At 44.5% G+C, this 57344-nt stretch overlaps 1 protein-coding gene across 1 annotated transcript; it reads right to left on the reverse strand.

Moving 5' to 3' along the window:
- Nucleotides 1–38513: 38513 nt before the first annotated feature.
- LOC115326772 (cytotoxin-like) lies at nucleotides 38514–48899 on the reverse strand. The gene is made up of 4 exons (XM_029987712.2): nucleotides 48845–48899; nucleotides 44460–44601; nucleotides 40263–40650; nucleotides 38514–38771 (listed from the first exon to the last, which is right to left on the reverse strand). The coding sequence occupies exons 1-4, from the start codon at nucleotides 48897–48899 to the stop codon at nucleotides 38514–38516; spliced, it is 843 nt and encodes a 280-aa protein (XP_029843572.2).
- Nucleotides 48900–57344: the final 8445 nt, after the last annotated feature.

The raw sequence follows: 57344 nt of genomic DNA on the forward strand, positions 1-57344 counted from the left end.
TCTAGGTCACGTGGTTAGTAACGAAGGCGTTCGCCCCGACCCAGAGAAGACTCGCGCCGTCGCAGCATTTCCAGTACCGACAGACAAGAAGGCCGTGCGAAGGTTTCTTGGACTATGTGCCTACTATCGGCGCTTCATCCGGGATTTTGCAAGGATTTCCGCACCACTCACAAACCTCACAAAGGACGCCGAGAAGTTCGAATGGGCCGAGAAGCAGCAGCAGGCATTCGACGAGCTGAAGCGACGACTGCAGACTCCTCCTGTTCTAGGACATTTCGATCAAGATGCGGAAACCAAAATTCACACGGACGCAAGTAACGCTGGACTTGGCGCGGTACTGGTTCAAGTGCAAGACGGCACCGAGCGAGTTATCGCCTACGCAAGTCGGACACTGTCCAAGGCGTAGAAAAATTACTCTACGACTGAGAAAGAATGCCTTGCTGTCGTCTGGGCAATCACGAAGTTTCGTCCGTATTTGTACGGGAGCCCGTTCCGTGTAGTCACGGACCACCACTCGCTCTGCTGGCTTGCGAACCTCAAGGACCCGTCAGGTCGCCTCGCTCGATGGAGTCTGCGACTACAAGAGTTCAACATGACTGTGGTCTACAAGTCAGGCCGCAAGCACAGCGACGCCGACTGCCTGTCCAGAGCCCCCATCGAAACACCTTCCGGCAGCAGCAACGACGAAGACGACGAGTGCTTCCTAGGTGCAGTGAACACCGACGACATGTCACGACGTCAAAGAGACGATCCTGAGTTGCGCGCGCTAATCGAGCACCTCGAAGGACGAGGGGGTACTGTCCCCCGTGTCTTCTCGAGAGCCCTGCCGACTTTCGTCCTCCGACAAGGTGTACTTTACAAGGAGAACTTCGGAGACAACAGCACACTATGGCTGCTGGTAATCCCCACCGACCTTAGAGCGGAGATCTTCCAAGCCTGTCACGACGACCCGACGTCCGGACACCTTGGTTACAGTCGTACGCTGGCCCGAATTCGTGAAAGGTATTACTGGCCCAAGCTGCCGAAGACCGTTCACTTCTACACACGGTCCTGCCACGAGTGCCAGCGACGCAAGAAACCGCCGACGAAGCCGGCAGGTCTCCTGCATCCGATCGCTCCCCCGACCGTACCGTTCCAGCAGATCGGAATGGATCTACTTGGTCCTTTCCCACCATCGACGCCAGAAAACAGATGGATTATTGTCGCCACAGATTATCTCCCACGGTACGCCGAAACGAAAGCCCTTCCTGTAGGGACTGCTATGGAAGTCGCCAATTGTTCTTTATCGAATCCATCGTCCTCCGGCACGGCGCTCCCGAAGTTTTGATCTCAGACCGTGGATCATCGTTCATGGCCCAGCTGACGCAAGAAATCCTTCGTCTCAGCCACACCAGCCATCGGCGCACAACGGCGTACCACCCCCAGACCAACGGGCTGACGGAGAGACTCAACAAGACCATCGCCGACATGATCTCCATGTACGTCGACGTGGAGCACAAGACATGGGACGAGGTTTTGCCGTACGTCACATTTGCCTACAACACGGCCGTGCAAGAGACCACCGGGGTGACACCCTTCCAACTGGTTCATGGTCGTAAAGTAACGACAATGCTGGACGCGATGTTACCCCACGAACCGGCTCTCGACGGAAGCGACGACGCCCAGGTGGTTGCCCAACGGGCAGAAGAAGTACGCCAGCTCGCCAGACACCGTATTTAAGCCCAACAACGTGTCGACACTGGCCGCTACAACCTTCGTCGTCAGGACGTCCACTTCCAGCCCGGAGACAGGGTGTGGGTGTGGACACCGATCCGCCGCCGTGGTCTCAGTGAGAAACTCCTAAAGCGCTACTTCGGACCCTACAAAGTACTTCGTCGACTCGGGGATCTGAACTACGAGGTGATGCCCGACGGAACACGGACTTCATCACGCCGCGCTCCACGACCGGAAGTCGTCCACGTCGTGCGCCTCAAGCCGTACTACGCGCGATAAGACTGCGAACTGTGATCTTGTGCACCGCTTGATAGGATTGTGTTTCGCGAGCCTCCGTATGTTCCCATTTTTTTCGTTTGTTTCGCTCTGTTTTGTCGCCTTTTACGTGGCATCGAGACGATGCCTTTTTAAAGGGGGGAGTAATGCCACGCTCGTCAGCGAGCGACCGCGCGCGTGGCCGAGTGGTTACCGTGCTTGACTGTCGTGCAGAAAGTCTGGGTTCGATTCCAGTCAGTGGAATGCTCTTTTATTTGTTCTTTCATTGCGTTCTCGTGAGTTCGAGAACATTCTCGCCAGATCGAGTTCTGAATGTTCCAGTCGCCGAACAATCTAGGCCGATTGTTCCAGAACCCAAAGCGCGTACATAAGGGACTCCGCGTGCTGATCTGCAGTCAGTTTTCGCCCAGCGTTCGACTCTGCTGCTACGCCGACTTCGACGCCCGCGACGCTCCGTTATTATCTTTTGTACAATTTTATTTTTGGCACAAGTTCGCCACATTAAACGTTTATTTCTTTCTGTTTATTTATTGTTTATTGGTCACCACCCGTGACAATATAACTGGGGAAGCCAATACCAAGAGAGACTATCCGCACTCTTCTGTACGCCAATCTCCATGAAAGCAAAGCGAAAAAAAAAAAAATCAAACGTACACCGTGACGCATACTACCCTTCGCAAAGGAAAAAGCATCTACCACAGTGAAGAAAGGATTTAGCGTTGGCCTTGAGGTGTCGGGAGGTTTGGGATGAAATGAGAAATTCGGAGCGAGTGCCACAGTCGGCTCTAAGTACGACAGAGAAACCGCCTCGACCGACACTCAGACGAAACTCAAGAACTTTGAGGTCGCCACGGCAGTCAACGTTTTCCCTAAAGGCCCTGTCACACTGAGGCAACACGACGGCAACAGCAACACAACACGTTGTCCAAAAGTCGGACAACTTGTTGCTCGCTCCCCATGTTTTCCGACAAAGCTGTCACACCACGGCAACAGCACGACAACATGGACGACAGCTAAAATGTTGCCTCGGTATGACAGCTTTCGGCAACAAAAACAGCAGCAACTGTGTTGGACAACGAGTGTTGCCCTAATCGCTGGCTGAGAGAATTTCGGGCCGGCAACACGACAACTTAGATAGCTTCGATGGTAGAGTTAGTCCCCTATTAATAAAGTCTTACTCAAACAAAGGCTTGGAAAACGTTATTTAACAATTAGGGCTGGCGTGCAGCTAAAATATTTTCGATTAATGTTTTTGCTGCGTAGTTAAGGCCCTGTCACACTGAGGCAACACGACGGCAACAGCAACAGAACACGTTGTCCAACAGTCGGGCAACTTGTTGCTCGCTCCCCGTGTTGTCCGACAAAGCTGTCACACCGCGGCAACAGCACGACAACATGGACGACAACTAAAATGTTGTCTCGGTATGACAGTTTTCGGCAACAAAAACAGCAGCAACTTGTGTTGGACAACGAGTGTTGCCCTGATCGCTGGCTGAGCGAATTTCGGGCCGGCAACACGACAACATAGATAGATTCGATGGTAGAGTTAGTCCCCTATCAATAAAGTCTTACTCAAATAAAGGCTTGGAAAACGTTATTTACCAATAATTAGGGCTGGCGTGCAGCTAAAATATTTTCGATTAATGTTTTGGTTGCGTAATTACGGAAAGCAATTTTCGAAATGGTCACAGCTACGGTCGTGAACGTTCAGACTGGTTTTGAAATTAGAACTCCCGAGAGACCAGCGCACATTACGGATAGTGAAATAAAATGGCATGCCTACCCACCCACTAATAAAGTATAATAAAAATAACTCAGAAAACCTAAGATTAAAAAATCGAAACATAAAACGACCACTCTGATCATGATTGTTGATGCTTGGAACTTGGAAACAGCCGCTACCAGACACCTGATTTGATTTAAAAATACCCAGGGCGTTTTGGGGGAATGAAGCGATCACGTAGCAGCGGTAGGCAAGTAGACAGCGTTGAAAAATATTTATTTCACCGATTGTTATGAAGGCCGATGGTGTCGGTGTCGCAGTTTTGAAGCACTGTCAGTTCAGCTCAACACCACGTTACAAAAGACGCTTTGGGGTACTTCCGGTGCTAACGCAATTTTACAGTAGAAATAGGAATTGCATGAAAGAACCGGACAGAATCACTTCATACGGTGGCGTAAATCCCGAAAATACATCAGCGATGCCACTTTCCTCGGTTAGGGCTATCTGCTTTGTCAGCGAACGAAGAACATTTCGATAAAATAAAGAGCGAAAAATACTCCCTGTGTCAAGTTTTCTAATTACAGCCACTGGTTGATGTCGTACCATGGTAATTCCCGGCCCTTCGAACGCACTAGCACTTTGTAGAGTCACATTTCCAGCGATTCCGCGCCGCACACGAAGGTAAACAATCAAGATGGCGGAGTATTCCCCGTGTTGTCCTCGCCGTCAGCGCGGTGTGACAGGGTTGTCGGACAACAAATCGGGCAACACTGTTGCCGGGCGGCAGCAACATGTTGCCCGACTGTTGTTGTTGCCTCGATGTGACAGGGTCGCCGGCAACACGACTTCCCCGTGTTGCCGGATAGAGTTGTCCAACTGTTGCCTCAGTGTGACAGGGCCTTTACGGAAAGCGATTTTCGAAATGGTCACAGCTACGGTAGTGAACGTTCAGACTGGTTTTGAAATTAAAACTCCCGAGAGACCAACGCACATTACGGACAGTGAAATAAAATGGCATGCCTACTCACCCACTAATAAAGTATAATAAAAATAATCCAGAAAACCTAAGATTAAAAAACTGAAGCATGAAACGACCACTCTGATCATGATTGTTGATACTTGGAACTTGGAAACAGCCGCTACCAGACACCTGATTTGTTTTAAAAATACCCAGGACGTTTTGGGGGAATGAAGCGATCACTCAGCAGCGGTATATAGGCCAGTAGACAGCGTTGAAAAATATTTATTTCACCGATTGTTATGAAGGCCGATGGTGTCGGTGTCGCAGTTTTGAAGCACTGTCAGTTCAGCTCAACACCACGTTACAAAAGACGCTTTGGGGTACTTCCGGTGCTAACGCAATTTTACAGTAGAAATAGGAATTGCATGAAAGAACCGGACAGAATCACTTCATACGGTGGCGTAAATCCCGAAAATACATCAGCGATGCCACTTTCCTCGGTTAGGGCTATCTGCTTTGTCAGCGAATGAAGAACATTTCGATGAAATAAAGAGCAAAAAATACTCCCTGTGTCAAGTTTTCTAATCACAGTCACTGGTTGATGTCGTACCGTGGTAATTCCCGGCCCTTCGAACGCACTAGCACTTTGTAGAGTCACATTTCCAGCGATTCCGCACCGCACAGGATCGAAGGTAAACAATCAAGATGGCGGAGTGTTCCCCGTGTTGTCCTCGCCGTCAGCGCGGTGTGACAGGGTTGTCGGACAACAAATCGGGCAACACGGTTGCCGGGCGGCAGCAACATGTTGCCCGACTGTTGTTGTTGCCTCGATGTGACAGGGTCGCCGGCAACACGACTTCCCCGTGTTGCCGGATAGAGTTGTCCAACTGTTGCCTCAGTGTGACAGAGCCTTTACAAGACCGTCGAAGTACTGTGGTACGCCAACACGGCCACAACAGTGAGTGATTTATTTTTATTTCTAGCCAGGCTGCCCCTGCCACCCTTCTAAAGTAGGTGAGAGTAGAAATAGATGTTTAGGAGTAACAAACAATATGCACTATTTACATTACAAGTCGTGTTTATTTTGATCATAGTAGGTTGCCTTGTATTGCCCCGAATCTACGTTTGTCCGATCAAATATTTCTATGCCACCATCAATAGTGCTCCTTCATCATTGTTTCCTAAACATATTACTCTTTTATATTGTGATCAAATTGAAGTGATTTTGTATTAACGTTCCCTACACAAAAAGCTGCGTAACAATTCTGCCTATCATTATACAAAAAAAAAAAAAAAAAAGCGAGTTCTGTATACAGAAGGAAACAAGTGTTCATTCTAATATTATCTAGGGGAAAATCTAAATCAGTTTTTCATTTCAAAAATAACGTTTGAAGGTTGGTATGTTCCCAGTTTCATGTTACTCTATACACTCCGTGCGGGAACTATAGGGGGCGCTTTGAAAAACGCGCGTAGCGCCGCTAGCGGAGGAGCTGGCGTTCGACAGTGAGGCGCGTTCAGCAGCCTGCGGCGCCTTTTCGCATGCCAAGCTGTGGCGGCGGAAGCGCGCACGGACGAAACTTTTGCTTTTTGAGCCGATACGTTGAGGCTGACGTTGCATGAGTGCTGGGGCAGAAGGGCATTTAGCTGTTCTCTACTTCTTATATATTGAGTTTGAGTCGTTATTAAGGGTAATTTCTCTAGTTGCGGCCGAAAAAGGAGTTAGAGCAGTAAAGATGTTCTTTCTTGGTGATTGCGCCGGGACCCGACGACGGAGGCAGCTGATGGTCGCTGACGGAAGAGTAAAGCAGACAGGACTCCGCGGATAGGGGGAAGAAAAAAAACACGTCTATCTACAAGCCAAGCTAATTTTCGAATGTCCTAAAAAGGTTCCACCACGCGCTCTCCTCGTCTTCTTCTCTTCTCCAAAATGTTCCCTGCCCCAGCTCGCACGAGCGTCGCCAGTTCACCCACACACCGGGGCACACGTGCAAACGCAAACACGCCAAGCAAAGAGCCTGTTCCCGCGTCCTTTCACGGTGATGGCGGGCCGATTCTCACAAGAGCAATTTTCCGAAAAGCAAGACGGCCGTCACCATAATTGCTCTGAGTGGGAAATTTATTTCGCTCGTCGCTGTAAACGTAGGACTGCTGGAACGATGATATCGGAGGCGAGTGAGATGTTCACAAAGTTTGTGCACGAAGTGTGCCAAGTTTCATTAAGACAGCGGGTGTGAAAGTTATGTTTCTAACGAATAAAGAAACAAAGCTGTACGGGATATCCAATATTGGACCCAAAATGTTGTGTTATAACCGGGCTCTGCGAAGTGCAGATTTGGGCACACAGGTGCTTGGACTTGACAGTAACATGATACAGCACTTATTATACTAAAAAGAGGTGGCAGAGGGAACCCAGGAGGAAATTTGGTTCGGGCGGCGTAACTCAATGGTAACCGGTTTTGACCATGAAAGGGCTGTCAAGAGAATACCACTCGTCGTGGGAGGTGGAGACTTCACAGGTAGGAAGGGACTAGTGGACTGTACTCCCAATTGAAGCAACTTTACGAAAGGTGGTTCCAAAGCCGAGAAAACAAAGTTGTCGGCCAACAGACGGATTGGCCGCCAAGGGCTTTTGCGGTCAGCTGTTGTGTAATAACCTGTTGTGCGAGGTGCTGATTTTCGGCGCACAGGTACTTTGACATGACCGTAACTTGGCACAACACTTATTATAACAAAAAGAGTTGGCATAGCGAAACCTGTGGCGGCGTAACTAAATGGGAACTGGCTTTGACCGTCAAAGGCTGTCTGATAATATCACTCATCGTGGCAGGTGCACACTTTACAGGTAGGAAGGGACCAGTGGACGGTACTCCCAGTTCGAACCACTTTGCGATAGTTGGCTCTAAAGCCGAGAAAAAAAAATGTTGTCTACAGAACTCGGGATGTCAGCGTTTCATCATCCAAAAGGAGGCTGATCAAGAAAGAAAGCACACCACATAAACTTCCATACTCAAACGTCGATTCTCCAGTGATTTCGAGTTTCATTGCTGTTTTCTTTAGACATATATTTGTCACTTTTTTACCGTTCGAATCTTTCTTCATGAAGTACAGATTGCGTGCCATACTTGTCCGGAAATATCATCGACACGTACGATGGGGACGAAACTTCTTTGGAGGGCATTCCTCCAACGAAATTCGCACTGCATACCCGCGAGTGCGGGATGGCATTTCAGTTCGTCCCATCGGCGCTGACACATGTAGGCGTTACTGGTACGAAAACAAACGCAGAGCGCCAAGCGGCAGTGTAGAATATGTCAGCCGTGCCGACACAGTGGCAGACATGATCGAGAGACCAAATTTCTCGCGTCGTACGGCACGGGTCCATCGTTGTCGCTGTCCCACAAAACATCGGCAAGCTGAAAAACTGTGAAACTTTGTCCCCACGAGATACGGTGCAGCACTTCATGCTGTGAACCCACCGCACCGATCCGACTTCAACGCGTACCAACGTACGCGGCGTGGTTTCGGTTTCGTTTTCTCTGGGGTTCTCACTGCCTACCTTCAAAACCGGCCTCGCGGCGGCGCGCCAGTCGCGTCGCACGGAGTGGTTCGGCTATGTCTGGACCTAAAGCAAAACGAGGTATAGGGTAACACCGCCTGCTGAAGCACTTCATTGATAACACCGCGACGAAAGTACGGCTGCCAGAGAAACACACGGATAAAATAAAAATGTCGCAATATTCGTTCATTTGTGTGAAGGTTTAGTATAAGGTTTAGATACTTTTTAGTAGCGAAATGCTCTGTCAATTCTTCGTGCTCCGACTTTGTATCAGTCCACTTCAGTTTCACATAGTAAACCTCTTCAAAAACTTTAACGAACGTTTTCACTGCAGTGTCTAGAATGAAGATCTTTGGGGTGTCTTCTGCAGAGAAGAGAAGCAACGTCAATTAAATTCAATTCGTATATTTATCCCCATATGACATATGGGTGACGGAGACGGGGGAAAAAGCTGCAGAAGTGCAGACTGACAAAACCCCTGCCCCCTAATGGCAGATCGGCCGACAGGGAAAAATATTAGTAAAGGAAAGGACGGAAGAAATAATCACTGCAATGCAAGAGAATATATTAAATGCTTATAGGCGAATATTTTGCGTATTATTTTCGTATTATAAGCGCACTAAAACAAGCTTTTTCGTCTTCTAAAAAGTTTCGTTCTGTTAGTAGCGTGTATTGTACCATTTGAAGCCCGTAGTTCGTTCTAGGACGGGGCATTCTCAAGAATCCAGCACTAGGGATGTCGCGAACCACCCCAGGTTTGATTTTGAAAGGTTTCGATATTTGCGACGCGAACTGAGGTTCGATTTCGAAAAATTTCGATATTTTCGTACCGACCGAGGTTGGAATTCGAAAAATTCGCAACTTTCGATCACAGAGGAGTTTCGAAATCGAAAATTTCGAAGCTTTCACGGTTTCTAAAATTTCGGATTCAAATATTTCGAATATATTTTTACTTCGGGTTCGATAAATCGAAGATTTTGAAATTCTTTGGAAATAAAATTCGAAAACTTCGAACGCTTCGATTTTAATAGACATGAAGGTCGAACAGTTCGAAGATTTCGACTGTCTTTCTGCATAAAGGTCGAAAAGTTCGAAGGTTTCTATTCTCTTTTAATGCTAAATTCGAAAAAAAAAACCTTCGAAGATTTTGAATTCCTTCCTAGTCCAAGTTTTCAAATTTCGAAGTCCGGTTTTCAAGTTCGTCCACAGTTTGTTTCAAATAACGTTTTCACGACTCACTGGTTTTCACAAAATCAAGTTTAGAAAAGTGAGGGTGTGATATCTAGATTCTGCGAAGTTGGTCAGGCAATTAAATGAGACGACGGGTGTCCCGGATGTGCTGGAATATTTGCCAGTGCAGAGTGACGTGTGACCATATATCAGTAATTGCGACCGCCAGCCCGGGGGGTCTTTAACCTGCATCACGCAGTAGTGATCACACGAACACACTGTTTTACGAGACTCATCCAGTTCGAAACGGCCAGGGGCGAGCAGGAGTTTGAGGCTCAGAAAAACCGTGAAGCGACCTGGCAAACTGCCTCCCCACCCCTTGCACGCTGATAGTAATCCGATCGAACACCGCCCGAGGGACGCTGGCATATAGTGAGTTAAGTTTGTATTTGTCCTGGAGGTTTATTTTCTGGGACGGAGGAATCGCCTCGCAAAAAGCCGACACAACTCGAGGTCGAGGAGCGTTCTACCATACAAGTGGCATCGGAAGAGGAAAAACGGGGGGAAAGAGGGTAGCGGGAGAGGGGGGGGGGGGGGGGGGCTTCAGATCCCGTCAGAATATTTTGGACTGTTAAAAAAAAAAAAAATACGGGGAAAGAGGGCTTGGTCGAGCTTATTTTAATCTAAAATTATTTATGCGTATGTATAGCTACTGTCGCTCTTTACTGCATAAAAGATTGCGTAGATGGTCATTGTTAGAAACTCGTTGTCAGAAGGCACTACTCGTCACATGCTTAGTGGTTCGGAAGTTCAAAGCTATGTCTTTTCAACCTAAATACCTGTGCCAATAGTAAAAAAAGAAAAAAAAAAAAGCGGGGATAAAAAGCTGGAGAAAGAAAAACTATCAAGAATTCGCCGGAAGTGTTGTAATCTTGCATATTCAGAGGTTCAGAACTTCGAAACAAGTTTCTTTTGCCAAAAGGTGTACAGGCTAAAAGAAACACGTCCGAGGAACGTGAAGCGAAAACAATATTGTTTTCTTTTAATGACGTGCTGAACTTGAACACTATTACAAATCTTCTCCCATGAGTTAATTTATTCTTTAACGTGAAAAAACAACACATTATTTTGTATTCTGCAGATGGCAATGATATGTACTGTCTGTGGTGTTAATTTAAATGCGATACCTCAAACAATTTAGACGAAAATAAATATCAAGTTTAGGGCATAATTGCATGTAGATACATGTTTGGACATTTCTTCGAAACTCACGTTTAATAACAATAATCACATCTTAAGACGGCACTTACCTAGGCTATACATAGATCATTATTAAAAAAAGTATAACATCTCTACCACAAATAGCTTCGGCTACAGCGCGCTTCAAATCTGGCACCAACGATAATCGTCAAAAACCCGTCGTCCTTCCTCGGCCCTTCGGGAATTTATTTATTTAAAACTAAGCTTGCCAGAACATTGAAGCAAACGGCATTGTCTTTCGTAAGAAACGCAGCACCGCGTGTAAAAGTTCGAAAAAAAAAATTACTAATGTAGCTCACTACTTGAATTCAAATGAAACCGTCCGCCGGTCTTTCGAAGTTCGACGAACGTCGAACTTTTACCCTAAATGTTCGAAGTTCGTCAAACTTCTGACTTTTTAGGAATCGAAAGTTCGAAACTTTTCGATTCCTCTTGATAAATAAGTTCGAAAGTTCGAAATTCTTCGAATTTTTTGGTCAGTCGAGTTCGGAAGTTCGACAAGCATCGAACTTTGCAGCGCAATAAGTCCGAAAGTTCGAAAAAGATCGAATTGTTTACCGTAATAAGTTCGACGGTTCGAAAAGCGTCGAACTTTTGGCTTAACAAGTTCGAAAATTTGACTTCCGTCGAATTTTACGATTTAGGCAATTCGAAAAATCGAAATCTTTCGAACCTTTCGAACCGCTTCATTCGATCATCGAACTTCGATCGAAAAAGTTCGAATCGAAGTTTCGAACTTTTCTCCTCCTTCTTCTTCATACCCTCTCCTCTTTCTGCTCGTCCTCTTGCTATCTCTTCCTCCCCCTCCTCATCCTCCTCCGCTCCCCCTCCTGCTGAATTTGTTCATGGGTAAGGCGATATGAAGTCATGTAACGTTACTTTCCCTGCTAAATTTAGCGGGGAAAATAACGTCACATGACTTCGTGTCACGTCACCCATGACAAATTAAATTTCCCCGCTAGATATAGCGAAAAAATTGACGTCACGTGACCTCAACATATATTCAGTTTCCCGCTAAATTTAGTGGGGTGGTTACGGCGACGGCGACGCCGCCAAACGCGGAAACGGGCGTCTTAGAGCTGGGCTTTAAAACAACCGGTATTAAAACGATGACCCTCCTCAGAAATCTGATGCTGCTGCTGCTGATGATAATGTAACTTTGACTGTTCCCTTCGTAACAGGCGAGCTCGAATAATCCTGCCCTAAACAAAATAAAAAATCAAAATCCATCACCGCCTGATGTCACTTATCTTGTGCCAACAGTGCTCAAGTCTTGCCTTCGTCCGCGGCTCACACTGCATACACGTGTCAGTGTCCGGCCTAGGTGTTGCTGAGGCTGCTGAGTAGGCCATGTTGGATGTTGGAATTCCTCCCCGCACTCCGCCTGCTCCACTTCTGGACGCATTGCCCGTGTCTGACGTTAACGGAAACCACAGTGCCTGTGCTGGCGATGTTCCATCGGAGGTGGCGTGAGGGACTCGCAGAATACTCACATAAATCGCAGAATACCCGCAGAAAAAGAAATTGCTCTCAGAACAGACGTGTGCAGGAGCACAATGCTTCTTGTATATTATATCAGCCCATAATCACCCTTACTACTTTTAGAGCGCAGCTCTTAGGGGCCCGTTTCCGGCTTGAGCGGCGTCGCCGTCGGCGTAACCGCCTGGTCACGTGACCCCCTGAGGCCACGTGACCCCGAGAGGTCACGTGATCCCCCTTAGGCCACGTGACCCCCTGAAGTCCCGTGACCCCCCTTAGGTCACGTGACCTCAAGGAGTCACCTGTCCCTCAGAACGCTTCTATCCTCCTCCTTAAAAGCTGCGCTCTAACCTGCGTTACAGGGAATTGTAAACGGCTTTCATTTTTATACCCTTTTTTATTTTGTGTGCAGGCCTCTGGTATGGACCTTCGGTCTCTCTGCAACCACCAGGATCTCTCTGAATTTCACATAAATATCATCATTACCATTATCACCAGGTGTTTCACTGTTTCGACTACTTCCCCGCACGCACGGCACTCTGTAGATTCTATCGAGGGATTATAGCGCTTTCGATAGTCCAACGTTCGCAGATACCTCGCTGGAGCATCGAACAGCACACGAATGCCCAAGCTGTTGTCATAGAGCTACGACGCGTCAGTCGAGATGTTTGATTTGTTCTCCTTGTGTAGCGTCGTAGTCGACATCACCTAGGCCGCTTCTACCTGCAGGAAGGCTTTTTTTCCCGCACTCTCCTCCGCACTTCTGCCTCCCACTTCCCTCCCGTGAGTGCCTCCACGGGCCCCGCAAAGAAACTGAAGTTTTTCTCAAGTTGATACAACCGCCTCTGCCATCGTGTCTGCGCCCCCGCTATGTGTGTGTAGATGAAAAACCTTTTGGCCCATCTGCACCGATTCATGCGCCGTGGTTGTGCTTCGTAGGCTATGTTACTGGCCGCTTCTCTCGCCTCAGAGCTCGGCTATCCCAGGTTCCCCTGGACGTCCTATTTGGTCACATTGTCATGGCAGCCCAGTGGCTCTCGCCCTACCTCTCGTTGTCTAAAATCCAGGATGTACCGAACTTCGCAAGAGATGCAAATAACTGCATCGGCAGAAGTCAGCCTCGGTGCCATCAGTTTGTTAAACTCCGCCCGTGTCACGAGGAGCCGGATGCAGCTACGTAGATTGCGATTGCAGAGTATATTGACTCCTCGGAAAGCTGACTGGCTTAGGTGTGCGTGGTGCTCCCTGAGGTATACTCCCGAGCTTGCTCTAAGGGCAATCCCTAAGTATTTATAAGAGTTCGGAATAGTCACAACCTCGTGCTTCCCAATTTAGGAAATAGCGTATTGTCTCTTCAGGTTCTGCGAACTCTACCATTGCTGATTTCTTTGAACAAGAGCTTAGGTGTAGCACTGTTGCCTCTTCAGTACACCTGCTGCATATCCTCTAACGTCTGAGTGATGAGCCCGATATCGTCGGCGTTAGTGTGACCTGACAGTACCCATTTCACCTCCTTGCCATTCTCTAGATGGTTCAGTGAGAAGCCCACTCTCGACTGCCTCTCTTCCATCCGAGATACGTACAGCATGTGTAGAAGTGGTGAGAGTAGGCATCCCTGTCGGAGGCCCTTTCTCACTTTTGCCTTTCTGACTCCACCCCTGCAAGGTCTGCCCTCACCGTGTTGCCCGAGTAGAGAGATCGGATTAGAGGAACACCCTGCTGTGGTAGCCCTAGCTGCTCCCACCAATGTACAAGCCTTGAGTGTGGCACACTGTCATATGCTTTGGCGACATCCAGAAAGCAGCACAGCAGCAGTCGGGTTTCTTTTCGGGCCGCCTCAATACACTGTGTGATGGCGAACAGTTTATCCTCAAGTCGGCCTCCCTGCTAAAAGCACCTCTGCAGTTCGGTAAGGTGACCGCTCTCTAGACTGTGCATTAACAAGCGCAAATGACAAAGAAGAGAAGAAGGAGACAGGACAGACCGCACTAAGAAGAGAAGAAGGGGACAGAACAAACCGCTCTTTCCGCCCACGCTGCCATCTTCTTCTTGAGAATACGCAAATGCTCTGTGTACAGTGCTTGTGACAGTCAGATGCCGATTGCTGCGCAGGTGCCTGTCGCTCCCTTCCGTAGGAAAAAAAAAAAAACACTTGGCCGGGTCTCCAGCTTTCTGGTATGGGAACTTTTGAGCAGAGGATGTCGTTCAGGATAGATGCTGCAGTGGTTGCTCTTTGGCATTCTTTCTCGAACCCTTGAGGACTGAGGCCGGGATACCCTCCCGCCCCTCGGAATTCTTTTTATTTTGTAAATTAGCCAGTGCGCGAACCACACTTACATTGTCAATTTTCCACCAGTTGGGATTAGGTGGTGACTCAGCAGCCCATTCTACATCGGCATTGATCATGTGCGCAGGTAAGAGCACCTAGCTTCTTTAGGTATGCCGTTAGTTGAGAGCCCATATCGCCCACTTCGAACCCTGTGCACTCATCGAGGGTGGATGGAATTTTCATTCGGACATCTGTAGTTTTGGAACTACTAATGTAGTTTCAAAACTTCCTCACTGCATCCTTTCCGCTGGAGCGAACGTTCTTGGTTCTTCTCAAGTCCGTCGTTTGCATTTTCTCCTGGATCAGATGCCTGAGTATATTGTGTCCGTTTTCGTTAAAGTTTCCACTTCGTTGTGGTTGTCTGCTCATGGTCTGCGTCTTGAATACTAGTAATTTTCCTTATTAGTGGCTTGTCTGACTTGGATGGCTGGTCTGACTTCCGCGTCCCACCAGCGCTTTCTTCTTCTTCTCCTGCTGCTAGGGCACACTTTCGAATGTCGCTAAACTTAAGCGCAGCCACGGAAGGTGTACAACATGTATCGCCCCTTCTTTTATCACTTTTTTCAAATAGATCCACCACCTTTGCTAGTCAGTCTCGAATCTTTTCAAGTTTTTCTGCTGAACAATAATTACAACTGGTTGCAGGGGTTTATGTTAGTAAACGGTAAAAGGGTATATACAAGTTCCTCTGCCTCTTGCACACCAGGTGTATTGCCCATCACACGTTTTGCGGAGATTCACTGCCTCTAGCTGCGGGTCCGCCACCAGCGTCCGTAGTTGCCTGCCATATTCATCTTCCCATCTATATAGCTCAGGGATGTGACCATTAAAGTCGCCTATGATGAGGACATCTCAGCCTTGCCCCACTACGTTGACATCCTTAGCAAAACATTCCAGGATGCTTTCGTTTTCTTTACCCCGCTAATTTCCCAACGAGAGATAGAGCACACACCCCGCAACCCAGTTCTCCACTTGTTCCCCGGTCATCTATATGGAATGACGACAGTTGGTGGTGTCTGGCGCCGCATCACGTCAGGCCTCCTCCTTGCCGTTCACCCACTTCACGATGGGTCCACTGGCGGTTCTTTGAAATCTCGTAGGTGCATTTCGGCAACGCCGAACAGTGTTTTGTTCTCTGCCTCTCTCATATCGTACAGTTCCTGCAATTTTTGTTCCCTCTACGTTTTTGAAGGTTCTCCATGGAATCCTTAAGAGTCACCTGTACTTCGCCGTTGCGCCGCTTTCGTCTGCGTCTCCTGCTCATTCAATGGCTCAAGTCCGCCGCATTTCTGTCTATATTGGCCTGGGATCGTGCTGAGCCTGCGGTCGCCGCCATTGCTCCTGCTCCCTCAACATTTGTTGCGCTCTTCACCACATTATTCTGCAGGCAGGTTGAGGGTAGTATCGGCAGGCATACTTGAGTTGCATGCTGCGCATTGAAGGTGCCTGCGCCAATGTCAGTGTGAGAAACCCTGAGGGAGACCCTGGGCTTTCGCCTTCTGTCGTCAGTCGTGGAATTCTTCGTGGGCCCACCATCTTCACAGGATTCATCAGTCCAGCGTGCGAGAACACCGGAGGAGGCGACAGCCACTCTCTTCCGACATTCTGGACCAGGGCTGGCTGCATCCTGTATTCTTGCACATGAAAACAGTCTGCGGGTCCCGTGCTTTGCATCGGGGATCTTGGTTTCTGGGCCGTAATGTAAGCCCTTGCCGTAGACTGGAAGGAACCGCCGTCGGTCTCACCGGTCCCCAAATCCGGTGGGACCGGACGAAGACCAGCTCTTGTCGAGACGTTGTGTTGTTACCATCTTTGTGGGCGGCGTTGGCATTGTAGATAGTCGCGGTTGTCTTGGCCGTGTTACGCCCTCAGTTGATCGTGTGGAGTCTTCCATTAGCGCTGTGTATCCTGAATTTCCTGCTCTTTCCTCGACTGCATACCCGCTCTTGCGTCCCATCTTTCTATTCGTCCTCCTAAAAAAAGGATCCCGACCTCTGCTAAGTGGTGGCTAACAAGGCGGCTCCCGCGTGTCCGTAATGCAGTTCATCCTTTGCCGTGATGTCGTTGGCAGCTAGGTCTCTGCTGAGATCAACATATTTAGCTTGAATCTTACATCATTCCTTCAACCTAGCAGTTACCAGCATTACACGTGCCTGCATCACCTTGCGCTTGCACGTGATCTCTGGGACAGAGCAGATCGTCAGAGCTGCTTTACGCTTGACACACTTCTTTTGAAGGACCTACACAACGATTTCCTCGCAGCAGATTTGTTACACCAACGTGGAATCTGTACACCCTAATTACACTTGCCAATAACAAGCGGGCTATGTTGTTTCCACCCTCTCAATGCCCACATCGCACGTGCACTCGAAACACCACGCAGTCTAGAAGGGCAAGTGCGCTGCACTCCGCAGGCGTGGTGCTTGCAAGTACAATTTTTATGTGGGCGCTGGGAGGACGGGGAAACAAGGATACGCATGCTATAGCTGTGTGTGATTAAGGCTGTTTATGCGAGGGGCTCTTCGTTCTTGTCCTTCATATTTTGTGATGTTATCATGAACGAGCTGGGTCGTGGTTCCTCTGTTCAGCAGCATTTCAAAGCTCTGCTGGTCCTCCATTTGTTCGCTGAAATCTTTGGCAAAGCTAGCCACATTGGTGTCCTCTACGACTAGCACTTTCTGCGGCAACCTTCGGAGGGAAGTGGAGTGTATTTCTGATGGCAGAATCGGCTGTCGTTCTATTGGGTCTCATGTAAATGGGATGTTCGGAACCAGACCGCTTGCTTTGAATTATTTGCCCCGTTTCTGGCTCCTTGACATGTTGTGTATGTGCATTCGTCACATTATTGTCCTAGAGTGTGTGGGATTTCCCTTGCTGCTACCCGTCTCGAGGAATAACACATCAACCGGTTCAACAACACGTAAACATTTAATGGCCGCTATCGCCCATGGCGCGATCCCAAAAGCCCCGCGCATACGCTGTGACGGCCCTTTATCAGCGGCGGAGCGCCGCTCGCGTGGCCAGTTGCCCTTGGCCCCCTCGCGGTGAAGATGACCACTGACGTTTGTCGGAGGGGCAACTTGGGCCAAACGCTTCGAATCTCCAGGTTGCCCACAAGTGTTGCCTCAAGAGATGTGGGCTGTTCATACGCCACACCAAAAGAAGCCTCCGGTATGTTTTGAGAACGTTTTGGGGGCGGCACGTGCGAGTTCCCCAACTGACTTGTCTGTTGAATCGTATCTCCAGGCCGTCAGAACAGGTCATCAAACATAGCAGTACTTCCTGACCTTCGAACATCGCTCGGCTCTTCTTTACATGACCCTCTTTCATCTGTACCAACCATGAAATATATTTTTCGGTGTACATCCATTTGGTGCAGCAGTTCTGTAAGATTCCTTATTTGCTTTTCCAGCTCTTGAATCCTGCATTCTAGGGATGTTTGTGAACACTCCATTGAGCTACAGTTAAGCGAGCTACAGCCAGCGCTCTCCTCTATCGGGTCCATGTTCACGACCGCTATCTCAATCATCCAGGAGAGGGGTGTTTAAAAAAAACGGTAATCGGGTGGTCAGGTCTATCCTTATTTTGTGATTCACCAGGCGGTGTTTGTTCTAACAGAATTTCTTGGTTCTGGAGCAGCAGGGACGAAGATGCGGTTTCCATGGAAAAGACTCCATCATCACAGATCTCTTCCGTACAATCCTCGTAAACCGTCATGCCAATCGCGTGGCTCGCAGAGAACTCCTCGTCTTCATTCAACACCATGTTGGCTCCCAAAAGCGCAACGCAAGAAATATCGCATTCAACACCTGTCGCCAAATGACTCGAAGTCTCTTGACGGCTTGTAATTGTTCCATGAGCTTTCTCTTGTTGCGGGTGGTAGAATGACCCTATGCTTTAGGCTCCTTCTTTAAATTTAGCACCTTCATCGCTCTCATTTCCGAAATCGGAGATCAGGACAGCAAGTAAGAAGTAGCGTCAGCTGGGTTCGAATATCAGGATTGCCTCCCTGTGATCTCCGATAGCGGTAGCGTAAGCAGGCATGCGGTGGTGCAAGCATGCACTATCGCATAATTGCGCCATCTCCTCCTTCATTCATTCATTCATAGCTTTATTTTCAAAATCTTATTTAAAATATACAAAAATTGTTTGGGGCGTGAGCGGCGGGTTATGGCAGTCCTCCCATGAAATCCCATGCATTTAATATGAAAAGACGATAATACCAACTTAACGTTCAACTTTTAAACATTTGTCTGCTATGCTACTCCTCTAATATACAATATACCACAATTCGTACTTAAAAGTGACACGATTATAGTGTATAGACTGAAGGTTTTCCAGTCAAATAAACGTTTAAAGTATTGGCACCACACATAATATCCGATTTAATCGAAGTGTAAGATGTATTCGTAGACAGAAAACTCAATCTAATTTTATATTTTAGGTAAATTTTCCCCTATAATAAGGTAAATTTATGGTTTCAAAAATGTTATTTTGTATGCAAATAAAAAAAGAAAGAAGACATTTCGGAGGTGCGTTTTGAAAATTCCAGACAAGCAGACACACTTATACTCCCGAAATTAATAAATGCGACAAAATGCACTGTTTTACATTCAACTGGAGCAACCCAGGATAATCAATTCGTAATTGTTTTTTTCCTCAGAGCTATTTGCTTGGGTTCCTGTGGTTAGCGTTTTCAAATCAGGTTCATTCGTCCTCGTTGAGCCAGACGTTAAGAATAATTTCTGGAATTATGCCACAATAAATTAGCAAAAAGAAGACATCATTTCACATTTATATGATTTCTTGTAGTAAATGATTGTTTCAAAAATATTTTCATAGATTAATATTTTTTTCTACTGTTGATGACGAAGCAATTTTAACGTACAGGAAAACATTTCGGTGTATAAACGTCTTGATGGGGCTTAACGTACTTGGTAATTTATTGTTCAGATCTGTTAAAATTATTAATATAAGCATATAATAATATGTATACTTAATATTTATTATCCTTAAGCCAGCAGAAAAAAAAAAACTCTGAGGAAAGGTTTTTTAAGGCGTAAAGTATCAGACTTGACCTACATAGCATTCCTCAGGGGGCTAAATTCCAAGGTCTTCGCCATATTACTAGTTTCCAGTAGAGGAACCAATATAATGTATCCCCTTCACCAGTGGAGAAGTCGGTAGAGTTCAAAATTTAACCGGACGAGACGAAGGAACCCAGATTACAAATGAACGAATGCTTTAGAGTGGCTGAACCAAGCTTACTTTGAGGCGGGTTTTCCAGAAAAGCACTCGCTTTTTAGTACTTCCCACAGTCCAGATTGTAAGAAACGAACAGTAATTTGATATTCACCAACAACCAACAACGCACGGACAGAAAAGTAACACTGATAGAAACGATTAAATATTTAGCGTCTGTTTCAAGACGCAACCTTATACCCCCCCCCCCCCCCCCCAAAAAAAAAAAAAAAAAAAAGGAAGTTTTACAGAAACACATTAAAGGAGCTGTGCAACACTTTCAGTGCTTTGCTTGAATAATTTGGGAGTTGGTGTCTGGACCTTTCTGATGTAAAGAACAAAAACCCGCTTTTGCCTGCATGTCCTAGTTTTTATTTTAAAAATGGACGAACATTGAGTGTTTTCGGCGACTCGTTCACCATTTTCCGAGTCAGGTGCGCTATGACGTCAATGGCGGTCGGGCGGGGTCCCGGTGCAGCTTTCTCTCCAGAGCCATCAGTGAGCAGCGAGAACTCATCCGCTCGCGACCGCGTGAGCACGTGCTGGCGCGCGCAGCGAGCCGCACGGGTCCGGCCATCCCCGAGCGGCTCTGTCCCCCTCCCTCTCCGGCATCTTGTGGCTGTTCGCGGTAGCAGATAGAGCTGACGGTTTTGTGGACCTAGGATGGATGGCGCCACTAGAGCTCCGTATAATAAAAGTTTTGTCGATGATACCAGGTTTTTGACGCATTTATATTTATGTTGGAACGACAAGATATATAGAAAAGTTACCTTTTATGGAGTAGGTATTCGCAAAACTTGCTATCTTTCTACAAGACCCCCATTGACGTCATTCCGCGTGGTTCTCATGGCCGCCGCTCGCGGCTGCAGGTCGGGGAATATTCTAAATTTTGCCTCGCGGTTACGCGGCGGAATCGCAACATTTGAAGGAAGAAGGTGTGCTTTCTGTCTTTTGTGACAAGATGAACAATGTCCAAGAGTAGAAGATGTCAATTCTTTCAACGTTAAAATCGTTGCACAGCTCCTTTAACAACTGTACAAAATGAAGACGAAAACAGGAAGCTCAAGAAGTGTGATCCTTCTCCTTCGGGGAAAATATAAACATGTAAATATGTAAATACCAGGGTATGTACATCTAAGAAAATAATCTATTGTTGTGATTGAAATAACCATTAAAAAAATTAAAAAAAACGAAGAAATAAAACTATCCTACTAAAATAAAACAAGAAGAAAGACTATCAATAAATAAAATGAAAACATACCTGAGAGTACAAAGATCCGCAGATATACATAATTAGTTAAAAAAAACATTGAAAATAAAAAGATTTAAAAATGTGACCAATTCAATCTTTTATATACTCCAGTGCAAAAATTCTAAGCAAAAAACAAGACAACTTCCTCGTCGTAAAGTAAACAAAACAAAAGAGGCAAGACCAAGCGGAACAACAATCAATACCTTAATACCAAAGAAAAAAAGAAACAAACAAATAATCATAAATGCCTGGAAGATTTTTCCAAGTTCGTTCCATTGCCAAAATTCAGCTACCTCCGTGTTTTTTTTTTAATTGGCTTTAAGAACTAAACCTTTGGCCAATTAGGGCCCTAATTTTTTTTAAATTGAATTAAACATACGTCAGGTGGTGCAGGTACAGAAAAACAGTTGACTTCCTTTCTTTAGCTCTCACTTAGAAATTGAGAAATTGAGTAATTTTATATTACTCCAGGAGTGGTGCACTCAGTTGATCTCGAAAGGTTTCCTTATGGGTCGCTGGCGAACAAATTTAAAGAGATAATACAACGCGTATTTGGTGTAAAACTGCGGACGGTTGGTCCGCAAGTTTAAACCGTTTATTTTAAAAACGACTCCTCTTGAACTATTTTCTCTAGAGTATTAGCACGTTCTGGAGGGCGTTAACCTTATATTCCGCCCTAAGTTGGTGACGGTTCTCAAAGAGATCCGTAGCGTGGCGCGGGTGCCCGAATTTCAAAGGGCAAACTTATGTGTAAAAACAGCCGAAAAATCCGTGAGACCGATCTCCTCAAAAACGACTCATTTTTAAATATTTTCCACGGTACCAGGATGTGCCCGAAGGCCTTACATTGAACTATCCGCTCTTAACTAGCGCCAGGGTTGTTGTCAAAAAGTTTCCTGAAGCGGCGCGCGCAGATACCTATTATTGAAACTGCGGCCAAATGTACACAAAAAGTGTGACCAGCGAAAAATAAAAAATAAGGAAACAACGTTTTTCTTTTGTAGATGAACGGTTAGTTGTGTTTAGTTTTTTTTTTTGTTTTTTTTTGTGCAATGAGAAGGAGGGATTTTAATGCTTATTGTTGTTTAAAGGTCAACATCAGCGTCTTGAACAAACGGAAGTTGGGTTGGTGTTTCTGGAAGAGAAGTTGATGATGATTACATCGAGAATGACCGTGTTCATTTCTACAAAGCCATTCGGTGGCTGATTTATATGTCTTAAGAGTCCAATCGGTGCATTGTGAACGAAGTGTACGTCCGGGAGAGAAGTTGTCGGTGTCCATCAGGAGTGAGAAAAAGTAAATGTTTTAGCTGCTTTTGAAAGGTCTTCTCCAGTGCCCTTTTTCTTCGACTTCTAAGTTTCCAAATTTTTTTTTATATCTATAAACCCCTTGGGTTTCGGACATCATGACTAACGATCACCAGCTCGCCTGCACATTCCCTGTATTTTCCACACTCATTTCTGAAGTTACTACACTTTGCATGCGGCACAGAGTCAGGCTTTGGCTATAATTTGCATACTGCGTAAACATTTATTTATTTATTTATTTCAGATACCCTCAGGGCCAAAGGCATTAGAGAGGGGAGTGGGTACAATGTATAAGTATAAAGTAAAAAAATGCAGTGGTTATTAGTACAGTAAATTGACTCTTATTTATACAATGTTAGCTATGGCGTTCTTGAACTGCTGGGGATCTTTGATTGTTGCTGTCGGGGCGGGAAGGCCATTCCACTCCACTGATGTGCGAGGAAAGAATGACTGAAAAAAAGCATTAGTTCTACACGATGGAATCCCGACTTTATGAACATGATCTAATCTAGATGAGATGTATTGGGGGGGTAAAATATGTTCGGCGCGCAAGGAGGGATGAAGAAACAGTTTGTGAAAGAGACAAAGACGAGAGATTTTGCGGCGGGATGTTAGGGATGGCAGATCAAGGTTAGATTTCATTGTACTGATGCTTGCAGTTCTATTATAGTTAGACAATATGAAACGAACAGAATTATTTTGAACCATTTCAAGTGAGTGTATCAAATTTTCGTGGCTTGGATCCCAAACCGAAACGGAATATTCGAGTTTAGAGCGAATGAGGACCTTGTAGAGTAGTAGTTTTAGGGATGACGGTGCTTTAGCAAAGTTACGTCGAAGATAACCCAGCATGCGGTTAGCGTTATTAATGACGTACGAGGTGTGAACGCTCCAAGTTAGGTTAGATGAAATGTGGACACCAAGGTATTTATAAGAAGATACGGCGTCCAAAGGCACATTATTAAGAGAGTAGACGGGCGAGTTAATATTTTTTCTAGAGACACGCATAAGTTTACATTTGTTAATGTTTAGTTCCATGCACCATGTTTTGCACCATACAGAGATGGCGTTAAGGTCAGATTGAAGAGTGGTTATATCGTTATCACATAAAATTTCCCGAAAAATTACACAGTCATCTGCAAACAAATGAATATGGGAAGAAACACAAGAAGAGAGGTCATTAATGTAGATAAGAAAAAGGAGAGGGCCAAGCACAGAGCCTTGGGGCACGCCGGAGTGGACGCCACTTGGGGGAGATGTGAGGCTGTTAGCTGAAACGAACTGAGAACGGTTAATGAGGAAGTATTCGAGCCATATAAGAAGTTTGGGATAGAGATTAAGCTGACTTAATTTAAGAAGTAAAAGCTTATGACACACCTTATCAAATGCTTTCGAAAAGTCTAAAAATATGCAGTCGGCGAGTGATGATCGGTCAAGAATGGCGTTTAGTTTATGAGTGAAAGATACCAATTGAGTTTCGCACGAATAAGTTTTACGGAAGCCGTGTTGTGAAGGTGTGAAAAATGAGTTCGATTCAAGAAAGTTAGCGAGGTTAGAAAACAGAATGTGCTCAAAAATTTTACACGGGATGCTTGTGAGCGAAATGGGTCGATAATTAAGGGGAGAATTCTTGTTACCTGATTTGTGGAGTGGAACAACCTTTCCCACCTTCCACTCAGCAGGGAGATAACCATCGTCAAGGGACTGTTGGAAAGCTTTTGATAAAATGATAGAAGAATAAACACTGGTACTTTTTAAAAATTTTGGGTCAATTAAATCGCAACGAGGGGCAGAAGATTGTTTGAGTGATCTAATTACGCTTTCAACACCACTGGGATCAATAATAACAGGAAACATTGCAAGGTAATCACATGAGTTTACATTAGGCAATGGGACGTCTGTAGTTACGGAAAAATTGCGTGAAAATATATCATTAAGAACGATGGCACACTGATTAGAGGGAATGACATTACCACCACTGTTAACGAGGGTGATATCGTTATTATCTTTTGGGTTAATAACACGCCAAAACTTTTTTGTGTCAGTTGTTAGCATGACTGGCAAAGTATTTTGAAGATACTCTGCTTTAGCGTCTCTTATCGCTGTTACGTATTCCTCGGAAGCAAGCTGATATGCGGCCCAGCGCGCATCGTTTGAAGAAAGTTTAGCTGACCTGAACAGTCGTTTTTTTTTGTTAGATAGACGTTTAATGCGAACGTTAAACCACGGTGCGTTACTGTTAGAGATAATAGTGCGAGTAGGGATGTACTTATTCGTTAGAGCATTAACCTTGGTTACAAACATATCCCAGTTATTTTGTACGCTACGTTTATCAAAATCCTTCAAAAAAATATCAAGAAACACGGATAATTCAGAATTAATGGCTTCAAAGTTCGCATTCCTGTAGTTTCGAATAGTTTTCACTTTTTTAATGGTTTTAGGTCGCGACAGGTTTATGTGTAGTGATAGCAGGGAATGATCGCTCAGGCCGGGTAAATAACTGATGTCAGATACAAGATCGGGCTGAGGTGTTAGTATGAGATCTAAGACGTTTGCGACAGATGAGGTCGTTCTGGTAGGTTGTTTCACGAGTTGTGTGAATGAAAAGACAGAGCACATTTCTAAAAATTCATTAGCTAAGGTGGAAAAGGGGGCCATACTGGGTGTCTCGCCATCCCATGTTATATTTGGAATATTGAAATCCCCAAACAAAAATAAAGGTAACGTGGGATAGCGAGTTCTGACAAGGTTGATTACATCGTGTAGATCGTTTACAAAACTAGACGAAATAGTGGGGGGGCGATAGCAAACACCGATGACAATTCTTTTGTGGCCCACTTCCATGATAGCCCACACAATCTCTAAGTCACTGGGGACATATATACACTGAGATGGAAATTCTTTAGATATCGCCAAAAGAACACCGCCTCCCTGACGGGTTATGCGGTCACAGCGATAAACAGAAAAACGATGTGCGTCTGGGAAAATTTCATGATCACGGAACTGAGAGTGCAGCCAGGTTTCAGTTAGCACTATTACGTCAGCACTACAGCTATCTACTGCAGAAGTTAAGGAATCACGCTTGTTAATAACGCTCCGAATGTTAGAAAAAAATACCGAAACATTAGATAAAATTCGTCCACTGCCCCTCGCGTTTTCTTATCTCAGACCACGTGTCGGCAGACTGGGCTGTTGGTTATCAGGGGTATGATCTGACGCAAATCGTATCACGCTTTCAGTTGCAGTGTCATACGTGTACTGTCTCCTATTTATGACTAGTTTGTTATAGCGAAGCTGAAACGGTGGTGCTTCTGGCTGATTTTTAGCAAACTCAATTAGTTTTTTCCGAACGTAACGCGTAGCAGGAGAGAAATCCTCGCTAACATTGATGTTCTTTTCTTTCAATTTGGAGCGTGCGGAAAGTATGCTGTCTTTTGTTTTGTAGCTTGAAAATTTAACTATGAGGGGGCGACATTTATTTTCCGAGTAGAACCCTAAACGATGAGCACGCTCACTTGCACCGCCCGAAAGGGTGTCAACAGTTCCCGCAAGAAATTTCCGCAATTGTTCTTCTGATTGTTGCCATGATTCACGAGAATCAGGAATTCCGTGAAATATAAGGTTGTCGCGCCGTGACCTGTCCTCCAGTTCGTCTAGCCGCGACTGTAAAGAGTCATGCTGGGTGGTCAAGACTTTCACGGAACCCAACACACCGGCCAAATCTTGATCTAAACTGTCAAGTTTTTTTGTTTTTTCTTCTAAGGTATCCAACCTTTGCTGGATGTGACCGATTTTAGTTTCTATGTTTTTCTGACCAGCCTTTATTGACTTTACGTCGGCGACCAATTCAGCCTGACTTTTTGCCGAATGAATAGAGCGGGCCTGAAGGTCTTTCAGAAGGTTAAAAATAACAGGCATCTGCTCGGAGGGCTCATCAGGTAGAGATTCAACCTCAAGAGCAGCCTCCGAACGAGTAAGAGGGCCCGGATTCGTCTCGACGTCGCCGGAGCGCAACAACAATAACACCATCGAAAAACAATCACAAGCAATATCACTCAGCTCTCCTGGGCTCGGGAGCAAAAGAAGGCAACGATTGTCGCATTTTTTAGCGTAGAGTGAAAATTGTTTACACACCTGCGAAATGCAGAAACGCGGCATGAGAGCCATGTCGTCGTCACTGCTCCCGAGCCCACTGGAGTAGTGTTCGCGTGGCATGCTGTTTAAGTAGGGGAGGGGAACTGATGTCGCTGTTGCTGACGCCGTTGTGCCGAAGGTTGGGAGTATCCGAGACGGCCGATCCAAGGTGATGCTGCTGAAGAGGCACACGTGGCTGCTGATCTCAGACGATGACATCAGCGGAACCGAGATCCCGGTCGAAGCAGAAGCCAAGGGTAAAAACCAGAGCAGGAAAAACGCCAGGATTTCCTGCGAAATGCAGAAACGCGGCATGAGAGCCATGTCGCCGTCACTGCTCCCGAGCCCACTGGAGTAGTGTTCGCGTGGCATGCTGTTTAAGTAGGGGAGGGGAACTGATGTCGCTGTTGCTGACGCCGTTGTGCCGAAGGTTGGGAGTATCCGAGACGGCCGATCCAAGGTGATGCTGCTGAAGAGGCACACGTGGCTGCTGATCTCAGACGATGACATCAGCGGAACCGAGATCCCGGTCGAAGCAGAAGCCAAGGGTAAAAACCAGAGCAGGAAAAACGCCAGGATTTCCTGCGAAATGCAGAAACGCGGCATGAGAGCCATGTCGTCGTCACTGCTCCCGAGCCCACTGGTGTATTCACCAGTGGGCTCGGGAGCAGTGGGCTCCCTCACTGGCGTATTCACCCATTAAAGGTGAATACGCCAGTGAGGGGACAAATGAGTGAACTAGAAACTCCCGTGGCAAATTTCTGGCCATACAAGAGAGACAAAAAGGGGAGCAGGATCAAGAGACACGTCTACACTTTTCAGACCCTAAGACCAACCATCAATGGAGATAGTTGAGGCGATGAATTGGAAAACGAATAATAAGGGATCCATTTTTGGAACTAACTTCCTATAGTTCCCCCAGATAATGATATGTCATGTTTCAGATTTGGCATAGTTTTCGTTACCTTTCCGCTAAGTTCATTTTGTTAGCGTTGTCACGAGCTGGAAAATTAGAATTACGTACTACAGTGCAGAGCTGGCAGTAATGCAATTACTGTAATGAAATTACAGTAATTTAATTACTTGTTCCAGTAATTAGCAATGTAATTCATTACTTTTTGTAGCAGGTAATTTAATAATGTAATGAATTACTCCAGCGACGGTAATTGTAATTAAATTACCTAATTACTTTTTCGCACCAGGCATATTTTTTGTGTCCACAATACACAAGAGCGCTTTTCTTTTTATTTTACTTTTTCTTTTTCCTCTACACCTTTTCAAGAAACGCTCTTTGGCCGCCGCTATGTTGCTGATGATAATGCGGCTGGTGCGACTCTCGCGCCCGCTATCAGCTAGACATTTTCTGCCACTCTCTTGAACTGTGAATACCCGCTCAGCGCGATTCTCTACCTATGTTTAGCGATTTTGCATTCGACGTTTTCTGGCCCCTCTTGAAAGTTGCCGCTTACTTTTTCTGATGCATACTGCGTACCCTCTCTGTGGTATCTTCCACTGTGAGAAATAGGGCTGGTAAGTGCCTTCCATTCGAGCTTTTCTGCTCGACATTCTCGGGAAACGAAGGAGGAGAAGTAGGTCGAACTAAGGCCCCTGGTGGAACGGCCCTCGACGCGATTTTGCGAACAATTACAATTGTTCTCCCCCCTCCCAGAGATAATCCGCGTAGGGCCCTCAGTCATCTCCAAAGATAGTTGTCCGGGTTGGGGTGGGAAACGGATCCGTCGCGTGCGTTCCTCTGTCCATCGGTAAACATGCAACAGAGAACTTCTAGCTGTGTGCCATGAACTGTGTAAATAATGTAAATAAAGTTATCTCTAAAAGGAAGTTATCAATAGCTCCTTTATATTTAAAAGTATACAAAAGTAATGCGAAAGTAATGTCATTATTTTTAAAAGTAATTTGTAATGGTAATTAGTTACTTTCTGGCTGTGGTAATTTGTAATGTAATTTAATTACATTTCAGCAATTTTCAGCAAAATAATTAGTAATGTAATTTAATTACAAAATATGAGTAATTTGGCCAGCTCTGCTACAGTGTCAGGATACCAGATATCATAGTCACGGACAAATTAAGAAAGGCACAGCGCGTATTTTATTACCCATGTTGATTTAACCTGAGACTGGGAAGGAGAAGAAACATCAAAACGCAGAAAGGACAGAAAATCGACAGGACGACGTCTCAATGTATTCCGTGGTGCGCAAAAAAAAAAAAAAAAAAAAAAAAAGATCATGAAGGTTTATCGGAACGGATCCACCAGGAGGATCCAGGACATCCGAGGAGCGTGTGACAGACTTTGGATACTTCTCTTGGGAGATAATTTCGAGCACTACCTTTTTTTTTCTAGATGTCGTCCTGTCTATTTTCTGTCCCTTCTACGTTTTGATGTTTCTTATCTACCTCAGTCTCAGGTTAATTCAACATGGTTAATATTCACCAGCTTGCCTGCACCCTTACGATTTTCTCGTATTTTCATGTTCACGCAGCTTGCTTAGTGACTCTTTCTGCGGAGTTCTTGTCAGCTAACGCCGCAAACTCATTTGTTTCGAAGATATATCAAGACACTGTGTTGTCGCCTCACCCTGCATTTCTTTCGCTGTAAGGCACTGGGAACACACTCTCATTCACACAGATTAGAAGGGCTGTGCGTGGGTGTTTTTCTCTTAATAAACTAAGCTTTCAGCGGTTGGTTTTTTTCTTTAGGTTTTTGTACTATTTTGTTTTTATTTTCGCAGGGTTGATCAATGCTTTCGTATTCTGTACTTCCTTTTATCATAAGTGAGAGTTCGGCCGACACTACCTAACAAAATGTTCAATCAAACGCAGCGTCACTATGGTGCCTGGAACGCGTCTCCGACTGGTATGTTTACCGGGTTCAAAAAAGTGGTCCCTCGATTTCCGCCTGATGACGTCATAGAAGTGTCATGCTGTCGCCTGTTGCGACCCTGGCGGCGCTCCAACAGTTGTGGTATAAGTGACAGACGCCTGTTCTGCTGCAGGTCGCTTTCCACTGTGACAGTTCACGGAAGCTGGAGCAGCCGGAAGTTGGGACGCCTAAAGGGACGCCGTGACGAAAGCGACACTCGCGTTCGCTCGTGCTTTTCGCCAGCATTTCTACGGCCAACCGCCAGGATCGCGACAGGCAACAGCATGACACTCGCGTCATTTGTTGCCACATTGGGACCACTTTTGATGTAGGGGCGGGATAGGACGCTAAACACACCAGTCGAAGACGCGATCCAGGCACCATAGCGTCACTGCATTTGTCTTTGTTCTCTACGTATGTTAAAACCCCGCTAGGTTAATCAAGTGCAGTGAACGTGTCCTGGTTCTGCGCTTTTTGTTCTGTGCATTTGTGTCGCGTACGTTTTTACTGCGCTCTAACTTGTATATACCATTACTAAAACAAAGTATAAAATGTGTGCAAGCCTGTTTAACATTACGTTACTTATTTAGCAGTGCTGGGGTACATAAGGTAACACCGTCTGTATCCGAATCTCTAACGGAAATTCATGATTTCTGTCGATAGGAAAAAACTATCGTTCATCGATAAAAATCTTGCTTGGTATTTCAGAAGGTGCGAAAAAAACTTGGAAGTGTCTCTTTGAGGACAGCAGCAGAGTGTTGCGAACTTCCAGCCAGCATGTGTAGGCCTTCAACGTGACAAGGAAAATGTGACGCTCCGGAGGACATGATCAAGCTATCATCACCGATAGGTTAAGGAACGCAGGACGTGACGAGTTTTAGCTCTATTCTTATCGCTTTTCGGTGAATGCGGCATTAGACGATAAGAATGGTGGTGGGCAATCACGAATCAAAAAGCGTAAACGTAATATGTCACGCCCCGTGCTTCTTAGGTTCTGAAGAACTAGCGTGGATATTTTCATTATAATCAAGGCAGTGTAAAAGTTTCATTTTTTTTTTGAGCTGCGAAATAGTCGCAGTCGCATCGCTATGTATGTTCCTTTCACTCTTCACACGCAATAAAAAAAAAGTGACAGTTGCTTATTTGAGGCATGAAATTGATCAAACTGAGACGACTTGCAAAAAGATAAATAAATAAAGCCTCGACTCCACCTTTAGTCTTCTTAGCCTGAAATTAAAACAAAAGAATGCGTATTGTCTCGTACATTGAACATTATATTCTACATGCTAAATAGTGTAACGACACGATGGGAATTAAACGTTTGTGGGACTAATAATGCACGGATATATACGTGGTACATCCAAAATATAAGTTTTCCCTTTGATCGACTCGAAATTGTCAGAAATATCAGTTCCTTCAGTCTACTGTATGAATTAGACAATGGCAACATTCAACTTCAATTTGAAAACTGCATGCGATATAATACCAATAGAGGCACACGCAGCAAACGTGAGAAAACCAGAATAATGCTAAAACAAAACAAAAACAAAAGTATTTCAAGTGTTCGTTAATTTATCGTACCATTAAAGAATGGCATACTTTGCCGTTAATCATTATCTGTAAACAAACAACTCCTACATTTGTCACTGCACTCACAAAACAGTTAGTATTATATAAAGATAAGTTTTGCTTCAATATTTGTTTATACTTATCCTATGTGCATGCTATTCACTATTTGTTGCGTTATTTCACTCCAAGGTATTATTATCAGCGGACGTTTCGCGTTTTATTTATTTCCCATAGTGCGCTATTTGCAAATTTGTTTTTCAGTTCGCTATGCTATATGTTTTAAGCATAATATATCATGTTTTTTTTAAAATTTCGTTTGTTGTATTTGCTTTAAGTCTTGCCATTTATACATCATGCGTTGTAGTTGTTGGTATGTACCATTTAATTGTATTTTGCCATGTTTACTTGTACCTCAAAACGACGCCAAAATAACAGAAGACCAAGGCAATAGGAACAAGGCAAGGCGGGTAGGTGTGGGAAGAATTGCGCAGACCACGTGTTTCCACCACGAGATAGCGCCACATACCCGGAGTCTGCGGGGACGCGCGCTCAGCGCGATCCTAAGGAAAGGAAGAATCGCACTCACACACACACTCGCGCTCGTGCCGTGGGATCTGAATACGTGTTTAAAACCCCTTCATGTTCTAAAAGTAGCGCAAGGTGCGTCGATGCACGACGCACTTCCAACGTGCAGCCCATGGAAAAATCATGGCGGCACAGCGCAGCATTGTGCTAGCTTTCAGGCGCCATGTTCTCCCCAGAAGTAACGCGCAGCGCGTGTCTCGAGCATTTCCACAATAATGAATGGCGCCACTTTTCCCAGGATAGAGGGGCCTTAGACATGGCGGCCTAGGCCGCTCTTTTTAGGGATTGATAAACCCAGTTTTCTTTCCTCTATAACGTGCCCGGCGTTAACAATCGTGTCCTTGAGCGTGCAACTTCCACACGATCAACAAAGTCAGGACACCTTGTTGTTCACTGTAGCAGATGCTCATGCAACCTTGCCTTCAGTGACCCTAAGAGTTTGGCACGCCATAAAGGAAAATGTCGCGGACGATTCGCGAGGCGTTCGAGATTAAAACTAAAAGAGAAAAGTGCATAATTGACACGTCTTTAGCCGTAAGCGCGGGACACATGCGCGAAAAGGTCCATCCGATCTGACATCCGATCCGGCAATTCGACTGCCTGATCCGAAAAGTTTGGTCGCTTCAGACGTCGGATCGGCAATCCGGCGTGCGTCCAACGTACCAGATAGTTTCGCACGGCGGACGGACTGTCGGAAGCGTCTAGCCAATGACAGCACAGCTAGCGCGAACGTCATGATGACGTGCTGGGTGTGGCGGGACGAACATGAAACCGAGAAAACGGGACTTACCTGGGCGACGGGAAGCCGGACGCGTGAGTCCCGCTGACCCACTCGAGAAAGATGTTCTCAGCAAATAATGAACGCGCTACGGAGAACGAGCTTCTAATTTCGCTCGTGCGAGCTGAACCTTCAATCTGGGACCAAAGATCTGTATAGGAATGAGGACCTCCGCTGGGAGCGCTTGGATCTCTTTGGCGGAGACGAACGGATCGTCGTGTTGCATGCAAGGTCGGAAGCGTGGGTCTCGGACTGTCGCGTGCGGCAATTCGGAGCGGCGTTCGGACTGTCGGATCGGACAATTCGGCCGTCTATGTGTCTCGCGTTTTATCTAGAAATGAATACAAAATTCGGAAATGCTGGCTTTCCGCGATACGTAATGACTTAAGGTCTTTGAATGGCCATATATACTTTTCTTTTCAAATAAACTTTAGTTGAGAGTGCACCTTATCTTGTTTTTGTAGCGTGAGCTACACTGGCCGAGGTTGAGCAGTTTCGCGTGGCCTGGAGAGCCGTGCTGCGCATGCGCGAGGAGCAGTGATGTCACATGGCGCACAGCTGGTGCGCCGGAGCCGCCGCCGCCGCGTGCTCCGCCGCCACTGCGCCCGCCTCGCCGGTCTGCGCATTCCAGAGGAGCGGCGTCATAGCCGCGACAGACGCACTGGCGCCGCCGCGTGCCCAGCTGCGCGCCACCGTTGCGCAGTAGCCAAGTCTGACGCTGCACCGGAGCCGCTTGTAGCGCCTCTCATTTTGTGCGCAAATAAATATACATGTCACATAATGTGTACATTGTGTGTGTATCATTGAAGCAGCAGTAAGCATGATAATGAAGCTAATCCTAGACAACCAGGAAAGCTAAGTATAACCAGCTGAACCTTAGCTCGCGCTACGTAAATCCAGGCATAGCCGAGCTAAGCCACCGCCTTGCCATGCTCATTGTGGTATTTCGACGCTGTTTTTCTTAGCTATGAATCCACTGGCCCAGATCAAAATAATAACGTTGTGTGTGTGTCTGTACAGCCGACAGTGAGTCAGCCTCAATGGGCGTCTGGTATATTAACTGTAGATGAGAAATTTCGCCCGTGCAGTACTATCGCTTGCCTGGGGTCTTTGAAGGGTTTAAAACACGAAAATCAAAAGGGTAGCTCATTCCTGAAATGAAATGCTCGTAGGCTACATAGTATATACACCAAGTTTCGTGATTTATAGGGATCCAGTAAATGCAATAATCAATTTACGAATTTTGGTCTGTTTCATCTGGTGAACAGTCAACACTGCCCAACTTAGTCACGCCATAGTGCCCATAAACCACGTGATCATGAACGCTGTCTTATCCTAGGCATTCCCATGATCGCCCAAGCTCGCCTCGCCACCAATACAGTCAAGATCTACCTCTCACGGAACCCGCTACTCCAACGCTACTCTCGCTCTCACCGCCGACCCTTTGACCTTCCACCCTGCACGCACCTGCAGCGAGAGATTTCACCCCACATGCTACGAACTGATGCGTCCTATACTCCGCGACAACTTTTCTTGGCAATGCAGTGGAAGGTACGTCCCGCGTCCCCTCCCTCATCTTGAGTGTACGCAGGCTCTCCTCCTCTCCCCGGAAATGGGGGAGGAGGAGAGCCTGCGTACACTAGAAATGGGAGAGGGGACGCGGGACGTACCTTCCACTGCATTGCCAAGAAAAGTTGTCGCCGAGTATAGCCCATTCGGCCGCCGATCGCCCAGGCCCAAATCACCACTTGTGCAGTCTGCAAAGCAGTGTTGCCCTTTGCCCTGACCACCGATCAGAAGCCTGGATATTGTCACATAAATAAATGATCGAATAAATATATAAAGAGAAACTCACAAAATGTATGTGGAATGCGTTATTTTTAATAAGTTGTGCGTACGCTGATACATTTCACGATGAAATTCTCTTCGGTGTTACGGAATATTTCACATTGTGGCACAAGAGTTTGAATAGCCGTCTCATAGATTTCTGCATCTGAATCCTGACCCAACATTTGATCATTCATTGTAACATCATTTGTTATACTCAAGTGGTTTGTAACGTTTTTTTAGGTATTTATTTTGAAACTTGAAGGGCATATGTTGTGACATAAAAAGTTGAAGACCTCAGTTCTGCAGACTTCTTTCGTTCACCTCCTTCACCCAACTGTCCATAACCAGAAACGGTGTATAGCTCCGCCACGGCCGCTCAATCTCTTTTCTCCCGTTCTATCGAGGGGCCGTGACTCCGTACTGCATTATTGTTGCTTTGTAGCCTTCCATTACACATTCAAACCTGATACTGTATCAATCTTTTACTCACGGCGTTTGTTCCACAAACCTCGCAAATTTCCTTTATGGTGCCTCTATGGGCTACATAGTGTGAGATTGGTCGCGTTCTTGGATCTTTTCAAACATTCGGAGGCAGCGGGACATTTTTTTATCACGTAGATAAAATTATTGCAAAGTAGTGGAGTACAACTATTTAATTTTACAAGCGGAATACAGTAGTGATTTTCCTAATAATGCTATTCGGATTGAAATTCCTAATATCGGAATTTTTGAGTGCTAAATATTTTTATTTACTTTTTCGATAATTAAAAACATATGCTCTAAAAACTCGTATTACTTGAGGGATGACAACACCCTAGAATCTTAAAAAAATTGACAATATTTATGCGCTACTCAACTTGACACTCCACTGCCTTCGACCGCCAATAATCCTTGTACCAAAAAAAAAAAAAAAAAAAGAAACTTGTAGCACTTTTTGCATGTTAATTATATATTAAACTCTTAAACTTAATTGATTTTCCGAAATATGAATTGCTTTCGAAGTAATTAATACGACTTACCAAAGCTGCAGTAAAGAGAAGGAAGCCATACAGCAGTGTTTGGGCGATCATGGTTGTACTGCGTGCGTTCAGCGTTTGACACCGACAACACAAGGCTCGAGGCGCCAATAGAAGTCAGTCTGTGCAACCACAGTATTTATTAAACCTCGAGCCATTGGTCGCTCCGCAGCTGTGAATTTGTTGAGAATTCACGCGAACCTGCGACCCGCCATTGCAGCCTTGCGTAATATCAAATACGTTGTACGAAGCGTTGTATCTTTGCGTTTGCGTCACTGGAAATCTGGCCGAAATCAATAAACTGAGAATCGTGTTTTTTCCGGTACATTCAATGTTACAGGCGGTTATAAGGCAGCGGAAACATTACTGAGGTGGCTACTTAACACAATGCGAATAAACAAAAGTATATTTTTTTCAAAGGTTCTAGCGACTGGAAGTGACCCTAATACGTTCATTTGATTATAAAAAAAAAAAATAGGCGGTGTTTTTCCATAGAAAGAAAACACGGCTAGACAACTGAACTTCAAGTTTCCGCTCTATTCGATGAAGGTGCCTCCTTGCTATGCTCCGTTTCACTTTAAAGTCCGACTTAGAGATTCGTCTTTTACCGGGAAAAAGCAAACGAATCCCAGTTTGCCATAGATACGCTCGAGTTTGAGCATATATCCTCCTTTATTCTTCAAAGCCTGTCAAATCGCAAAAGACTCTGGTTTGAGGCTTGTCGCTGTTGTTTGTTTCTGTTTGTCGCTCTAGTGAAACTCGAACATTATAGTTCGATTAATGGACAGTGTTGTCCGTCTTTTATATATATATATATATATAAATAAGTTTTTTCGGTAACAAATAATTCGTAAAGTAAATAATCTTATATTTTATAAAAATGATTACCGATCTTCACAAAGAGAGAAAGAAACGTACGTTTAAACTTGTAGTGTCCACTGAAACAGCGCGCACGAAGAAGATGGCGACGTCACTCACGAAGTGAGGTCACACGCACGCTACGCGATTCACGCCACCAGAAAGAGCGATCAGCGACATCGGTCAGCGGCACGCAACTCCCCATGCCGACACCATCACAACTACGAGAACATTCTCAGATGGCAAGGAAGCTATAGTATACTTGTGTAAATAAACTACGAAGGATTAACTCCTTCAAATGAAAACTGAGCGTGTTAAAAAGGTTGAATTCTACTCACGGAATCATAAACAAAGAGGACGGAGCACAGGACACGACATCTTTCATGTAGCAACAAACAATATTGAAAGAGAACAAAAGAAACATCAAGAATAAAACCTATCTGTTTATTCTTTCGTGTGTAAAATGAAACATACCAAGTTTCAATATTTTAATTTATTTAATGTTATACATTTCATAACTTGAATCTTAAATATCCGGCGTGCTTTCGAGCTACCCGAACCAGACACGTTTTATAAAATACTCAGTCTAATCTTGCCGGCGTCAGTGCACGCGCAGAGAAGTAGAAGTAGACGACGAACAAGAACATCCCCACGCAGCTGGACCGATAGCTCCGCCATGTGGCATCAATTTCCTTATGTAAACGTGTTGAAACATATTTGTCTCGCTTTCAGAAAAGAATACGTAATTGAAACTTTGCTCGTTTGCTGTCTTTGTTACACGCTACGCATGGGCGTAAAGTATGCAGTTTTAGACATACGTTTTGGCTTTCGTTTACAATACTGCGGATTTTTCAATAATTTCAATACTGGCCATAAACGAAATTCAAAAATTGTTCGCTTCTAAAAATATCTGTTTTATAGTTTGCTCCTTTGTTTTGTAAATTGTACACTATATATAACCGTTGAATATTTATTTTTAGAGCGACGACATTTATAGTTTTTTTTTGGTTGAAAAATGGGTATTTTGATTGATTGCTTTTTGGGATTTTTATGGCGTACAGCAACGAAGACCCTAATACGCCAAATTGCATTTGTCAGGCTAAAAAGATCAAATGAGAAGAAAAGCAACTGAAGCTAAGTCAATGCTATGTTAAAACTGGTATAAACAGCCATTCAATTTTAAAATGTTATACTACTTATAACAGATACAAACAGCAAGCCATTTTAAAAAAGTTCGGAACGTGGGTAAGTGTTATTGGAGTGTGATTGCCAAGTAAAAACAAAGTGTGCAATGGAAGATGACACCTAAAAAGTTCAGGGAAACACAAACGACGTATGTGGTGATAAACACGACAATGCGATAAGATGTGCATAACAGTTAACACTTCTCCACAGTGCTTACCTTGTTTTACATCTTTCCAACAAAGCAGCTGCGAATGTGCCAGACGGGTATGACCAATTCTCAAGGGACACACAATAACCTCAAGATAACGTTCGCTATGTGATTAATTCTCCCAGATTCCCAAAGTAGCCAAGATCAACTGAAGCTTGTTCTTAGCTTAAGTGTCTCATTTCAACTGCAATGCTGTATGAAATGCTAGTTTAGATAGAGGTCTAAGTTCCTGGTGGGGCAAGGGTAAAAATGGTATTTCGAGATCGTAGACAATGCAGCCAATTTATCAGCCTTATAGTGGCCCGTAATGCCCATATGAATAGGTACCCTGAAAAATGTAATGTCATGTCCAGAAGGAAGAGCCTGATTTATTTCATGAGGTACATGCATTGCAACAACGTTTGTCTTATCAAGTATATGTGCAACTGCCAGTAAAAGACCTCCCAAATATACCAAAAGAAGAGCTTTCAGTGTATTGTTTTTTGATTATATGTTCCACCGTGAATAAAATATCATAAAGTTCTGCTGCAAAATTCGTGCCGGAGGTCCAAGTTGCTCAGCTTTACAGCAGGAACTCGAATATCACAGCTTAGAAAAGACGATGAGTTAGATCCTCAGTATAGAACTCAGTGTAATTGCTACACGTCTGCTGCAAAGCGAGAAACTCTTGCTGGATGACCTGGGCAAAAACAGCCCGCTTACTATACTTCGCAAGTGTCTAGCGCACTACTACTCTTTTTACGCAATTAAAGTATTTCTAAAAAAATATTGATTTAGTGGTTTCGGATAACGCTCACTAAGTTTTTAATTGGAACCTTATGTCTATTTTGACAAATACAAGTTTAATTAACACATAGTATTTAACTAGCCCGCATATCGTTATGATTAGCTCCATATACTATGTCGCCCTGGCCGTATAACTCGCCAGCATAAATCGTGAAAATGTAGCTTTGACGGGTTTTGTTTTTAAATTAGTGTGACTCTTAGAAAATCAACCTGTGTATACCATATAGTAGATGAAGAAAATGATGTTGTGCCATAATAAATAACTCAGAAAAGGATGGCCTAAGGTGTACTCATATCTTTATTGGAGGACGTTTCAATTCTTCAGTCGCAAGAGGGTAATGTTTGGAACTGCTTTCTTCGGATCTTTATTTGTTCAAGAGGTTGTTTGAGTCACTCGGTCGTGGTCTACAAACTTTATTCCTCGAAAATATATTTAGCCAAGCTCGGTGTGTAAGGAGTTAATTCTCTCTCGGTGGTGGAAAGGTGGTAGCTTTGAGCTACGTTTGCTTTAAACAGCCCCTTTGCCTGGAATATGACGGAATCTCCTTCGTGTATTAATTGGTCGTGTTTAATGTTCTTCACATTGAAGTACTTCCATGTTAAGTCAGTGGGTGATTCAAACAACGCTGCGACGTATCCCTTCATGGTAATGTTTGATACCCATGGCACCTCCTAAAAAATAAAAATGTGAAGACTGTTATGGTGTGACCCCATATTGATAGGCACAACAGTTTAAGAACCGCGATGAAGGCTCCGTGACGTTCAAATTTGCTTGATCCTAAACTTTCAACCATAGGGAGCCTAAACCCGTTTACTGGTTTGTCTGTGATTCTGGTAGTTCTAGAAATGGCTCGTGGAGCTTCAAATGTGATATGGCTTCTTGAGCACTTAATGAGGAAAACCACAGTCAGAATTACGCTTCTTACTTCAGTAAGTCGGAGTCACACTGCTCATACATCATACAAAAGACAGTGTGCAAACAGGAGTCAGCGCAATTTGCGTGCTTCAAATGCCACGTGCCAAGACTCTCCTTGAACTCATGGCCATGCGGCATTTGAAGTACAGATCTCGTGGTGACTCGCGTTCGCACCTGTCTGCAGACTGTCGTTTTTATGATGTATACGTGCAGTGACTCCGGCTGTAGGGTTACTTTAAAGCGGTTAAGAGATAGTCTTGGGTGACGTGAGCAGCAACGTATGAGAGACGAACGATAGCTTTTCGTTGAACCTTCCCAAAACAAGTTCAACTACAGTCATAATGAAATAAGTTTACACTGGCTTAACACAAGAAAAAATATAACAACAACACAGACGTTTCGACGTTGTTATATATTTTGTTGTGTTAAGCCAGTGTAAACTTATTTCATTATGACTACCCCTGGCTTCTGGAAGATATTTGCTTTCAACTACAGGACCCTTACGCCTGACGTCACTTTCGGACACGCTAGCAAACGTGGGTGGAAGTCTTCTTTTACTCTGTCAATGTCTAGACGCTGTTTTTTTTTGTCGTCGTGCTATCGTCTTTCGAACTTTTGGCGGTTCCGACGAAGCTTGGTGCAGGCTCGGACCTGAAATTATTTTCTATTTCTTTTGAGCGGAGCGTCTGTGGAAGTCAAGCTTAGAGCCCCAAGCTAGCGTTGACGCGTTGATAGTAGACAGCCTTTGAAAAATGGCGCCCACTGTTCCTGGCTTTAAACGCGGCATTCGCGTGTGTGTCTATTCACATTCGGTGACAATAGCAGGCGCATATTATTCTTTAGAAGGAGGCGTGTGTGTGGCGACATAAGTGTCGTGTTTATATTCTTTTGCCGTGCTTTTCAATCGGCTGAACATGAACAAAACAATAGGTTGTTATAGGAACTCAAAGCGGATGACTGATATTCTCCAACGTTGAATTATTTTACAGTCTTTAACAAAAGCGTGTTTTTTTTTTTTTTTTTTAACAACCGGCAGCTTGTATTTTTTTTAATAAAAGAGGCGAATATTTTCGAAACGAAAGTAATTATTTAAACATTTTCTGTTCTGCGTTTTGTGGGAGGAAGATACATTTTCGTTCAACATAACTTCGTAGAGAGATTCAATAAACGGTGCAGTTATTCAAGAGCGTGTTCGCGCCGTAACTTTCAAACGAGTGGGTTATAAAAAAATATTAAATTTTACTCACCACTTGCGCTTTGTTGACATACCACTCGGCTTGAATAGTGGCACCAGGGGGTATTCTTACATCTTGTTTAATCAATTGTCGCGTAGTGCGTGTTTCGACCGTGGTGGATCCAGAACTTCTCTTCAGTGTTGTTGAAAATTCTGCGCTGAAACTATATACTAGTGGAACTGTTACTTGGAACTTGGCCTTGATGGTTAAGTCTGCTCCACTGGTGACGGTCCACATGTACTCGTCTTCCTGTTCTATTTGCTCCGATATGGAAGCCCTATAGTCCACGCCAGACTGATTGTTGTGAAAAGTCTGTACATACACTGCAGACAACTCTAGCGATTGTACTTTAGGAGTACCGTACGTCACCGGGCCTGCGTCGAACTCCACAGGGGGGTGTCTGCATTGAAAAACATTAATATCACATTGGAGTGCAATACATTCGACAGAATAACCATGGTTTCCCATCATGCGAGAGAAGTTTGGTCCTCGCTGCGCAATCAAAGCAATCTTAAAAATTAGCAAAAACGTTTTGTTATTTATTATAATAGCGCTAACAAGGCAATACTTTGAGTACCGGACCAAAATCATAATTATCATACAATAATTAGCAAATTAATCAATACGTTTTATAGTATTCAGGAACAACATTGCAGTTATTGCGCAGGGATACTAAACAAAAATACGGTACGCACGATACACGGAAGGAAGGAAGAAAGAGCCCACGAATCAGACGAAACTCAAGCACACACAAAAGAGATATGAGCACAAAACAAAAAAATTGCACGAAATGGGGCCATAATACTAATAGTGAAGAAATTCAAAAAAAAAATGAACCTAGAAATCCTTCGGACCTAGGGGTCATACTTTTTCGTACGAATTCCAACGCCACGTGAAGGGTGCTTTATACGCTTACAAAATTATAAAATACGTTTAATAAATGACGTCTCGTAATTTCTTTTCCCCTTTCGTTGCTCGTACTGACCTCAACCCCTCTTGTAGCGAATAAATTAACTACACTACGTTTTCCTTTAAGTCCGCCCTCAGCCAAAGCCCCGATCCGGAGGAGTCAACCAATGAACGCCCACAGTGCGTCATCATTAGCCAACGTTACTAGAACCACTCAGTTGGGAAACTGCCATAGAGACTGCTCTGAAAAAGTGGCCCCGATTTGTCCTCCAGGACCGAGCTAATGGCGAACACAACGCCGCCATTTCTCCCGCAGCGGCCACTCGAGGAACTGCACGTTACTTCTATTTTGGCTTTAATCGGTCATTTTGGCGCCGAAACAGACACAGCGGAAGAGGTTACAGGGGTGCCACCCCCGTCTCCCCAGCGGACGCGCCGCGAATTACTACCGAAGTTAAAATGCAGCTAGGTCGGGACGCGCTATCTGAAAGCTCCGCTGACGCATGGTTGTATAAAAACAATATTAATTGTTCCGTAAAACCTTGCAAACTAAAGATTATAAAAACATCACGCGCCCTTCATTTTGTACTAAACTCCAAAAAATTTCATACAAAAAGAGTCTTTTCCGTTTGTTTTTACGCAAAGTCATGTTTTCTAAAAGCTCAAGGTGACCACAGTACAGAGAAATCATAAAGAGTGGCGCTTTTGTAGTATTTATCCCGGTCTCGGTGGACGCCGGCGGCCCAGGTTTCGACGGCGAGTTTCTCAACTGAGTAACGTTGTCATTAGCTCACTGTTTTCATGGGTTCGCTATGATCGGCTAGACCAATCACACCCAGAAAAGAAGCGCATGATAAGCGCGGATTCAGAGTACTCGATTCGTTTTAACAGCCTTAGCTAACGCACAAAATTACGAGGCACTTTTGGCGCCGCTTCATTCTATCCATAGGACTCTAACGGCTGCAATCGGACTTAAAAAAAAAAAATTAAAACACATAAAAAAAAAATAAAACGAGTCAGGGGTGTATTTTAAAGTATTCCCCGTGAATTGAAATGTCACGTTTGTTTTCCCAGAAGATGTAACTAAACGCAAGAAACACGAAAAACCTCCAACAGTCGTGAATCCATACAAGGATCTTTGGTGTGCCAATCGTGTGTTGCCCGTATGGGCAGCGAGTGCAATTGCGAGCTTGCCAGGTATATTCCCCGCACTGACAAGAGTCGCGAAGTCTCTTTCTGACCTTTTCTGAAAATAGTGAGAGTGCGCGTGCATAGCTTTGATAGGCGCTTAAGACGCGCGCTAGAGCGGAGATTCCGGAAACACCTTATATGACGTCACGGACCGGAAGAAGGGGCTTGGGCGGCTCTTTTGAAAATTACTTTCTGCATCCTCCGTGCACCAAATTGAAGAATAATTTAGATATTCGTGATCTTGGGCGCCAAACGAAGATAATTAAAAAGTTTTTTGGTCAACTACAGAACCGATCCAGCTTCCCTTTAAATGAAAACGGAGCATAGGGCGGGAACCGTCGCAGTTTCCAGACCAGGGGCTCTAATCTGACACTTGTCGGCCAGGAATTCGGCGGGCGTGAATGGCTGACGCCGTTCTAAGCCATGGTGCCGGCCAATCACGGCGGTCGAATTCCTCGTTGTCTTTTGCCAAGTGTCTGAATGAGAGCCCTCATAAGTAATTGCTAATATGTCTGAACACCGGACTAAACACTGCAGCGTCACGCACGCGGTGCTTCAAAAAAAAAAAAAAAGACAAAAAAGACGGTACTTGTAAAAAGTGCAGTGCGCGCTGTGCTTACTTCGGCCCTTATCGCCACGGAGGTTGCATGGTGCTTTATGGGAGGTTGAACTGAAATGTTAAGTTTGAAAAATAATGTCCGAGTGATCTTCCCGGCTTCCTACAGTATGCAGATATATGATTCAAACAGATGGATGGCGAACGGATTATTGTATTTATTTGACGAAGTTCTCTGATCGTGCCGATCGGGCGAGCCGTCATTCCGGAAGCAGACGGTGCGAGCGAGGCCTTCTGGGAGTAACCGTTGCGTAGCTGAGGTATGCTTACTTGTTCTCTCTCTCTCTTTTTCTCTCTCTCTATTTATTTCTCTCCCTCTCTTTCTTCCAATTTTTTTCTCTCGAATAGAGGGTATTCACCGGACGCCATATGATTGGACTTTGTTTTCATCAACATTATTTGACCTGCGAGTTGACAAGCTCTACGGAAGGGCAGCGTTCAAAATTGGGTCCTCTCCTGCTTGCACGCGATCAGGTACGGGCGTGTAACGTTCCTAGCGCTACAAGCATCAACGCTTCCCCGACGACGACGCTGTTTTTGCACCGACTTTTGCGCAAACTTTATATTTACCATAAAAAAAAATCCTGATAGAATCCTATCCCACCGCAGGCAATGTTCATCCAATGTTCCACCGGCTCTTGCGCAAATGTCGTGGGACCAGCTGAAGAACGACAGAGAAGCAGCGCTGTGTCTGTGCCTTTCTTCATCTGGTCCCTCGTCCTTCGCACTTTTTTAATTCTCAAGTATGCCGTACCAACTCGCCCAAGCTTGAACTTTACCAGATGTCCATTGGGGATGACCAAGTTCCGGCTGTATAAACATACCCACAACACAATATTATTACGTTGGTTTCCATCGCATGCTCAGAACTAGGTCCCATTTATCGCCTTCCAAGAGCAACAATTCTGATTGCCTGGAATGGACGTTGAACGTTCATCCAAGTGCAAGTAAACACTAATTATTAGCTCATAAGTACGTTATGCTTGGTCCAGTGTTTCTAAAAATTCAATTCTAAAGTTTATTTAGAATTTTATACAATCTTAATAAATAAAGCAATCAGTTGAAGAAGAGTAAAAAAAAAAAAAGAGCAAACCTTGTTTTAAGAAAAGTATGCTGTTATAATGTTTGATCGGTGTTTCCACGTCTTCTTTTGCCTTGCTTTGTTTGAAGACAAACGACGTCTCCAGCGGTAAGCTCTTTCACTATACTTCTTTATAGTGAAATGACATGTCTACTGGTAGATGAGAATAATTGACGCAAGAAATCTGTGGATTCTGCCCTTTGCTTTGAACAGTGTGCAAATAAGTAAGCGACACGATAGAGGCAATCATTGCGAGGGCAGCCCAAGATCACATATCGGGAACTTGGAAAGTCAGTAGTGCTAAATAGCGACTGTTGGTTAGATAATAATCCTGGTAAGCCCGTGCTTTCAATTTCTAGCGACCGTAGCTTAGCTGTGTTTTTATTCGGGCCAAAAACATAGCGCAACATACTCTGCAAGCTTTTCGGCGTTCCCAGTGGCACCTCGGGTTTTGCTGTCTCCTTCGATATCAAAAGTTGACACCTTTTCAGTGTCAGAGCAGTTCGTCACGAGGAATTCGTAGATCACATCTTGAACATCAAAAAGGCCGCTACCTGAAATTAAAAGAAAGAAGGTTTGTGCTCTTTTTAAAAACCAGTAGAATTTACTAGGCTAGAGCTATAGCTGCTTGTCACGTATTCTACAAGTACCAGGTAACCGTAGGTAATAAAGGCCAAGCTAGTAACGTTTATTAGCCTCAAAAATAGAACTCGTGTATTTCACAAGTCGCTCTCAAACCCCCGAACCCAGGTGGAACTAGTCGACGTCCAATTCAAAATGGGCGAGAAATGTATTAGCGCGAAAATTGATTTTATTTCCACGCTGCTTACATGCACATTTGCATAAGTATTATACATTTAACACTGACAAGGATTTAGAACATAGATGACACACACATACGACACACATACGACGAAACGCTAACTCTTAGTAAGAAGTAACGGTACACGCAGTAGTTATTTACGACATTTCCGGTAAAACAGCATAGATGAAACACGCACAGCCCACTGCTCTCAATGGCTACTCTCAATGGCTACCTATGCGTCTTTCATGCTGATCATTTGAAAGAAGTCGGATGGTTAGTGATCACCTCGTCCGTGAACGATGTTACAAACGTGATGCTGCTTTCGCACCAAAATTGTTGTCAAAGATTTTTGCTAAACATACCAAGGATGGTTTCTCATGCTAAGAAGGAACGGTACACAGTAATTATTTTCTGCAGTCTGTAAAACAACGCCCCTATAGGCACTCATCTGTCATGTTCTCGCTTCCCCGTATAGCAGGTGAAGTTACTAAGAGTCGCCCGTTCGAGGTAGGAAATAGATAGTAAATATATAGTAACAGTCAGGATAAGGCATACTGCCGCAGTTACTAACTTTTTACTACGTACCGCGCGTTTGATGTAGTAAATGTAGCTAGTCAAAAGGTAGTAACAGTAAACAAAGTGGTAACTGCTGCAGTTACTTACTTTTTGCTAACTTTTTTCTAAGACTGTGCAATTAAACTTCATTGCCCAAGAGTCGTAAGCGTGTTAAATGCGCGGAATCTTTGATCTTAGAAACAAATGAAAAATATATGTAAATTTGGTTAGGACTTAAAAAGAATCACCATCAGCCCTAAAATTGACAGCCGAAGCTTCACAAAAAAGAAAACAAAACAAACTTAGGTTTCGGAAAGTTGAAGTGCTTTGGTCTCACATCTTCGGCTGCCACAAAAAACAAAACAAAAAACAAACTAGGAAAGTCCAGTTTGCGGAGTATATAAGCGTGGACGGCACAAGGGTCTCAGAAAGCATTTCTTTTTTCTCTTCTCCGACAGCGTGATTCAAAACCTGTGTATCATAATCCGGTGCTTCACCAGAAAGTTCTTTTTATTCAGAGCAGACGTCAACAGCAGAGGTTTATTCATATCCCAGTAAGACCCTCGTTTCGAAAAGAAATTCAATCGACTCAAAAGTTAATCGACTAACCCTCCCCGGATGAATATCATTTCTCTCTTTTTTGTTGGAAGTAGTAAAAGCTGAAGTTCGGGATAGAAGAACATTTCTCCCTTTTCTTTCTGTTTTTGTTTGCGGCATATTTTTAAGGCGCTTGTGAAGATTCAATTGCGTTAAATTTATAGTTGTCTCTAAAATATATAAAATACTAAAATTTTGCCACGTGAAAATATGTTCACGAACTTATATCAATGTACTACTGAAGCAGTTTCGCTGAACAGACGTAGCAACGCGACTGAACAGAGTTTTCTTCTTGGCAATAGGGGACATCTAAGTCGACAAAAATTAGACTTCTCGCTTCAGCGCTGCATCGGGAGTGTACATTTCCTTTGAAGGCACATCCAATTGAATAATCAGAAAAATTCACATTAGAATCGCAACGGGTATTCTTTATCATGGTATTGTTTACGAACTAAATGTTTCACATACCGATCATGACCTCACCGAAAGCATCTCCGAGCGACAGCACGCTGTCGCTCGGAGCTGCTTTACTTTGAGCCAAAAAGCCATATTTCGAACCGCAAATATTTATTCCCGATCATTAGAGATTTGTAAATTGGCTTTTGCTAAAACGTAGGCCTGTATAAATTCCTATTTAGAAGCTTTTAGAATAGTTCATACTACACAGTAAAGCCTTTTTTTATGTACGTGTTTTGGAAGTGTCTGTATATGGTTTCACCGTCAGTTGGAAACAAATGAATCAACACTTGTAAACTACGAGTGCGTCTGCACAGAAGCAACTCATGAGATTGCACTTCTAGGAAAACACTCTTGAGCAAAATCGGGGAGCAATTAATAAAACTACGGTGGGCAACGCAAACAAAAAACGCAATTCGTAATTAAAGGTTTTTGATCTTATTATTTACATGGCAACCTGCATCGCCGTTTTGGCATAATGGCGGGGAACGTTGTGTACGTCACGTTTTTTCTCAAAGCTTTTAAATACGTATTTTGTTTTGTCATTTAGCACTGATAAAAGCTAAGAAAAATATCAGGCGAAGCTCGCTTAATACTGAAAAATTAAAAATGTATTACACGACGTTTTTAAAATTAGAGAAAAATACATTCGTCAACAATTTGTTCCGTTCCTTCATTAAAAGAAAAACAAGAAAAGAAAAAAAAAAAACGAAAGGGCGAAAGTATCAGTACGACAAGAGTATGTTCGGATAGTTTTTGGGTTGTCTGCTCTTCCCGATACTTAAAAATGATCATGCAGAAATTTGTCCTTACTGATTAGGAGGCGATCGTAATATATACTATCAATAAATTTTAACGGAAAAGATTGTCTGCGTCCGCTAATTGATACCCTATTTAGGGTTGCCTTCATACTGGTGAAGCTTGCTCTAAGATGATAATTATTCAAAACAAGTCTAGCACACTGGTTGGGAACTTTTTCAAGTATATCTATTCAATTATTGTCACGAACAATTGCCGTGTGCTTTATATAAAAGCGAATAAAAGTAAAATACAACGTTTCCTTAATTTCGCTCGATCCCTGTCGGAAATTTCGTATGATAAAATGAAGCACACTTACTGCCTTTAGGGCTATTGTATCTACATGCGCTTCCCACGTTAAATCACTAGACAGTATAACACCAAGCACTTTACACTTGATTCGCGGTTTTAATTTTTTAATTATTTACTATATAGCCAGATGATATGGGACATTGTTTTCGGAAATCTAATGTGCACACGCTTCTGAACGTTTCCATTCGTCCTCCAACTGAAGCACTATTCAAAAATTGTGTCCATATCGGTCTGCAAGATATTGATATCGTTCACATCCTTAATTACCCAATAAGCAATGCAGTCATCTGCGAACAGCCTTATATTTGATGGAATTCCTTCGATGATATCATTAATGTATGCCAGGAAGAGCAGAGGACCCAAGACAGCACCCTGGGGGGCACCAAAAGTGATACCTACACGTTCGGATTTTTGACCTTTTTCTACCACACATTGCGTTCGTTCGTTCAGGTAGTCCTTAAGCGAAGCTAACAGATTATTTAAAAAAAAGAATTCTCATCATATTATTCTGCAATAAATAGCCAGCGCCAAGACTACTTGCGTGACTGTTACAAATGAAAACATATTTGTGAAGTGAGTGGCTAAATTGTGTGTACTTACTTTGTTGGATGGCAATCTATTGAAAAGAAAACAAACTGAAATGAATATTTAAACACGGAACGGAGACATCGCCTCCGCTTAAACGAAAGCCTCGAATACCTTTTAATTCAAACTTTACTGGTACTACTTTATCCATGTTATAAAAGACCTACGGCGTTGAAGTAGGTTAACGATTGTTCGATCGTAATGCTGTTAACACTATGACTACGCCGACCATCGCTTGTGTGCGGCATGTGGCATGCTCTGCTACGTGACGCGTGGTAGAAGTATAAACATTTTAACTGCTGTAACCATGGCGAAATTTCGTTCTTTTTGTTTACCCCGTAAGCGTGTCGGTTTAACGAGACTATTTATTTTCAAACTGCTGACTCACTGCATAAAATTGGCCAAGCCTCGCGACCGCTGACCGAAGAAGCAAGCTAAAAAATTCTCTATGAAGGACCACACAAGCAGGTTTATACTGATGTTCACCTTAAATCCAGATGCGGCTGTCGCTACGAGCTGATGGGATTTATCAGAGAGCGCCGAAATCGCACCGCCACGGTGTTCGTCATGTTTCGCACCGTCTCCTAACATCGCTCAACCAATAATACACAAAAAAGGCCAAACGACATCCTTTTTTAGGCTGAACTATCGGTCCCATTACCTCGTAGCACAGTATAGCGTTCATTTACTCAGTGTTACGCTCACCAACAAGAGAAGGAGGTGAATCTGAAAATGTTGCTCCATGCTGTGCGTTCCATAAATTGTGTAGCTTCTCTGTCGATTCATGCTTCGGTCTCGATCCGTTTTATGCAGAAAAAAGAAATCGAGAGCCACAATAAAAAAATAAAATCACACATAAAAAAAAACAACAAAAAAACAACAACAAAAAAACGAGACGTCAAGACCATTTAGTTGAAAAGAGAAAGTTGGGCCGTCTTTGCCACACGGTGACGTTAAAGGGAAGGCGAGCCCCGGACGCCACAATGGAGTATTCTTTTCGCTTGTCTATTGAACTGTCATTCTAGCACTTCCGTATCATGTTCACACCACATTCTCAGAAAGCTCACACCCAGCGGTTTCTAAGAGCGGGGATATTGATGACGTAGAATGCACGCCGCAAAACTGCCCTGGAAGCTCGGATTTAGCCCACACCAGCTAAAATAGTGAACAACCTTGACTTGTGTACCTCGACGTAACGTCATGTCATCTCCTTTTACAAGAAGGGTAGTCGCGTGAATGGTGCTTTCGTTTATAATTTCGGAAGCGTTTCGTTGGGGGGGGGGATTCAGCCTTCCCATGGAAACCGTAGCGTTTAAATTTGTGACCTACTAGTGTATGATTTACACGATCGAATGCTTTAGTTAAATCCACGAAGATATTCTGAACTAATTTTCCTTCTTCAAGCGTAGTCAGGACTATAGTTCCTTTTGCGCGAGCAGATGAGATTTTTTGCCGAGACCTCTACGGAAACAAAATTGGTATTTAGTTAGGAGACTTTGTTTCTGCTCAGTCACTACACTGGTTTAAAATAATGTTTTCCAGTACTCTCGGATAAAGCGAAATTTTTGATACTGGATGGTAGTTGCCTGTGTCATTTTATCACATTTTTAACGCAACAGGGCAACCTTTATTTTACAGTGCAGCCATCAGAGTGGGTTTGATATTCCGACAAACTTACGGAGTTGCCAGACCCCCAGCAGTGCAGGCTGGATTGGCGGCTCCTGGCTCTCTTCTCAATGCTAGCACCGCGCGTGGTCGCGTACCAAGCTATTCCATAACGTTTCCGAGCAGTTTCGTGACCAGTGGCATATTGAAGGACTGCCCCTAGTGAAGTATTTGACATTGCCATCGTGTCTTTCGAAGGAGAGACTGAAAAAAAAAACCCTTAGATTTTAGTTATGAAACAACCCGGTAACAAAGAATCTTTTGGTGAGGAAGACGTGGCTCAGCGACCAATTGAGCAGCGCCCAAAATGTGTCGTCACCTCGTCAAGCCAATCATGCTGAGAAAAAAGTGCAAATCATGGCGTATTCTCGGCGGGGGATCGCTTTAGTCGGTGAAAGCAAGCACAATGAGAACGAGCCACGTGACGATGCCCTTTTGGCTCTGCTTGATTGGCTGCTTGGGTTCGGAGCCTTGGCTGCGCTCGGACCTGGAACGCGGAGTAGAACGAGCAGAAACAGCTTCCGTTTTTCGCGTTGCGATTGTCTGCGGTCACAAACATGCAATTTAATGTACTTGGTTGCATCTTTCATTTGTCAATCAAAAATGAGCAATTTTATCGCAAATCAATAAACTTTGTTTATTGATTTGACCAAACTCGTCAAACACAAAGTTGGAGCCTAAAGTTCGCGGAGAGCGCCGATTGGACGCTGGCGACAAAAATGCGAAGTCATCGTCGTGATGGTCCAATTCCGGCACTTCGTAAACTTCGGCCCCAACTTAGTGTTTGACAAGTTTATAGTCATTCTTTAAGACAAGCCTGAGGCAGGGGAAACAAAAAGGACAAACATGACGATTTGAAACTTCGTCGTGTTTGTTCTTCATGTGTTCCCTGTCTCAAGGTTGCCTTAAATCGTGAACGTAAACCAGCTCGCCTGCGCCTTATCACTCATTTGAGTTTAGAGTCCCTGATGTTCAAAACCATTCTTCATGCTGTTGCACTTCGCGCAACAACAGACTCGCGATGGCTGGCTGGACAAAAGACGCAGCCTTAAACGCCCCAAAAATAACGATTATATTTTTGGAAATATGACTCGTCAAGAACGCTCTTGTGGGCTACAAAAAAATGGGCAAGTGAACACAATTTTCAGTAAGTTTTGCACCGAAATGGTAACATCTATGCCAGTAGGAAAAGCGGTGACCCTGCCAAAACAGTAAAAAGCGAACACGACTTGTCAAACATAAGCTGAGCAACTGGTGTGTAAGATTGTAGGCAGGAAAGTCGTATAAGATCTGGAATAATGAATTATGACCTGAGTAATCATCTTCCTATATTTACTTGCGTCAGAATAAATAACATAAAGAAGAAAGTTCCAATAACTTCTCCGCAAGTCCAGTGTGTTACTCCGGATGGTTTGGAGAGGTTCGCGGAATGTGTGGCAAATACAAATTGAGATGATACGTTCTCAGAGAGCGATCCCGATTAGGCGTATAATTTATTTCTTGAGCGGTTTAAAAACCTTTATAAGTGTAATTCTCCTTACAAACTAATTAAAGTGAAGAAATGCATTCGGAAACAATGAATAACTGTAGACCTACTGGAAAGTATAAATGTAGATAGAGATCCCAATGACTTTTGGACTTTTAATTTGTACCGTAATCAACTGACAAACGCCCTGAGAAAAGCAAGGCAGCGTTATCATCATGATTCCTTTAGAAACTCTGGAGGTCGTTCTGACCTGATGTGGGAGAACTTAAATTCGGTTATAGAGGGCAAAACTGCCCATCGTTTAGAATGCATTATTTCTGCAGGGAGGATAAATTAACTGGCGTGTCGTTGGCGAACGCATTTAATGAAAGGTTTGTTGATTTGCTTCAAATTAACCGTAGAGACGCCGCATGTGATAATATAAGTTTTAAAACTGGGGATTCAATTTTTTTTATTGCCAGTTACTGATACAGAGGTGTCTACTGTCTTTATAGAATTAAAAAAATAGCCATAGTTGCGATGCCGATGGTATGCAGATTCAGCCGGTGAAATATGTTTTACTGCTCATCACTCCCTTCCTTACTACATTTTTAATTTATGTTCTTCAATTGGGGTGTTTCCGCAACCGATACAAAATGCTAGAGTGTCAGTACTTTATAAAAAAGGGGCACAAGAACAACATAAATAATTACAGACCTATCCCCATCTTGCCGGTCTTTTCTAAGGGCTCAGAAAAACTTATACACATTCGCCTGTCTAATTGTTTTAATAAGTATCGTGTAATATAATTACTAATGATCAATTTAAGTTCATGAAGCATAGTTCGACAGATAATGCATTACTAGATCCAAAAGAATTTATTTTAGATAGTTTTGAGGCGAACTACATGTTTATTAGCCGTATTTATTGATTCTACGAAATCATTTCATTATCTATACCATAATCTATTGCTAAATTTTTTTATCTTTATGGAATTTGGGGTTAACCACTTAAGTTGCTTCAGTCATTTGAGTAATTGTAAGCAGTTTGTCTATTTAAATGGCTTTTCATCTAAAACAGTCTGTTTTCTCAGGTGCACCACAGGGGAGTATTTAGGGACATTTGCGATTTAAAATTTATGTTAACGATATTCTTAACATCGATCCTCTTGCTCAATATTTTATATACGCAGATTATACAGCCCTTTTTGTTTTCGGCTAAGACTAGTGACGAACTTATCAACTGCGCAAATGATAGTTTAACAGGGCTGCAAAATTCGACATCAGACAACGCACTTAAAATTAATAGTAATAAAACCAAAGCAGTTCTCTTTCGAACCAAAAATAAGAGTGTTTTATGACGAGAAGCACCGTAATAAGCTCAGATGTTATAGAGATAATGGATAATTTCAAAAGACTTGGCGTTTTTTTTTCAACCAGCATTCGTCTTGGGACGACTATGTAAGCTATATATTTCCTAGAATGCGCAGGGTCTTTGAATTGGTCTCACGAAGCCGTATTATTTTACCAAAGAACATTGAACTAATTATATATCCAACTTTATTTATGTTCCACTTAATACTGCCACCTAGTATGGTGTACAACCACTAGTTCAAATCTACAAAAAATACATCTAATACAAAATAAATTTGGCCGCCTCATGGCGAATGTTTCTTATATTTCAAGCACCCAGGATTTCTTCGAAAAATATAATTTATTGCCTCTTTTATATATGTCGAATTATAAACTTATGGTCCGCTTTAAAATAGAGAAAAAAACAACAAAAGAAAAACGTGGATATTCTGGCCAAACTTTCTAAACTAAGGGAACCTCCTATCCAACTCGTTCGGCGGCACGTTGGGCTGTGCCTCTTTGCCATACCAGCCATTCCATGCAGTCCTTAAGGTATATGCTACTTACTTTGCTAAATTTTCTCTTAAACAAAAATGTAGATATAGAGGGTGTCACACACACAAAAAAATACAGGTATTTTCTCATCGCAAAAATAAACCAGGCATCGCCGAACGCTCTTTCTCCCCCCCCCCCCCCCCCCCTCCCAAAGGTAGCGCTTGAGGCCACTACCAGATGCCAAAGTTTCAGCCCGATCCGATACCTTATTCAAGAGTTATAAGTGATTTTCTGAAAAGTTAAATGGGAAAATGGCAGCTGGCGGAGTTTCCGAATACATGGGGCTTTATTGGCACCAGAAACCGAAAAAGGGCAAAAATGGGCTCCATTTTTCCAATGAAAATTTCAGAAAATCACTTATAACTTTTGAATAAGGTATCGGATCGGGCTGAAACTTTGGCATAATGTTGTGACCTCTGGCACTCCCTTTGGGTGGAGAATGAGCGTTCGGCAATGCCTAGTTAATTTTTGCGGTACAAAAACCTTGTAAATTTGTTTTGTGACACCCTGTACTGTGTGTCACAATGCAAGACTTTATTTCAATATTTGAATTGAATATATTGGTTTTCTCCGATAGGTTGTAATCTATTTTTTTTTGTATACAGTGTTGACATTTTGCTGTTACTTTGTATTTTACTTTGCCATATGGAACTCTAAGGGAGCGGGGGCCTCTGTCATTTTGTTGTTAAGGTTTTTGCGCTCAGAGACCGGAATTCCGTGGATTTCAAGATTCATCTTTCTGGTTTGCCACTCGAGCGCGTTTATGTCCTGCATCAGTTGTTGCACATTTACTTCTTTCTCTCGGCTTTCCATGTTCGCCATCCTTTTCTTTAGGTCCTTTATCTTGGTGTCATGTTGACGCACCTGTTTGAGAATTTCGTCATACTGCATCGACATCATGTATACGGACACTTCGATCGCCGAGACAGTGTCTTTTATACTTTGTCTCACCCTACGATGGACTAAAGGCCAAAGCCACAGGCCGCCAGGTCGAATCACGTTCCATGCTAAACTATTACATGATTAACATTGATGAGGGGTGGACGAATATTGCTCCGGCTCTAAATAAAAAATATCGGTAAAGTTTCTACAGCTTCGACACTGCAAACAGTCTGTATGTCGTGGCGTCCCTTGCCATGTAAAATTGATGAGTCACCACTGTCCGCCCATCTTCATCAGTTATCCAAGACGCGTGTACCGATACGTGCATCGAAGCGAAATTCCACGCAATTTCTATATGGCTCGTGATTGGATCTGGCATTTCGTAGCTTTTGCCTTTAGTCCATCGTAGGGTGAGACGAAGTATAGTTCCATGAGGGTGCAAAGCTTCTGGTTTATGCCAATTATGACAGCTGCCAAGTTACTTTCATTTTGCCTCGGTTTTTCAGCCTGACTGCTCCTCGACTAAAAGTCACTAAGCGCCCGTGGCTGAAGTGCTCGTGGCTGAAGCGATGGCGGCTGAAGCGCTCGTTGCTCAAGCGTATTTCGTTGAAGCTTTGGTGGCTGGAGCGCCCGCGCCTCAACCGCCTTTGACTGAAGCGCCGGTGGTGTAAAGACCTATACGCCCTTTCGCGTTTGAGCGCGGTGCGTTCCGTAGCGGCAAGCGAACGCGTTGCGTTGCGAAGAGCACTTGCGCCAAACTTGTACGCACAGTTGTGTTGACACGCGGTCAACCGCAGTCAAGAGCCAATAAGAACACGCTAACGTCGCTAGCGGCTCACCAATAGTAAGCGAAATCCAAGCCAACATGGCGGCGCACAGCGGCAGCGTCGAAGTGTTCGGTCTTGGGACAATCCCGCTGGCTTCCCCGACGTTTTGAACCATCGCAGCCTGCGAAAATACACTCCCCACCGCTCCCCAAAACGAAAGAGCAAGTTCTGCGAGCGGAGAGCCGGATAAGTCTCGCCGAGTCGGCCGAGCAAAGTTGAGTGAGTCTCTACTCGCTTGCGTCGCGCTACGGAGCGTTGCGGGAAGGCGCGCGTCGCATCGCAAGCCACCGCTCCCGGCTGCCGCGTAAGCTCGTAATCTCCGGTAGCTGAAGCTGACGTGACCTGACGTCCTTGCAGTTGTCTTCGACGCCGTGCTAAAGGTTGTCTCTGAGATCACCCTAAGATCCTCCTAGATGTTGTCCTAGACATCGTCTTTGACGTCGTCTTCTCGGAAGTCGTCCATGACGTAGTTCTTAAGGTCGTCCTAGAGGTGGTTATAGACGGCATTTGAGACGTCGCCCAAGATGCCAATATTTACGTCGTGCTCGACGTCGTCGTAGACTTCGTCCTTGAGGATGTCCCAGAGGCCGTCCTTGACGTCATCCTCGACGTCAAAATTTTTGTTTTCGCTAAGGATATTCCTGAAAAGCTACCGATTTTCATGGCGTTTAGTCAAGTGAACGAAGCTGCCACAATTTATTTTTGTATTAATGTTTTGAACAGTTCCAACCAACTTTCAGATGCACACGTGTGCTCTGATCGAGAAAATTCTTGAACGTACCGCGTGTGTAAGAGCAGCTATAACTCGCTGCTTCGTAGCAGTCGCGCTTCCGCCGCCGACGTAAGACGCGTTCTACCATTGTCTTGAACTGGTAGCTCCGGTATATTTTCTCGATTTTAGGGTTTACAAATATTTTTAGTGAAGGAAGTATCCTTGAGTTAAGAGGTATAATTGTTTTAGATGCCTTCTTTAGTTTTAGAACACAGCTCCTAGGCGCCCGCTTCACGCTTGAGCGATGTCGCTGTCGCCGTTGGCGTCGGCGTAACCTTGAGGTCAATTGACGCCCCCTGAGGTCACGTGAAACCCCCCTGAGGTCACGTGACCCCCACCCCCTCATGAGGTCAAGGGACCCCCCTGAGGTCACGTGAACCCCCTGGTGTCGCGTGACCCCCCTGAGATCACGTGATCCCCTGAGGTCACGTGACCCCTCCTGAGTTCGCGTGACCCCCCTGAGGTCACGTGACCCCCGCTCCCCCTGAGGTCACGTGACCCCCCCCTGAGGGGGGGGGTCACGGGGGGGTCACGTGACCCCCCCCCCTGAGGTCACGTGAACCCCCCCCCCTCTCATGAGGTCAAGGGACCCCCCTGAGGTCCCGTGAATCCCCTGATGTCGCGTGACCCCCCTGAGATCACGTGATCCCCTGAGGTCACGTGACCCCTCCTGATTTCGCGTGACCCCCCTGAGGTCACGTGACCCCCGCTCCCCCCGAGGTCACGTGACCCCCATGGCCGAGTAGCAGGCAGGATGTCGAGGTGAGGAAAAGGGAGGAGGGGTATACCCTCCCTTCAGTACCCTTCCATCCTCCTCCTCAAGAGCTGCTCCCTAATTCGGCGTTACAGGAAGTAGTAAACGGCTTTCATTTTTTCAGATATTTTATCTCAAACTTGTTTCAGGCGTTTACGGCGAGTCCGAAACTACCGGATCGAGCCTGATGGGAACCCTTCTGATCAGCTCCATGCCCCTCCCGTAACATAAAACGCGTACCGCGGCACCGCAAAACGTTTGACTGGCTTAGTCGCAGGAGCAGTTCCAATCAGTCGGGTAATATGCCGTGACTGTTTTACTGCTTTTCTTCGTAGATATCGAACATACGTAGCAAAGGGTAAAACATCTTCATAAAGTCACCATCCGAAAAGCGCGTTTGCCACGATGAACTGAGGATCCTAACCAGTCCCCACGTATCTTCTGAGCAGAACTACAATCTTGGTGGTGTGCAAAGCACGTTGCAAAAGCGTTGCGGAAGCTAGTCGTAAGCCCGCGCTGAGTAGGAACGGACTGAACTACGGCGCCGTTGAATGCCGCCTTCGGCACCACGACGCGCTTAAACGAGCAGAAAGTCAATAATATTCGTGCGCGGTCGCAGAGGAGCACTAACGAACCCGCTGTTACGACTGAAAACGCGGCAAAACAACATGGCGGAAAAAGTGGCAGGACAAACAAGAAACCTCCTTGAGTACGAACGTGACATCGTGGTAGAGGTTTGCTTCCCAAACAGCTAACTCGCTGAGATGCCGATGGTAGCATGTTTAATGGCGGCTCTTGAGTGGATTGCGGCTTTCCATTAGTGAAATATTTCGGAAGTGCTCGGACTTGTGTCCGTAAATTTATGTCAGTCATTGATTTTGCTTTGACTTTTGACCGCAGTCATCCTTTAAGTGTTA

The sequence above is a fragment of the Ixodes scapularis genome, unplaced genomic scaffold, assembly GCF_016920785.2.
Source record: "Ixodes scapularis isolate PalLabHiFi unplaced genomic scaffold, ASM1692078v2 PGA_scaffold2__306_contigs__length_199485367, whole genome shotgun sequence".
Lineage (NCBI taxonomy): Eukaryota > Metazoa > Arthropoda > Arachnida > Ixodida > Ixodidae > Ixodes > Ixodes scapularis.

Coding starts and splice junctions, on each gene's coding strand:
- LOC115326772 (XM_029987712.2), bottom strand. CDS start 48,899: ATGGAGCAACATTTTCAGATTCACCTCCTTCTCTTGTTGGTGAGCGTA. Junction 40,651..44,459: donor AACGCCGAAAAGCTTGCAGA/GTATGTTGCGCT, acceptor TTTTCAATGCAG/ACACCCCCCTGTGGAGTTCG. Junction 38,772..40,262: donor ATGTCAACAAAGCGCAAGTG/GTGAGTAAAATT, acceptor TTTATTTTTTAG/GAGGTGCCATGGGTATCAAA.